Raw genomic sequence first — 71,667 nt, 5'->3', positions numbered from 1 at the left:
AGGGAGCCAGCATACAGCTTCCGGGTCATGTGGCCAGCATGACTAACCCGCTTCTGGCGAACCAGAGCAGCACACAGAAACGCTGTATACCTTCCCGCCAGAGTGGTACCTATTTATCTGCTTGCACTCTGATTTGCTTTTGAATTGCTAGGTTGGCAGGAGCAGGGAGTAAGCAACGGAAGCTCACCCTGTCGCGGGGATTCGAACCGCCGACTGCATCTGCATAGGCTTTTCTAAACATAAATGTTTTTAGCAGGCACCATAAAGAGTACCATGAAGGCGGCATCTTGATCTCATTGGGCAGGAAGTTCCAAAGTGCAGGTGTTGCCACACTTTTTATGAACTCATCTGTCAAAGGCATTGGTGCTCTGGGGCATTAGAGATCTGTTTGGAAAGACTCACTAAGGAGAACTCTGCTCTCACCTTCCCAGGATTTGGGGTCTGTTCCCTCTCCCGCCAGCACCAACACCGTACACATATATACGACCAGATGTAATGTTTTAGACTCTTCCAGTTTAATCATTTCTCTTTGATTTCCCCATGCTTGTTCATGGTCTAAAAGATATAACATAAATAATGAGGATCATACAAAAAGTGATCATACACTATTTATACATATTAATTTATTCATAGTTTATTAAATTTGTCAGTTGCTTTCTCTTGCCCAGGGCAACCCAAAGTAACTTACAACCAACCAAACAGTCCCTACATAAACCCCACATGGATACATTACAACCAAGAGGGAAGAGAAACCCATTAAAAACATCCCACCCACTTCTAAAAGGCCACAGTCAGTCAAAGGCCAAAGACCTGTTTATAGAGGGAAGTTTTTGCTTGGCCCCTAAAGATATAGAATGATGCTGCCAGGCAAACCTCCCTGGGGAGAACATTCTACAGATGAGGAGCCACTGCAGAAAAGGCCCATTCTTGTGTTGCCACCCTCTGGACCTCTCACGGAGGAGTCACACAAAGAAGGGCCTTGGATGATGATTGTAGGGTCCAGGCTGGTTCATATGGGGAGAGGTGGTCCTTGAGGTATTGTGGCCCTGAGCTGTTGGGCCAGGAATCACATTATACAGTATGTTCAAGCTGCCTGCTAAATTCTACAACAGCTGAAGTTTCCCAATCATCTTCGGAGGCAGCCCCATGTATAATGGGTTGCAGCAATCTAACTTAGAGGTTAGCAGAGCATAGGCAACAGAAGTTAAACTATCCCTGTCCAGGTAGCGACAGGGCCACCAGCCAAAGCTGATGCCACCGAGGCCACCTGAGTCTCAAGCGACAGTAAAGGACCCAGAAGTAACCCCCAAGCTACATACCTACTCATTCACAGGGAGTGCAGACCCTCCAAGGGTCCCTATTTTCCAGGGATGTCCCAGTTTCTGATTTGATCCCAGAATGTCCCGCTTTTCCTTAAGGTGTCCCTATTTTCATTGGAGAAATGTTGGGAGGTATAGTAGGATGTCCCTATTTCCATTGAAGAAATGTTGGAGGGTATGGAGTTATTCGACTCCCAAGCCGTCTGAAGGCAATTATGTATAAAGAAGGGTTTTTTATGTTTAATATTTTATTATGTTTTTATAAATGTTGGAAGCTGCCCAGAGTGGCTGGGGCAACCCAGTCAGATGTGTGGGGTATAAATAGTAAAAGTATCATTATGGAACAGGACGTCCCTATTTTCATTGGAGAAATGTTGGAGGGTATGTGAGTGTAACCCTATCAAGAGCAGCAACCTCCCATCAAGTCTAGGGAACTGTCCACTAACAGTACCTCAGTCTTATCTGGATTGAGCTTCAATTTATTGGCTCTCATCCAGTCCATTACTGAGGCAAAACATTGGTCCAGCACATCCACTGTGTGTCATCAGCCACGATCCTATGCATGTTTATTCAGAAGCAATATACACTGAGGCTTTCTCCCTTATAAGGGTTGCAACCTGAGGTACCATAATATTTTGGGTCAGCCCTGAGGGCAGAAGCATCTGGTGTTGAGAAGAAAGAAAAGATGTAGTCAAGAGCAAACAGATCACAATATACTGAAATAAACATCTCCTTGGACATTACATTGCTGACCTTAAGATGGCAATGTTGCACTTCTCTATACAGTTTCTGTCAAGCGTTGGTCCTTTAGAAGCCACAGATGCTTCCAGAGGCCTCTTGGTCCCTAATAAGACATCTAGATTCCAGGTCTTGAAAATGAAGTGGACACATGAGCTTCCTTGAGCATGGTTCTACACTTCAGTGCCCTCACTGATCGCTTTATGACTTTTCAAGTTTTCTCCCAGTAAAGGTGGATACGATGGCACCCTTTCCAGGTTTTGATTTATTGACCAACGAGAAGCCTTTGCATTTGGTCTCATGAAGGCCCAGGTACCATTTATGCTCCTGATCCTGAATACATTTGTGTTAACATTAGTTTCAGTTAAGAAGGATTTATGTTCTTCAATAAAAGTTGTACAGATTTCCTACACAGAGTTATTTCTCTGGGGTGGATCAATCACTTAAATCTTTTCAGAATCAACCTGACTTGCAGGTATGTTATGTGCAACCGAATCTTTGAGTGGTAAGAGATTCCGAGCATCCCAACAGAAAACCTGGGATTTGATTTCTTGAAATTAGTGTCACTGGAGGTGCATAGCATTTTCTGTGCTATGAGGTTTATTTACACATATCGAAGATTCACAGCACCAGTGAACTGAACCTGCTTCACCATTAGTTTTCTAGGAGGTGGCACCAAAGCCACAGTTTTGTAATCTCAAAGAAAGCAAATCAGGCCTCTATGTCTTTCCAGCTCCAGGACTGGCAGCTCTTTGTCTTTTTGATCCATTTCACACACACACACACACACACACACACACACACACACCTACCTTCTCCAGCCAGGGGACTTGCCCACTTCAGCTCATCTTCCAGAAATATATTCAGCTTACATAATGAAACCAAACAGTTAATTTACTTAACCATTTTGACAGTGTTAGCAGTCTCTTTTTCTGCTGTATCCCATCTTACAGCTAATAGAAACACAGAAGGGGACCCCAAAAGCCCATTTAGTATGTCCCACACACTAGAATTGCAGAATTGGCCTGAGGGTCATCTCATCCAACTGCCTGCAATGAATTAAATCACTGGTCTTTTCAGAGAATGCAAAGTATTTCTTTATCTGCACTTCCCATGAATCTGTTCAGAGGCACACCTAGGCTCCCTTGCACCCTTGGCAAGGAGCTGTATGGGTGCCTCTGAAGCCAGGAGAGACCATGGACCAAAAACTCTTCAAGTTTGCTTTTTGTCGCCTTTCACACTCCACCAGTGACTTTCTCTGTGGCCATTGGGGTCGGGTCTGCTCTGCTCCACCTCCCTCTGAACCGTAGCATGAATCCAGAGGTTGAAATGTAAGGGGATTACATTCAAGATGGCCTGTGAAGTCAAAACCATTCATGTATGGAAAGAAGCTTATGGACGTTTCTGGAAAAAAGGACTGCACAGCTATGGGTTATTTCCCGCCCCCCTCCAACCCCAAAGCAAGCCCTGAGACCTCAGCTGATAGCACCTTAAAAGCAAATAACTAAGTGTAAAGCCACAGAGAGTCTCCAGAGGAAACCACAGAGCTGTATTCTTGGAAATAGCTTGTCACAGCTACTCAGAATCTGCTGTGATCATTATCATGGACCAGTGTCATGATGTGCAAGCCTGGCTGTTTCAAGCTTTCTTGTCGGCTGTCTGCAAGGCTTTTTAAGGTGTCCAAGGGTATCACCTTATGGAAACAACCAATATTCACTTATTTCGTAAATGTTTAGGTGCTAGAATCCCAGGGCAGTGAACAATAAAAGCAATAAAAGTCAGTACAATAAAAACTATATTAGGTCAGTGTTGTTACAGATCTGGGGTAACAGCATTTAGGGGTGAATGTTATAAACTAATAAATGGTAGAATTTAGATAATATTTGTTTAGAGTATTGAAGGGAAGGTTCCAGGCCACTGAAAAATACAGGCTAAGCTGCATTTCCAGGCCAGGGCCTCACCTGGGATAGAAGAAGTCATTAAAAACGACAAAACGGTCCTGGAAGCAAGTCAATAACCCATCCATGAAAACCATCATCAGGGCAGAGAGGGCAGTTCCCATGGTTACCGTGGACAGAGAAAGGTCTAGGATTTCAACTTCCATGACTACAGGGGAGAGGGAGGCTGTGCCCACAGGAAAAAGGTGTATCGTGATTTTTCCGGCAATGGTCTTTGGAAAGGAGAAGGGTGGAGGCAGAACTGCGTGAGCTGCTGCTACGAAGGCCAGAAACATATTGGCAAGATGGCGTGCAGGATGCCTTGGACTCCAAAGCTGCGCTGCTGTGGGGAACAAGCCCTTCTTGAGATGTGATGCCAGGGCCGTCTTAAGCATATCCGGCAAAGATCCCTCCGGCGCCCTCCCCTTTCCAGAGTTGTCGACCTTTTTAAGGGGGGCGGACCCCAAAGTTGTTGACCTCTTTAAGGAAGGGTTCCCCAGAGTTGTTGACCTGAAACTTGGGAAGATTTCACTACAGGGAAGGAGAGGCAAGAGCTGGGGGTGGGGGGAACCTACCCCTTCCTTTACTGGATAGAAAGAGGGACAGAGGAAAGCAGAAAGGAGAGGGCATTTAACCCACCGGGGGAGAGGAGAGGAGAGGAGGGTGGTGGTCAGGAAGCTGTCAGCATCCGTGTCAAAACCTTTCCCACCTGCCTCTTCGGGGCTCCCCTCCCACGCTCCTGCCATGCACAGGAGGCTTGGGAGGCAAGCTGGACACCTGGGCCACACGACTGAGCGAAGGAGAGAGCAGCTAGGAAAGAGGGAGGAGCAGGAGGGCAAAAGCAAGCCAACCAGATGACTGAGAGAGTGAGTGCAGCACAGGGGAAAGGAAGAGGAGGAGCCTCATGTGTACCTCCTTTCGTTTCGTCCCCATCCCCAAGAAGGCCTCGGCTCCCAAAGAGGGCGCACTAGGGGAGGGTTGCCATGCGCTGTGCTTGCTCAGCTGCCCAGTTTAGAGAAGCACACACACGAAGAGACACACACACAACCTCACAACACCGCCATTGAACAACTATTGCGTTGCCCAGGATGCAGGAGCACTGTGCATGCATGGGGCGAGCGGATTCTAGTAAAACAGGAAACCGCTGGCAAAGCGGCGCAGCTCCCCTACTCGCTGGGGCGCCCCTGAGAGGCCAATGCTGTGGCCACTAAGCCCTATGGGAAAGACAGCTCTGTGTGATGCTCTCAACTCTCTCCAAAGTAGACCCAGGTGTGAATATGTGTACAATAAACCATATTTCTTAAGGACACTCATCTCCCCTGCATCTTGATTTCCCAATGGAATCTCAACCCTGGATGAGTTCCCAGAACTCCCGGAATCTCGTGCAGCCATTCAGTGGAGATTGCAGTGGCTTATAACAATATGAATCACAGCAGCCCAAAGCTGGTAATCCCTAAAATCCAGCAGCCCATTTTATTAAACATCCATCCACACCTGGTCAGCTACAAAAGATCCAGAATTGCCTGAGGATAAATAAATAAAAAGGGCTTGGCAACAAGGAGGTTGAAAGGTCGGCGCTATGTATGTTAGCAGACCTTACCATTAGGCAGAAAGAGGCAGCCTGCTCAGGCAGTTTAATTTGGGTGTCATGAGGAATTGTTAGTAATTTAATTTATCATTATATGCTTGCTGCCAGGAAAGGGAGAGGCCCTTGTGGAATTCTGTCTCAGGTGCCAGAATAACGATGACTTCATTCATTGGCTGAAAAGACTGAAAGGTGCGGGCGGGCTCATATCCCACAAAGCAGTTGCTTTGAATGCTGCCTACATATTTTGCTTTATAACTTTCATTCTAAAGGGATAGGGCCAGACCTGGAGGTCTGGCAAACCTATTCCTCTGCAAACTAGAAAGCACTTGAAATATACCACCAGATAGGGTCCAGATAAACCAAGAACTTCATTATTACAAAGTAGGCTAACTGTATGGAGTTTTAAAGATTTATGGCTCTGGTGTAGATCTTGATTCAAGATCTTGTAAGCAGGAGAAAAGGAAGCACAATGAGGTCTGATTGCTGAGAAGTCGGGGACTGTGGCAAGAACAGGCAGTTAGTGGCTTAGCAGAGTGGGATAGTAGAAAGGAACGGTACAGGGCCAAGAAATGTGAAATGGTTACAAAAAGGAGAATACCAAGCACAGGGAATGAAAGAAGGATGGAAACAGGGAATGAGGAAGTGGAAAGAGGAGGATGCCCTTTGGAGAACTGGGGCCATAATGGAGAAGAAGGTCAGGTTTACTTAATGTGCCCCAAAGTCTGGTGCTAAACATGGTATCACTTCCTCAGTGTAGGAAGGGATCCATTGTTGTGTGAGGAAATGAGAGATGCAATTAAAATTCAGTGTGATTGTGCCACATCCACACTATGCATTTACAGCACTGTGGTGCCATTTTAGCAGTCATTACTCCCACCACTACCCCCCCAATAATCCTGGGAACTGTAGTTTGCCTGGCCTGCACCACTACCAGCTGTCGCTCCTCCACCTCCAACTCAAGGGCTCATATGAAAGACGTACGCCTTTTGGTGCTGAGATCCTGCAGGAACCAGTGGACTTGCACAAGAGCTTGGCACTGAAAGCGGAACATGCAATCAGAAACCAGGATGCCTTCTCTCATGCCGGGGTGTCCCATTCAAATCAGGACTGTTGACGGGTGTGTAATCCTAGACCCACTCACCAGGGCTAAGCTATTTATTTATTACCGTTCTGCACTGCCCATACATATTGTTATAGTATAATAATTATAATAATAATAATCTATTTCCCCAGCCACTCTGGGTGGCTTCCAGCAAAACACAATAATTCATCAAACATTAAAAGCTTCCCTAAACAGGGCTGCCCTAAACATGTTATATATACAGTATATTGTTACAGAGATGAGGTAACAGAGTCCATTAGTGAATAGTAGAAAATAATAAATGATTTGATTATTTCGGATCCGAAAGGAAAATACAAGCTGCAGAGGAATTCCTGGGCTAGCCTATGCAAAAAATGACCTGGGCAAGCTGCATCACACATCAGTAGACCAGTTTAAAACATCAACATCCCTGGATGACCCCTCAGGGGGAAACTGGGTGGTGATGATAAAATGAGAGGTAGCAGTCCCTCCATTTTGTATAGGCATAAAATCTTCTCTCCCAGGCTGAACTCAAGGGAGTTTTTCAGCAGATGCAACGAGCACATAGGACTCATTGGCTGGAGAACCACCTCTTTCCTGAAGTGCCTTTCCCATGCTTATTATTTTTAAAGATTGCATTTTTTAGAAAGGGGTGAGGAATCGATACACATTTGATTAAGTGTAAACATGGTACTTTAGTTAAAAAAATTAAAAGGCAGACTGACACCCGCCTGCCCCCACATACTCTCTGAAAAGGAAAGGGAAGGCAGACTACAGAATCTGCAGTCCATTTGCGGACTAATATGTCAGCCAGTCAAAGAAATTTGCAAATGGAGACAGAAGCCAGGCTCAAGCAGCAGGAGAAATTTTAAATATGCAGCTACTCCTGATTTGCATGTATATTGCTGGCAAGTGAAAGCTTGGAATCCAGGTTTTTGGACTGAAATATGTGAGAGGCAGAAGCCCACAAAGAAAAGAAAACACTTGATATTCATCTTGAAGGCAGGGAGCCATATCTGTCTTCCCAAGTCACTTACGGCGGAAGCTTGGCCTATGGCAGCCCTCCCAACACGGGCCATGTAAAAAATGAGGGAAAGGAAATCATCCCACTTCAGGCTCCAGGCAGGCCCAGGTGGCTGCCCAGATCCACTCCAGAACACACCAGGAGGGAGTTTAAATAAAGACAGCGTGAGAGAAGGCCATTCTCTGCGTTGAAAGGATGTGCAATTGTGAAACGGACATAGAACATGAAAATTATGGCATCTTCAACTGAATTGTCGGTCTTTAATTTTAATAGTTGGGGCTTTTATTTACTTATTTGTTTTGTTTACGAATTGCTTCCTATGAAACATCTCAAAGCGATCTCACAAGACAATAAAAGTACATGTAGAAGGACTGCATAAATAAGATGAAACAAGTGCAGATATAAAAACCACCTAAAATCCAACACAGATACCCACTGGCATAAGAATTTCCATTCAGAAAGCTTGTTGAAAGAGGGGAGTCTTCAGCAGATGCCAAAGAGACAATAGAGACAGGGCTTGTCTGATATGCAATGGGAAGAAGTTCCATGGCATAGGTGGCACCATGATAGTGGGCCAATTCTGGCGTTGCACAGATTGGGTCTACTGATCAGATACCCTCTCCTGCAAAGTGCAGTGATTGGTTGGGTGGGTGTATAAGGAGCGAGATGATCATTTAGGTAACCTGATTCCAAGATTTATAGGGCTTTGCACACCAGGACCAGGACCTCAAACTTAGCCTGGAAGCTAGTGCAATTATTTTAACAACAGTGTAACATGATGGAGTGGAGACACACCTTTGTGTCCTGGCCTTTGCCACTGAGAGATGTATTTTCAGTCTGTTTTGGGGACTGTTATCTGTTTTATCTGTTTTTAGTTCTGAATTTAAAACTGTTGTAACCCACCCAATGAATTGCTAATAATGAATAAAATAGATCATAATTATAGTTATTATTAGCCCCAGTGAACAGCTGAGGTGCTGCATTATGCACTCGCTGCAGCTTCTGGGTCAACTTCGGATAGCCCCACAGAGAACGTATTGCAATAATCCAATCTGGACAACAGTGGCCAAGCTTCCAACTCGACAATTCTATGAAAGCTGGTAAAAGGGCACTCCTGGGCACTGCGGTCACGTGGCTATCTAGTGGCAGAGATTGAATTATGGGGACTGTATTGAATACCTTGTCATTGCTTTCTATCAGAATTGTTTCCGGTGACTCATTCGGGTTTCCTGACCCTTATCCGATGCTACAGCAACTTATCTGCACCTGACTCAGCACTACTCTTAAACTGCTCTTAAAATTTTCAAACCATTACTGCCACACTGATTACAGAAAAAAAACTGTAAGGAAGTGGTATAAGCCTCAGAGAAAGAGAATGCCTGCTCTATCTTTGCAAATGCTACTTGGAAATATAATTTACTTCCTTAATTGTTGTAGTTTGTGAAGGACTGAAGCTCTGATGAATCCCAATGAACACTTAATTTCCTTTCCTGTTGGGCAGAATTTGCTCTACAGACACTCCTTACAGCTTTCAGCCTAGAGAACTCACAAGCTTGAACTGGGTCTTGAAGATAACATCTCAGTGTTGCTGCCAGATGCACAAGGTACTGTGCTTCAGGGAATGAGGGTGTGCAGCTATGCTCATTTCCCATAGATTATCAGCTTCTCTGGGTTCCAGGAATTCATCTGGAGAAATCTGATCCATTTGTTTCAGAAAAGCTCCACAACCACTTTCCCTCTCTAGCTTAGCCATGCCCAGAGGCAGCAAAGGGCCTTCCTACATAATAATCCTCAGCTATGAGTCTCTTTTCTCTCCGCTTGGTAAGCTAATTTGCTTGCTTTGAATAATCAAAGAATGGATGCAGCTACAATTATTTCTCTTGGTGCCAAAAAAGCATTTGACAAGATTTATTGTCAATTTATGTTTGTTACTTTGGAGAGATTTGGATTTCCCTGAAGAATTTATAAAGCTAAAACTCCAGTAAGGACAAGTAGAATCCTTTGGGGTCCATTATATTTAGAGAAAGGCACAAGACAGGAATACCCTCTTTCTCCATTGATGTTTATGTTTGGAACCACTGGCATGTGCAATTAGCCAGAACAGAGAGAGGCATGGCTTTGTGCATGTGAAAGTGGAATTTCAGAGCATACAATAAATTGGCCAAAATCTGAACTATAGTCAGTGGGCAAGTGTAAATTTTCTGCTTTGCACACTAGTTGGTGTTTTCATTGGTGCTCCTGTTTAGGAATTTGGGTTTAAATCAGATTAAAATTTAAATCAGATTAAAACAAGATGGTAATGGAAATCTCTAGGGACTTAGAAAGAGGAGCATTATTTAAACTTACTATTTTAGTTTAGGTTAATACACTTAAGATAACTGTTCTGTCATGAATAATAAATGTGCTGCATGGTATTTCTTCCTATATACATAAAAATGTAAGGTGTCAGCATGCTGCAGGTAGCACAACCGCCAGTAGGTGGCCATGCCACCTGTAGTGTGAGGGATGGCAGGCAGGCAGGCAGGTGAGCAAGAGAGCATGCAGCCTGGGTGACAGACAGTCCAGGTGAGCTGTTTCATGGAGTCCACGTTGGGGAGTTGCTGTGAACTGTCTTCATTAAGCACACCTGAGTAAGGCTTAACAGAAGGAGAGACACTTCACTCAGCCATGTAGCAAACTGCTCTGTGAAGCACCTCCCTCCTCCTTTCAGGTCCTGTGGGCACAATTGCGAGCTACATAAACGGTCTTCGGCACCATGCATACACAAACACACAACACAACCTTATTCTGTTGGCTACCAGGAAAGGCCTCTGTGGGCACATGTGCACCCATTGGCAACCCTTCTCCTAACAAGTGCTAACACTGCCAACAATGTTCAGCATGGGCATCATAAGAATCTGCCCAAACAATCTTTGTATAGTGCATGTTGTTCAGTCACCATGTCAGGTTGTGGGAATACACATTTAGTTTCCCATCTACCACACCCATTGCAAGTGGGGAGGGGCATTTTGCTGGAGTCTCCGCATATTTCTCTAGTCTTCCCAAAACAAAACTGCAAACAGATCCCTGCCTCATAGCAAGGCTTTACAACGGGGGCGGGGGGGGGGGGTTTAGAATCTAGCGCTGCTGGCTTTTTAATCTGAAAGGGTCCCAAAAATCATTCTGGCATTTAAAAAATAATAATGTGCACCCTGCATTTACATAGGATCAAACTACTTTCTTCAAGTTAGGCTGCATTTCAGGCTGGTTCCAAGTTGACTCTGCCTCAAGTCAGGGCCGGATTTAGGTTTGATGAGGCCCTAAGCTGCTGAAGGTAATGGGGCCCTTTATATGTCCAGCTGTCCTTTGTCAACACAAATTGTCACTTTTTTATGATGAATATATGCTCTATGGTAATTTATGGACCTAATAGGTATCTAAAGCCATTTGCACATAACAAAATATGTATTTTATCAAAGTAATTGTTGAACTGAAATACAATTAAGAAGTAGTATATTAATAGTGAAATCATTATTAAGCTCTAACTGTATGCAGGTTTTACTATATTTGTTTTTTATCTTATATTTTGGAAATGTACATCCAGGTTTTTTCCCCCTTTAATTTTTTGGGGGGCCTCCAAGAGAGTGGGGCCTTAAGCTATAGCTTGTTTAGCGTATACGTAAATCCGGCACTGCCTCCAGTTCTCATTTTGCAACGTTTTGCAACTTCAGCTTGTTATAAATGAATTGTCAGTTTCTTTCTGTTGCATTCTGGAAAAGTGTGTTGCAATGTTCACATTCTATGCCCCACCCTGCGTTGACACACAGAGCAATAAGCTCTGTCTCAAAGCAGGCTGCCCACAACACTGGTCTCAATATAAGCTAGGATTGCAGTTGTCAGCCTGCTTACCATGAAGTGGCCAAGTTACACACAGTGCCATTCTTGTCAAGTAACACGCATAGGACTGGGATACACACTTTTATGTCTTCGTGTTGTTGTGGCCTTTCTCTGAGCACCTGATCTGGTAAAGGCAGTTTTCTCTCAGCAAGCAAAGTACTTGCTGTTGTGGTTGGTGTTGGAGACCAAGGTTCAAATCCCCACTCAGGGACAAGGGCCAATGGATGACTTTGGGCTAGTTCCTATCTCTCAATCCTACCTTACAGGGCTGCTCTGTAAAGATGAAAGGGAGCGGAAAACCATATACACCACCTTGACCTCCCCAGAAGAAAGGTGGACTATAAACCTAATGATTTTACAAGTTCATTTGAAGTATTTGTTTCAAGAGGTTAAAGGAGGATGGAAACTACTTTGAAAGCATGTCATTTGACATTTTGCACTGCAGCATAGCAGCGGCTAAACGCTGGGCAGGATTCACCCCTATCTCCTCACTCAGCCGTGAGGTTTTTAGACTGAGTTTGGGCCAGACACAACTTCTCAGGCTAACCTGCCTCACAGGGTTGTTTTGAGGACAACATGGAAGTGGGAGGGAGGGAAAGAAGAGCCCATACACCCCCGCAGGGAATTGTAATAAATTTCTCAACTGATGAGGTATGCTTTAGGCGTGTTCACTTTTAAAATCAGAATGTTTTCTGGCAAATATGACAAAATTGCAGCCCAGTATTGTGTATTTTGCCCCCCCCCCAGCACAAATGTTTAAAATGCCTCACACCTGATACAAGGCAGATGGCCTTTTTCTTACTCTGTTTCAAAAGGCCAAATAAAAAATGTTATGGGGGGGGGCACCACCCCCAAAGCTCCTTATCTGTGCTTCCCATTCCTGAGCAAGAACTTAATTTGTTCATAAAGTGAGAACATATGTTCAAGGAGCGAGGAAGATATGTTTCGCAAGTCTTCAAGTCACTAACATGCCTTTTCTTTTAACAGCGATGTTTGCTACTACAAAGCTGAATGTTGTTAACATAGGCCATATTAAAATGCCCAGGTGCTGACTTACTCATCCCAGAGGCATCTGGCTGGCTGCTGTGGGGATAGGATGCTGCACAATCCACCAGGGCTCTTCCTTATCTCCACTTCTTGTTCCCGGAAAGTTGCCTTTCCCCCTACTAACCGTGATTTTCTATTAGTGCATACCTGAACTCACCCTCTGCATGCCTCGTCCATCTCTATGTGGTGCTATATCCCTAGAACTTCTTGTTCCATCTTGGGATTCATGTAGTTTCTGCTAGGTAGCGCAGAAAATGTGACAGTACAAGATACTTGGATGCTTAAGCTATGCAGCTCTGGCCCTGTACAATGTCTGGATGACTGACTGCCTTCCAAGCTGCTTAGGAAGCATGACTTAATAATTTACCCCAATAAATTCCTTGTAGACCCCTCCTCTCCAATTGTAAAAACGACAACGTCACACAGAACTTTAAAAAGTGTTACACACATTCGTGTTTTTATTATTAAATACAAACTTTCCTATTTTTAAATAAACATTTAAACAGCTTTTTAAAAAAAGTCTTTAATATAAAATATTTCATTGTTTGTAAAAATATATATATAAAAAGAACACAGTCTGAACCAGAATTGCAACTCCATTTTTAAAAAAGGAACTCCTCTTCATTGGTTTTTCCCTATATTAATAAAAAGAGGCAAGGGAAGGGTGGCTGTTAAGGCATTAAGGCCAGATCCTAAGTTTTGCTATGCTGGTGAATAAGTGTGCAAGATGGAACGTGCTGACTGCTGCATCCAAACACCACTGCAAACCTGGCCACAGGGTGCTAAAACAAACAGGGACTGTTCTTCATCTGATGCATGTCAAAAGGTAGTCCTATGCCATGGCTCATTGACCTATACAAGTAGCTAATGCTTGGTCTCTGCCAAAAACAGAGAGGGAACTTGTCTGCTTCTGAGGTGTGAGCAAGCTGCCCATGAGCACTGCAGCTAAACTAGGAGCAAAGAAGGGGTGGCAAATGATGTTTCACTGAAGGCCCCCTTGCTGCAATGCAAGTGCCAGCAGAAACAAAATAAGGCAACTTTTACCACTTTTGCAAGGATCATTGAATTAGCGAGATCAAAATTAGTGTATGCAAGCCCTGAACACCAACCAGGCCATATGCCCTCAGGGTCTCAGAGTGCTGCACACAAACACACACACAGTATAAGGCATAATATGATGCACTGGCACATTGAATAAGAGAGTCACCAGCATTTGGTGCAAACATGGAGGCCTGCTCACATCAATGGAGCAACATACATGGCACGACCAGCCCCTTACAGAGCCTGGCTAGTTGCACCCACACCTTCCTCCAATACAAACAGTTTATCAACATTTCATCCATTACATTAAAGCACAAATGGGGAAAGGCTGCGTCGTTACCCTGAGGCCAGCTCAGCATCGCAGCTACAAGCAGAGATGGAGAAAGCAGGGAGGGCAAGAGGTGAGGCAGATAAGGGCTGCTGGTTGTGGTGAGGACGGATGGAGAAGAGGCATGGAATGGCAAGAGGCTGGACCAGATGCACTCACTCATCGACACTCACTCATTCAATCAATCCAGGGTGGGAATGTTCTCAGCACACGCGAGGCAAAACATGTTAAGTATACAAAGTGCAAGAGCTTCGCTTCACTTCAGAGCTGGGCTGCGGCAACTCCCGTTGGCCCTCTACACATCAGCTCTCCACTACAACATGGAAAGAGATGCACAGGGGAGCAAGGAAAGTGTGGGTCCTTCTGGAGAAAGCCTCTAGTAGCAGCTCCCGGGTCGGCAATTAAGCTTCAGAGCAGAAATACACAATAAACACAGGGTGGTCCCCAAACCCATGATACGTTTGGCACTCTAAATTGAGGGTGTAGCACTGCAGGGGATAGGCAGTGGGTACGGTGGCAGGTAGCCCCCATTAGATTCTCTGCTGAAAATGCCTTCACACCGTTAAAACAACAACAACTTAACCCTTGCCCACCACCCATTTTCTCAAATTTTAAGTAAACCCAGCTGGGAGGAATAGAGCTCGCAGGGGCATCTGGAGGAGAAACAGCAAGTTTATGTTGTTGTTATGTACACCCCAACTATCCAATGTTTCCCTGCAAGTTTCCCCCATGATTCAACTTGGAAAATGTAGGCATGGGAACACAGATTACCAAAGCCCCCAAGTTTCCTAAATTAATTTGTGGAAGGTGAGAGGCGTGGGCCTTAACACTTTCCTTCCATTGGTACAAGAGATCAGGGGTGTGGGGTTGGGGTTGGGGAGTCAACTTCTGTAAAATGGCATAGCTTTGGCAGTTCCAAGGGCCAAGCTCACCTTAGTGGGGAGGCGGGTAACTGAGCAGGGCCAATATATTTAATTTCTGTACTGCTGAACTTCCCTGCAGTGCCCTGCATTGTTCAGCAGGCTCTGGGAAGTGGATAATCTAAACACAGCTGGAAGAGGCTGCATCTCTCCTATGGATATAGTTACAGCTGCAGCCACTTCAGTGCCAGATCTGCTCATGTCCTGACTTACAAGCATCACTTCCTCTCTGGGTCAAGACACAATGCAGGTGGGGTATGGGGAACTGGGAGTGGTGCTATATTCTACATTTTCTGACAATATTACCCGAGTGTGTAACGCACTGGATTTCAGTTGATGGGTTGCATCAGTGATATAAACACATCACTTTTCCCAGGCAGATAAAGGTTGTGGTTATATATCACCCCCAGTATCAGAGGCACGATGCTGGATGCTGGGGAGCAGCAGGAAAGGACTACTCTGCTCACAGCCCACTTGCCAGCTTCCCGTGGGCATCTGGTTGGCTTCTCGGGTCTGATCCAGCAGGGCTCTGCTTATCTGATAAAGACAGAGAGATCCATTCATAAAGCCCTGCTAGAACAGAGATGGGGCAGAATCCCAACAGAACAAGGATTTCTATTTGTGCAATTAACTACCCACCCTTTTCTCCCTTATTCTGCACTGGAGAGTTGGGTGATCCCCAAAACAGATTTTTTTTTTGGGGGGGGGGGGTGCCATTGCACAAGCAGAAATCTTTCCACTGATGGGACAGTTGCTTGGTGCTACATTTATCTAACCCCATTTTTTAAAAAGCCATCTTAAGCTAGGAGTCGTCGTCATAAGACTGTGCTGTATTCCTTATCTAGTCTGCCCTAAAGTGCAACTAAAATCAAATTTTATTAAGTGACCCCTGCTAGTCCTGGTAAAAAGTTAAAAAGTTAAAAGCGGGTCCCATTTTGTAGGTTGGGATTAATAAAAGGGGGTCCCTGGAGTGAAGACATAGAAGGCCACTGGGATAGCAAACTCTCAGATTAAAAGGGAGTTAAAAATGGAGGGTGTTTTGCAGGGGAGGAGGGAAAATGGGTGTCCTTCCTTGGGCTACATTATACACATGGCTTAAAGGCAGGTGGGGAGAGAGTGCCCATTCTCTCTACAGAACCACAACTTGCCATTATTCATATCTATGGGGAGTTATGTCTAGGAAAATATATAGATATAAGGCCCAAGATCCTATGTCTTCTCCAAAGGAGCTGGAAGCCCTGGAAGAGAGTCTTCTTTCCCAGATACATAGCTGTTCAAACGGCAGATTCAACATCCATCTCTGGAGAAGATGTCACCCTTTCCACTCTGGAAGGCAGTAGGGCACAGTGGTTCTTAGAAACTCCCTCTCTCACCATCAGAAGAGGCCTTTTGAAGTCCAAAGTCAGCTTCCAAACAGTTTCCATCCTTCCCACCAAGTTCCAGCTTGCTGTCTGACTGGCAGAAAGAGGGCAGCTTGTAGTTAAGTGTGAAAGCCAACGTTGAATGCCAGGAATAAATATAGCGTCCATTTCCTGATGAATCCCTTTCCGTCGCAAAAAAATTAAAACATGTCTGGGAAGAGAAAACACTCTTCGTGAGAAGGGACTGCAATTGCTTCAGTTCCCAGAGTCCAGTTTGTGTTAATTTCTCCCAGTAGTAACGAGAGGGCTGTCCTTTTAAAAAAGAGGGGCTTACTGCCCAGTCCCCACGTGGCTTGTCATCCCAGAGGGAAAGGGGTCCAGCTGGAAAGAAGAAGACAAACATTACAATGACACAATGTCTAACCACAAGGGGGGCATGTGTGGCTCAAGCATAGGCTTTGCAGGACTCGGCCAAGGCAGATTTCCATTTTAATAATTTTCTCTTCAGGGAAAATTAAAGCAATTTATGAACAGAACACAGTTCATATTTACAATATAACAACAACAAAAATACAACAATAATATTAAAAATCCATTCTCGGCTGACAATCACAACAACAGTAGCACCATAGGAAGGATCAAAGCACTAAGACTACCAATAGGTGGTTTTTTGGTTTTAAATAGAGCCCGATTTTTGACAGCAATATTGCCAGATACACATTTCAAAACTGAGCTAGTTTACTAGCCAAATTTTGCTTGCTTAAAGAGTTTACTCAGTGTTTCTATGAAATGGAGGACTAACTCATAGGATTTTTCTTATTTTGCCTCTTGACAGGTATGAAATTTTCTTACCTTCCCCCCAGTGGGAAGGCAGCTTTGGGAGTGCACTTTTAAACAGGAGAGGAGAAAGTTGAGCAATTATACCTTCACTCCCCATCCCCCACAAGCCCTGAGCTGAGCCTAGTGTCATGTGGGGCTGATCTAAATGAAGCCATGGGAAGCAAATCACAGAACTTCAGGGAAATGTATTCCAAAATCCACACACTGGTACCTCTGGTTACATACTTAATTCATTCCAGAGGTCCGTTCTTAACCTGAAACTGTTCTTAACCTGAAGCACCACTTTAGCTAATGAGGCTTCCTGCTGCTGCTGTGCTGCCACCTTGCAGTTTCTGTTCTCATCCTGAAGCAAAGTTCTTAACCCGAGGTACTATTTCTGGGTTAGCGGAGTCTGTAACCTGAAGTGTATGTAACCCGAAGTACCACTGTATTAGAACTATACCTTTATTAGGTCAACCGAAGTATGTTGACCTAATAAAGGTATAGTTTTTCCCCAGAACTTCCTTCGGGAAGGGGGAGAAGATTTGGCTATCTATCTATCTATCTATCTATCTATCTATCTATCTATCTATCTATCTATCTAATTTGTATACCACCCTTCATCCATAGATCTCAGATGCAACAACAAAAGTCTGCATCTGGCCAAGAGCATTAAACTGGAATGTGGGGAGGAGGAGGCAGCAGACCTTCAAATGAGACTCATTTAGTCTTTGAAGCCGGGCAGGTTTTAATGACCAGCAGCTTTGACTCCGGCACATCCTACGAGGGCCACTTTCTGCTCCCACATTTTACACAAGGGTGACTCCAACCTTTACAACAACAACAAAAGGAAAGTCCTGCAAGCAAGTGGTAGTTCTCTAAGCCATTCCTCAGTCCCCACCCCCAAACCAAGAATGCACCACAAATTGCATAGATCCTTATCTGCGGCTGCCCCCAAGGACAAAGTCACATTCCACTGCACTTAAGACACATTTGCGGGAAACATGTCCCTACGCAGAAAGGAGGTGGTAGGTTGCATGTGCCCAACGGCATTCGGCTGGTCAATAAACCAATTTCTGAGCCCACACACAAAAAACACAGGAACCATGGGGAACCAGATCAGAGGCCCGTCTACTCCAACCTCCCATTTCCAGCAGTTGCCAGCCAGATGCATCTGCCAAGGCACCACATGCCAGGCAAGAAGGTAATAAATAACCTTGCTCTCAGTCTGTCCCCAGTAGCTGGGAATCAGAGGGACGCTGCCTCTGAGTCTAAAGGTCCCATTTCCCCCACGCCCATCCAGATTTGTTTGTGGCAGAAGGATCTGCCTCAGCTCCATCCACAAATACACAACCCCTCTTGGAAAAGAGGGCCAGAGTGGACAGGGAGCTTCTCTCACAGTACTAGAATATGAGATCATTCAGTGAAGCTGCGTGGTGGGAGATTCAAGGTAGGCAGAATGAAAGGAATTCTTCACACAGTGCAGTTACAGCTATGGAATTCGCCTCCAGAAGATGTAGCAATGGCCACCAACTTAGAAGGGGATTAAGACATTCACAGAGGATAAAGCTATCAGTGGCTACTAGTCATGATGGCTAGAAGTCTGGCTGGCCACTGCAGATACAGAATGAGGGAGTGGGTAGCCCTACTGAATCAGATCAAAACCTGTTCTTACCTCATAGTTCCTCCTCCTGTATCTGCAATTCCAGATCCCCCTCCCTTCTATTCAGTGGCCTGGGGGGAAAAGAGAAAAAAAAGGATTAGAAGTCCAACACTGAAGAATAAAAGCAAGAACTGATACATCACGAGACTACATCTCCCTCTGTATGGTAGAAATCCACCTGGCATCTTTTCCTCTCAACAATAGTTGGTGTACCCAATAACTGCATTCTGTGGGGAACAGGCTAAGTTTTCAGACATGGGCTCTACAACTCACAGCAAGATTTGAAGGCTGATGGAATCTCAAGGAATTAGCTATGTGAGAGCAAGGGGCCTATTTCACCCTAGTTATACATCTGAGTTATGCAAACCTTCTGCCTTCTTACCTTCCTTCTTGCCTTTCCAGGTTTCTCTCATTTCTCTGCAGTCGCCTCCTGGCTAGCATCTGCGTGGAAGAAAGGAAATATTTACTACTATAAGGAATGTTGATATGAAGCAAGAGTGAGGTTGCATGGCTAGTATTGTCAAACTGGCTGTGCAGTTTGAGATGCTATGGTTGTTCTAGGACAGGCATAGGCAAACTCCAACTCTCCAGGTGCTTGGTACTACAATTCCCATCATCCCTGACCACTGGTCCTGTTAGCTAGGGGTGATGGGAATTGTAGTCCCAAACACCTGGAGGGCCAGATTTTGCCTATGCCTGTCCTAGGAGGGCAAGCAGGCATGTTGCTCTAGCAAGCTCTCATTGTAGTTTTGAGGGCTAGGAGGCCATCAGTTCACCCACTAACCAGCAACTTTACCAGTTGCTGGTAAAGGCCCATCCCAAGCCCCAAACCCCAAACCCCAGCATAACTGGAATTTCCTTGGGGCAACCTAGTCAGATGGGCAGAGTACAAATAATAAAATTATATTTATTATTTATGCCAATGCCATTAGCATCCATAGAACTGGTGTCACAGACACAAGTGAAGATATGCCACCAGGTTCCTGCCCTGTCTTCCCCTACCATTTTTAACACTTTGCCTTTTAAATCTACTTTTCCCCATAAGAGTTCCATGAACACCATCTCAACCACACTCTTCCTACACCTAAAAAAAAAATCTCTCATGTTCCCCCTGTCGTTACATGAGACAGGGATCTCACCGCAGATGGTGAACAATAAAGGCAGCATTAAAAGAAATCTGCTATTAGGACTGCCTGCCTGAAAGCATAACTAATATTTTAGCATACAAGAAACAACTACATCCCCTTTCCTAAAAGTAGCGATAAGAGTTGACTTTCTGAACATATACACTGACCGCAAGGCAGCTCCACAAATCAAGAGATGCTCTCAGTTTTCTATAGGACTTCTTAAGCAGTAGGCATGAATCAAGCGTGTGCTTGGGAATGGTTAAGCCCTATCCAGAACCGGAAGAGGTGGTCAGTCACCACCGGCAAGATGAAGTACAATGGACCTTGCTGGTCCACTGCTACATATACATTTGGTTCCTGCTGGGAATGGCATCACTTTCAACTCCCAGAAGACTTCCAGTCCATTTAGGCTGGAAAATGTGACCATTGTTACTTAAGACAGAAGAGAGAACTATTTCACAGGAAGGAGAACTAATCCGCTCAACATCACCCATCAAGGACAGCAGCATTCACCCCCAGCACTAGGCTCTTACTGCCAAGAACTCTTCCGGACTTTGTGGTGCAGAGCCACAGAGGTTTTCCCTATAAAAAACATATCTAACTTGTGGCTGTAGAACTGCTTGGATTTTCTGAGATTACATTCAGTTGCAGGACACAGCGACAGTGGGAAGTATGTGCCGGGAGACACATACCCCTTAAGACCTAGCTGGCTAATCCTTCCCCTCATCCCAATAAAAGAAATGCAGATGGATGTTTGCTCACATCCAATAATGTTCTACCCTGAGAGGAGGGAGTGTACTTTGAGTTCAGCCGCTTCTGCCTTCTCCATTGATGTATTCACAAGGTATGATGTATGCCCCACATTTGCAACCCAAAGAGAATAAAGGAGAACAGTTTAAGTCAGGTCTGGACCTTACCCTGGATTTATGGAAGTAGAAGAGCAGGCCACCCACAGCCAACAGGATTCCCAGGACACTGGGTACCACCACATAAGTCACAGCCATCCCTTGGGTATTTCTGGCTTCTGGCTTCTCGCTGTGCTTGTCTGTGTTCGGAGGAATGAAGCTCAGATCAGGGCTGGGACCTGGCATGCTATCCTCCGGCTCCCTGCCCTTGGCTGGGCCCTCTTCTTGTTCCGCTCGTCTCTCTCGGAGCTGGGTGCTGGGCGGTACTCCTGGGGCTCTACCTTGGCTGCCCTCCGCCCCCCAGGAGTAGCTTTCTGGGGGTACCTGCCTGTGAGATGATGGACTGTTTGTCGTCACCACCAATCTAGAAAGCTGTTGTGCAGCAGAGACAGGATCCTCAGAGACAGGGAAGAGTGTGGGGTCACTGGGCGAGAGGGCTGCCCCACTGCCACTGGAGGGCACCCCTGCGCTCTCTGCAGAGTCCAAACTGGCAAGAGACGCCAAAGTTAGGCCAGATGTGCTGCTTGTGTCAGTCATAGCCCAACCAGATACATCCATTTCAGTTGATTGAAGCCACTGCTTTCTGAGGTAGGGTTTGGCTGAGCCAGAGAAAGGGGAAGAATGGGAAGGGAATTCATGGGGCCATGTCTGGCTGCTGCCAGCCCCAGAACCAGGGAGAGGAGACCCTGTCCCCATAGGTTCAATGCTTTTTTGGCTAGAAGGAGGGGGAGAAATGTTTTTGAGCCTGGGGGACCAGGAATCAAAGGTTACGGCTGAGTCCAGGAAGGATGCAATGTTTGTGGACAGAGGGTCAAGTCCCTGGGACACAGCTGCCAACGCTAGTTCTTCTGGCAATGAGGACATGACAGCCTCAGTGCTAGCTACGAAATCCGGGGGTGCTGGAGCTCCTTGGCCCCTTTGGGTGCTCCTAGGCATCCTGGGCCTAGTGCTACCCTGTGACCCGCCTTGAGTCTGCATGGTGCCAGGCTGCATAAAGAGCTGGAGAGTGCTGGCAGCTGCCTCTTTGCTGTCCAGCTGGTCTGCAATGGAAGAGGAGGGCTCAAAGGTTGGAAGGAGAGAAGCTGAGCCTCTGCCACTCATGGGGCTTGTGGCTGGACACGGGCAGTCCTGGTCAGTCACCACACCTGAAAGATCCAGATAAAGAGAAGAGAATGGCCATAGAGTAACCAGCAAGAAGAACAGAATGGATGCTTCAAGCTGAGATCAGCCCCTTCCCTCAAAAATCACCATGCTAAGGCGGGGCAGACCAGTGCCAAAAAAGCAACAAAACAAGTAAATGAAGCAGAGGCAGCAAGGCAACCACAACACTTCCAGGGGACCAATGGATGGAACAAGACACTGCAAGGTCAGCTGGGAACAGCAACTCCCAAGAGCATCACATGCAGCCCAAGATTACTGAGAGCACACAGGATACCAAAGAGGCCAGAGAACCAACTGGAGGAACGGCATTGGATCAAGATGCAGCTAGTTTAGCAAGCCAAAGCAAGGGCAACCACAGCTTCTGCACATGCCTCCATGAGCAGAACAGCAAAGGGAGCAAGCTGGTCAAGCAAGAAGCAGCTGATCAAGCAAGAATCAAGGGAGGAAGCATGGTGCTCCTACTTCGCTGTCCTTCCCAGCATTGCAGGCGATGTGCACATAGGGACAGAACATAGAATATGGACCCAAGAGGAAGACAGCGACTGCATTCTCCACACCGGCAAAACCAAGCACCACTCAGAGAATGGGCAGCGTCATTGTGCCTATTGGACCAGATGAGCAGGCAAACCAAGCTAGGAAGTGGTTCACTTGAGGCCAAAGCACTAAGCCTGACCAAGTGAGCATCTTCTAAAAGGCGGACAATAGGATGGCTTTTTCTTAAGGCTGTTTCTGAGAGTTGCATGTATGTGTATAAGAACATCAACAGCAATGCAGTGTCTTCTCAACTTTGGTCTGCGTAGCCCAGCGCCTCCCTGCCTGGCCAATCTGTTTTGAGGGCCACCACAAGCATGACATCTCCAAACCTCTGCCCTGGCAGAAGATCCCATTTCTGCAGGTCACATATAGACATACTATGCCCAGCCACTTCTGGGATTTCCTCATGGTCTGACCACAAGCAGATAAGACTGTTATTTGTAAAGGTCAGGGTACATCAAGAGGGTACTTTGCATGAGCAAAGAACTTCCAAGGTTAGAAGAAACCCTTCAGACGGGATCTTTGAACAGCCTTTGTCAACACATTTTGAATCTTCTCTTAAGCCATGTGGGGGAAATACATATTTTACTGGGAGAGGGGGAGGTGAAAGCTAAAAGTCCCACTGTGTCCTGATGAGCATGCAGAGGGCCTTGAATTGATTGTTGGACTCTTAACATAGTCAGTTTTGCCCTTGCCACAGATCAAAGAGATAATGCTCATTTCAAAAACATGAAACTTCTGTTGACTTAAGGCTTTAGCAGTTAGTAACCGCACAAACAAGTGTAAATACACAGAAGCACACAAACAGATGCGCACAAATAGCAGCTCTGGAATACCCGGAATGTACCATTTACCTCGGCCTCACCAGTGCACTGACCCCCCCCCCAGATGGCTAGGGCTAACTAATGGCAGCTGTAGCCCCAAACATCTGGACAGCGCCAGTTTGGGAAAAGCCAAGTTAACTTAGAAGCCTCCTGCTCCTCAAATGCTGCCCCAGCAGCTGCCAGGAGATGCAAAAAAACCCCAGAATTTTCTGTTACCTGGAGATGTTGTACTCTTCCCTTCTGAGTCGGAACATTTCTTAAAGACACTGCTGCAATCATGGCTGAAATTTCCTTTGGACAAGATTTCCTTAGCTTTGCTGAAGTACTCATGCACCAGCTTCAGCATCTGCCTTGCAGTCCGGGAGAATGGCCTGGTGCAGTGCTATAAGAGACAAAAAGAGAAAGTAGGGGGGTGGGAATCAATGAGCCACTATCTGAATCTGCCAGAACCAAACAGCCACCATAAAAAATATCTGAGGAGGCATATGCAGCAAGAGGCAGTCACTGTGACCCAGCAAAGGCTATCTGGCTACACAAATCAGGCTTCCAGCACCTCTGAATTCTCAGCGATGGATTCTGAACCTCATTTGGAGAGCACTCAGCAGTGTAAGAGTTTTAAGAGGTCCCAGTAGTGCAGAGAAGAACTTGCATCACTTGTGATGCTGCTAGAACCATCAACAGTTTTCCTCCAGCTGCAGATAACCAGCATAGGTACTGCCTAATTTTTGTTACTGCTGTTATACGTCCCCCGTTTTCTCCAAGGATCTAAAGATTGTGTACATGGTTCTCTCCCCTCCTTTAATCCCCACAATAGCGCTGTAAGGTAGGTTAGGCTATGAGGCAGTGACTGGCCCACAGTCACCCAGTGAGCTTCATGCCCAAATGGGGATTTGAACTCTGGTCTCCCAGGTCCTACTTCAATACTTCACCCACCACACCATACTGGCTCAGTAATTTGGATGGAGGCATCATGGATTAAAACAGTGTTTCCCAACCTTGTGCCTCCAGCTGTTTTTGGACTACAATTCCCATCATCCCTTGCCACTGGTCTTGCTAGTCAGGGATGATGGGAGTTGTAGTTCAAAAACAGCTGGAGGCACAAGGTTGGGAAACACTGGATTAAAACTCCCTCCCCTACATCATGGTCATGATCTGACTCATGGAGTCCTGCACCCCAGAGCTAAAGAAGTGAGTAGCATCATGTGTAGAGCAGCCCTAACAGACTGCTGTTTTCAAATAGAGCGCTCTAGCTCAGGAATGAGGAAGCTGTGGCCCTCCAGATGTTGTGGAACTCCCAACTACCATCAGCTCCTGCCAGCATAGGCAACTGCCAGGAATGATGGGAGCTGTAGTCCAGCAACATCAGAAGGGCCAGAGGGTTCTCCACCCTAGCCAGTAGAGCAAGTGCATACGTCACACAAGTATTGTCAGTCCCCAGCTTCTTTCCCACTTCCATAGAGCGCACGTTTCAGCTGCCATTTAGTCTCCTAAGTCTCACCACAGATCTGTTAGCATCCGTGAGAACTGCAAATCTGATAAGTAAGAGGTTACCTTGCTCTCTTCTTCATCGCTGCTATTAATTTCCATGCAGTCTCCAACTTCTATGTGCCAGTCCTTTACCTCCTTCATTGTGTCAGAGTTCGGAGTATTTTGCTTGAATTCAATACTTTCAAGGATGTTTCTTAGAGGAGAGTATGCTGCTCTGAGAAAGCATTTGGGGTCGTCCTAGAAGGCAACAGGGACAGGTGTCCATCATAGAAAGACTCATGGCTGGTGTCAAAGATCAGCAATGCACGGCATCTACCATCATCAGCCCCCAGTTGCTACTTCTCCTTGTTGGTGCTGCAGATTCCACCTTTCCTCTCCAAACAAGTGAATGGTGGTTAGAGTGAAAAAGAGGAGCAGCTTCTCTTGATCTGGCTTCTCCCTCTGAGTAATTGGATTGGGTCCAGAAGAACAGGCCAAGAGAATGGGCAATAACAGCTTTGATGAACTCCCAAGCAAGGGCTGCTTTAAAATAATTCCCCCAAAGCCTGAAGCCAGCAGAGAAATTTCTCCAAGTGTCCTTCAGGATGAAATAACCCATGAAGCAAACTGAGAGACCACAGGACTTGTACAACATCTTATAAGGGGCTGGGATGGGCAGAAAGACCAAGTCTCCCAAATCCATGACTGGTGACTTAACCACAAGGTCATCTGTGCAGGATTTTAGCTCACACATTCTCTAAATAAGTGAACTCAGGGTTCCTCAGAAGCTTCATCAAAGGTGCTTCAGTAAGATGATCAGGAGTGAGAGACAAGTTGCTGGAAAGGCAGCACATCTTCTGCCATTACCAAACTTCCTCTCAAACAAGCTGTGCCAATACAGCACAGGCATGTGTTTAAATCTCAACAGGCCCAGCCAGAATCCCACAGGAAAAGTGTGTCTGTTCCAGGATATGCCCCAGAACAGGCACAGGCAAACTCAGGCCTCCAGATGTTTTGGTACTACAACTCCCATGATCCCTAGCTAACAGGACCAGTGGTCAAGGATGATGGGAATTGTAGTTCCAAAACATCTGGAGGGCCGAGTTTGCCTATGCCTGCCCCAGAATAATCTATAACAAAATGGAATTATTTGGCAGATACACAGAGGTTCCTCAGCTAAGCTAGTGGCTCAGTTCAACAGTTGAAGTATGGTTTAGAGCACAGGTAGGCAAACTAAGGCCCGGGGGCCAGATCTGGCCCAGTTGCCTTCTAAATCCGGACCATGGATGGTCCGGGAATCAGCGTGTTTTAACATGAGTAGAATGTGCCCTTTTATGTAAAATGCATCTCTGGGTTATTTGTGGGGCATAGGAATTAGTTCATTTCCCCTCCCAAAAAATATAGTCTGGCCCCCCACAAGGTCTGAGGGACAGTGGACCAGCCCTCTGCTGAAAAAGTTTTCCGACTCCTGGTTTAGAGTTTTATGTGTGATGTGCTTGTGCTTGTGTTTGCACAGTTCCTTCTCACCTACAACGGCCACAAGGAAGAGATTGGAAGCACCTGATTCCAAACCAAAGTTCCTCATTTATATCCAAACTCAGGGGAAGTCTGCTTAGTTTAAGCAACGAACAGACAACCAACGAGGATCATAAGACATCATTTGATTCTTAAGATCACGATCATAAGTCAGGATCTTCACCACACCATAATTCCCCTGGGTTTCAACATAAAAGTGGTTGGTTTCCAACCAGAGATGAAAACTTCCAAGGTACTTGTGACTGTGCAAGAAGGAGGGAGGTGTGTGTGTAGGTGGGGGGGGGGAGCACATGAACCTAAGGCTTGCACAGGCTCATAATGCTCAAATCATAGTATAGTATTAAAAACACAAAGAGCTCAAGGTGTCCCCTGAAGGTCATAGAATCATAGAGTTGGAAGAGACCACAAGGGCCATCGAGTCCAACCCCCTGCCAAGCAGGAAACACCATCAGAGCACTCCTGACATATGGTTGTCAAGCCTCTGCTTAAAGACCTCCAAAGAAGGAGACTCCACCACACTCCTTGGCAGCAAATTCCACTGTCAAACAGCTCTTACTGTCAGGAAGTTCTTCCTAATGTTTAGGTGGAATCTTCTTTCTTGTAGTTTGGATCCATTGCTCCGTGTCCGCTGAAAACAGCAGAAAACAACCTTTCTCCCTCCTCTATGTGACATCCTTTTATATATTTGAACATGGCTATCATATCACCCCTTAACCTCCTCTTCTCCAGGCTAAACATGCCCAGCTCCCTTAGCCGTTCCTCATAAGACATCGTTTCCAGGCCTTTGACCATTTTGGTCAAAGGTATGATGTTCAAAGCCACTGTTCTCAACTGGTGGTGGGGAGCCAGCCCAGGCTACAATCCCTCAATGTCCGGCTCTGTTCTCCTCCTCCAGGGCTGTTACTCGGCTGGAATGTGCCCTTAAAATGCAACCACCTTGATGGAAGATGGAGAGTGATGTATTTCTGGCCATTCCCACTTTTTCCTCAGAACATTGCCCAACAGGGATGAAAAATGTCCCGTTCCCCCCCCCCCCACCCCTTGTCTAAACATGAGGCATTCCTTGGTAACACACACCAAGTCCCACAGATGTGTCAGCAGCACAGCAGATGTGTGTCTCACAATTCCAACTCACCAGCTCTCTCTCATCCACATACTCAAAGGACAGCTCACATGAGGGCTTCATCATCTGACTATCAACCTGTAACAAAAAGGCACAGTCAAGTCAAAGCAACTGTAGTGGACTTTTAGTTTAGTTTCCTTCATCAAGGAATCCAGAATACAGGAAAGAATATCCCCACCAGCCTACACTGCTAGGAATATTTTATTGACAAAACAAACCCCTGTGTTGCAAAGAGAAAGTCAGCAATGTCTAGGCAACACAATGATCATGTACATACGCAATAGACAATCTTTATAGACAATCTTCAAACCATAACAAGTACAAAATGAAATCTTTAGTCTCAAAGTCTTTAGTCTTTAGTCTGAAATGAGGTATCAGACTTTGTACGATGAAAGACAAGCTGTGAAGCTTTGTGTATTCAGCAAATATGATGTCCAACACTGAACAGTGATTCCGGATATTGACTACTATTTCATAGAATTCTTCATCAGCGTGGTGGGAGGATATAAAATTGCTTCATAAACCCATCTTATTTCAAATGAATGTATGTAAATGCAAATATCAAATGCAGTCACAGAGATTAGGGTTAGGGGCAGCCAAGTAGTGATAGTATGACAAGATTTAGAAATGAGTGCTTGAGTATCTAAGAACTCTCTTCTTTTTGTGGTTTTGCAGGACTGATAATCCAAGTGCCAACTCTGTCAGCCAGCTGCGTCACTTTGCTGGAAATCTACCGCCTTGGCTACTTGGCCAGCTAAGATTCTGCAAATACATCCAAGCTTCTTTAAAAACAAACAAACCCTCCCCAAAGGTTTCTGGATAAATTTGCTGCATCTCAGCTGACTAAGCAGCTGAGGCAGTGGGGGCTCCCCCATCACATCCACTCAGAAGAGCACATATAGTCTAGATCACAGAGGACACCTGCAATGTGCACCCTGCTATTTTCTGAACTGCAATTTGTTAGAAAACACACACTGCACATTAGAGCAGTAGTGGAAGCATGCGCACAAGCATATTCTGCCCTGACCGGTGTCGGTGCACCAGGGGCACCAAGCTCCATGCTACGAACCAGCAAGAACCATGTTGTGGCCATTGAACCAGCTGTGAGCTTTGCAAATCCTTACCAAAGCAAACAGCTGGCTCTCTTTGCCCAGAGGCAGAAGTCAAGCGTCTACCACCCTGTGCCTTCCAAGTCAAGTGCTGACTCAGCACTTTAGAACACTTTCTCCAGCGATCTCAGCCAGGGAATGATTTGGAGCTTCTGTGGCAGGCCAACACGAGATGGGACTGCCAGGAGGGCATGTCGAACTGGAAACAATTGCTTCATTATCTGGAGAGAGCAGCCGCCAGCAACATTTATTCATCACAGAGAAGCCCAGGCAGAAGCAAGCACAATGAGGGCGGGGGAAGGGGCAAAGTTTAGGTTCACTGCCCTAAAAGACGAGGGAAGCTTATGCAGCAGTAGGAGCATCTCACTTTCAGTTTTGGTTTTACAAACATGATCCCGTTTCCATTTGGCCAAGAGATCACAGGATTTTGGATTCTATAGAACCAAGAAGAACAGCTCTGGGGTCAGCGCAGCAACAGCTAGCTAAACAACCTAATCCTTGGCAGGCAGTACAACATTTTGATTTGCATCCTGGCTTCTTGCACAGAAATTTAAAGGGGCAGCAGCAGAACCTTTAAAAAAAAATATTCCAGCACTTTGCAAGCCAGACCACACATTTTACAGCAGAGCTTTCTCCTGAGCATTTTCTTAAATATGAACAGACTATTTTCATTTCACCTGATGTGCTACAAGATATCTAGGTATTCATCCATTAGTCTCCTAATTAAGGTTTATTGCTCCTTTAAGATAAGCAAAGTACACCAAAAGTAAAAACAGCTTTGCAAAAACCCGAGTTACTTTTTTCAGCTTCGTTTTTAAAAGAGGAAATCATTTAATGGTTGGTGGTTGCAAGCCCAAATTACAGCTAAGTAAGAATCTCAATCGTGGAGCAGTGATCAAATGTTAGCTTTGACCAACTATATCAAATTACTTTTAGCCCAGAAGAGACTTTGTGAAGAGAAGTTTATTTGTACAAGTCAGACACTGTGTTATCACTCTCAAACAAGAGATAATTAGTACCAGTTGTGTCCTTGATTCTACATAGCAATTTAGGTAATGTTAAGGCTTTGGAGCTTTCTCCTCCGGCATCTTCGGAGGCGAAATTAGTGGTATGATTCTAAGACCCTTAATCTCACACCAAAACTCAGTTTCAACCTCACACCCTGACTATTACACATTGTAGATGGCAGTAAAAACCCCTTAATTACTCTGCAATGGCGCTGACCACCTCCACTGCTTGGAAACATCAAGAGAGTGATTTGCTATAGCCTAAAGAATGTACTTGAAATGCATAGTTACTCTTTGATATACCTCAGCAGCTGAAGTGTGCTAAGTGGCAAGCTGTGCGCTGCACGGTGCTTTAGCATTCCTCAACTTGTGTACTAGAGACAGAATGTGCCCATCTAAACAGCCAGAAATTAGCTTTCCAGGGGAGAGAGCTGAATCCTGGAAAGTGACAATACATACAGGTTTTGCTATTCAAGCATAATGCATTCTCAGGAATTTGTTTGTGAAGCGAGCATTTACATAACAAGCAGAAGATTTCCACTGACTCCTGTGGAGGAATTTCTAAGGTGTTCCCAACCACAGAATTTCAACACCCAAATGAAAAAACCCAGGGAAACCTTGCAAAAGGCAAACAAGGAAGGAAACCAAATGCCTTCTTAATTGTCTGATCTCTCCCCCTCCCATCCATCATGGTTTCTGGCAAAACAGCTGTCAATGACGGCAAAACACCAAAAGTTAAAGGCTTGTTTAAATGGCTCCAGCCTTGTATACCAGAAGGAGTGTCTCCAGCCCCATCACCCAGCCCAGATACTGAGGTCCACCTCTGAGAACCTTCTGGCTGTTCCCTCATCACAAGTAGTGAGGTTACAGGCAACCAGGCAGAGGGCCTTCTCGGTAGCCGTGCTTGCCCTGTGGAACGCTCTCCTGTCAGATGTCAGGAAAACCAACAACTATCTGAATATCTGAAGGCAGCCTTGTACAAGGAAGTTTTTAATGTTTGATGTCTTACTGTGTTTAATGTTTTAATTTGTTAGAAGCTGCCCAGAGTGGCTGGGGCAATGAAGTCAGATGGGATTATTATTATTATTATTATTACTGCTGCTGCTGCTGCTTATTTGTTTACAGTCACACAGGTTCAGCTGTTGCGGTATCTGAATCTGTGTTATGTATAGCAAGGTTTGGGTACTAATTCCTCATGTCTGGATAAGTGAACTTTCTGTAACAAGTGTTTGTGTAGTGGGACCTGCATGTACTTCCAACTCATAGCAACAAGCTTTGCAGAAGGCATCTCCCAAAGGCAAAAGGATGGGGACAGCATGTAAGCATTTAATTTTATCTCGCCATTTAATTTCTGAATTTCTCCATAAACACAAGAAAAGGTTTTTAAGGTAGCTGACTAATGTCTTACTATGTCAAGGTGGCAAACCTATTTTTGAGCACAAATCAAGAAATTGTGGCAGGTGAAAGACTTCAGAGTGAGGCTCTTTTTGGAGGACCACCTCAGGCTTTTGTGCCACCCTATGCAGTCTTGTGGGAAGAGGGAGATGCTCTTGATCAGCATCTTTGGAACCAAGACTATTATCTTAGTGCCTAATGCATGTCTGGGCTACAGAATGAGCAAGCTGTTATGCAAACCTAGAAAATGGAAGAGGGTCCAACCAAGGGTTCCGCATAATGCTGCAGGTACAAGAACTGTAAGCTTTGATCCCAAGCCACTCCAGCCTTCTCTCAATATAGTTACACCAATTATTAGATACCACATGCTGCCCTGGTGGGCAGCAAGGCTTATGAGGGTATTTTGATAAGGGGATGGAGAATCTGAGGTCTTCCTAACCTTCTGCAGGAAGTAAACTGCCAGCAGGTCCCATTCCCATAACTGCCAGAACCTCCACACACTTTTCTCAAGTTATCAATCCGTAATCAGGATGCCACAGAGATTCAACAGGGGAAGCGCTGAAATGGGTGTGAGAGAGTGCACACGCACGCACACAGCTGCTCTAAAAGCTCTTTAGCCTGCAAAATCACAGCACTGCATCCAGCTGAACCACCTCCTTAGTAGCATGCTCAGTGTTAACACAACCTCCTCACAATATTGGCTCCATTTATCCCCAATTAAAATGGCACTATTTATCTCAGTTAAAAGCAGTCATTCAACTTCCTTCCACTATGTCTTCTCTACTTTCATTTTCTACCTTCCCCCTTCTCAACTTCTGCCCTTAGGGCAAGAACAGCTTGTGAACAAAGAAACAAACAGTTCCAGGCACGGATGGATTAATATATTTCCTGTTGATTTTTAGTAGTTTTCATGTATTTGCTTAAAAAGGCAAACTGAACAAGATAATCCAGCATCCCAAGACAGACTGAACTAACAAACAGCAGGGGCACTGTCTTCTGTTGACCAAAGGAGCTGGTAACTTTATGCCATCACCACAAGATCTATGTGTATTTTGTTTTGGGCCTAAACCCAGGCTCGTAGTTTGTCTCCCCCCCCCCTCCCAGACAAACCAAAAGTGGTAGGCCAAGAACAAACCTTGGCTTTGGTTTGTGGCTTGTCTGGAGAGGTGCCTCTGCCCAGCATAAGATCCAGGTGATTCATCTTCTGACCCATTCTTTCCTGCCACCTTTGCTGTACTAATTGCAAAAAAAACTCACCAGGTCCAGCAGGCGATTCAGGTGAACATCATGGATTAAGCGGCTGCAACCTCTGTTCTTCTGCTCTGTTCCATGGATAGCGAAGGCCAGAATGAGGAGAAAGGCCGCTGCAATGTGGGAGATCATCTTTTTCTGTGCAACAAATGAGACAGCGTCAGGATTAAACACGGGGGAAGCCTGCACCTTCATGCACCCTCTAGCCTTGTGGACATAAACATAAACCTAAGAAAATATGAGGAGCCCTGCTGGATGAGACCCAAGGCTCATCTAGTCCAACATCCTCCCACCACACACATTGACCAACCAGATGCCTATAGGAAGCTCAGAACCAGGATCCGAGTGCAACCCCTTTCTCCCCATGGTTGCTCCCCAGCAAAAAGTATTCAGAGGCATACCACTGGAGGTAGAACAGAGCAACCATGCTTAGGAGCCAATCCCATGAATTTGTCCAAACCCTTTTTAAACCACCCAGATTGACAGCCATCACTGCATCTTGCAGGAGCAAATCCCATGATTTAACATATGCACAAAGGGACGAAGCAGTTTTCTCTGTCATGAATCTACTTGCCTGATCTCATCTGAACTTGGAAGCTAAGCAGGGTCAGGCCTGGTTAGTACTTGGATGGGAGACCACCTGGGAACACTAAGTGCCACATGGTTCCTGTCAACCTAGATAGCTCAGCATGGTGCTGATAATGCCAAGGTTGGAAATTTGATCCCCATTGGGGCAGATGCTTGCTGGGGTTGGACTAGATCAGGGGTCTGCAACCTTTAAGACAAAAAGAGCCACTTGGACCTGTTTCCAAAGGAAAAAAAACTGGGAGCCGCAAAACTAATGCACGCACCGCCCCCATGTGACGTCACAGCCAGTACAGCGCCCACCACAGTGGGGAGTGTCGGGGCGCACAATGCGCCTCCTCCCCTTGCTAGTATCTGCCCCGGAGCTGTGGCAAAGGTGTAAAAGAGCCACATGTGGCTCCAGAGCCGCGGGTTGCAGACCCCTGGACTAGATGATCCTCAGGATCCCACCAACTCTACAATTCTATGATTTTACCGACATTCAGATTTGTTGGGTGGCCTTTGTTCTAGCATTATGAGAAGGGAAAGAAAACACTATCTGCTTTCTCCTCTCTCATTCAAATTCTGTTTCTGCTCAACATAAATCCACACTACACTGCAAAAATGCATCCCAAAGCATGTATGTCTGGCTGGCCCAGGGATGTGCCTATATTGCTATTTTTAAATATAATGCAGTGTTGTAGAATTTACTTAACTCTTTTTACAAGAGCATCCAGTGCTTTCTCCCCTGCAGTGTGGTCTGCCGCACATTATCCTTCCAAGCCACAAGTGCTGGAGAATCAGTCGCTTCCCCAACTCTGTCCTCTCACTCTTGCCCCCTCCCTGCCAATACCTAACCATGACATCTTACTATAGGGGATTTGAGTTAATTGCTATGTATAGGAATTATTAACAACTTCTGGATAGAGACTTTATAGCTATGACTGCACCTCACGTTTTTTAAATGAAGAGAGATGAGGTTTTAACTATCGTCTCCTTACTTCCTTCCGAGACCCGCATGCTTCGCGCTTTCCCACTAGGCTTTTTGGTGCTGGGACTCTGCCATTATATAAAATAAATAAATACATTACAATTCCACACTTTGGGCATGCCTCCAAAGATAACCGTTTCCTTCTGCCACCCATGGTGACCTGCAGAAACTGCTTCACTTGGGCATCTATTTATGTACAGAGTCTGCACCACAGAGGTGTCCTATTTCTCCACGGATGCTCCCGTTATGTGTAAGAATTAAAACAGAAAGAGGACCCTTCCCAGCAGCTTTGGAAGAGTTAAATCTGGCCTGCAAGCATTCCTTTCCCATTCCTCCCCACACCCCACCGCCTTTTCCTCTTTCTTATTAGGAGAAGGAGAGGTCAGCTGTAGCCAAGCTGGGAATTTCCCAGTTCTTAGGCCTCAGCTGGATTCTGCACATTCAGATAAATATGCCTTTGCCAGTCTGTGACAGCACTGGCTTTTCCCCCCAGGAAGGAAACAAAAACAGCTCTTGCTTCTCCGCAATATGTTGAGATTTTATTGCTCAAATTCTCTCACGATTAATCAGCCTTCTTTTCCTCTTCCAAATTATTTTATCCTCCCTTCATTGCTGTCTCTGTCCCAATCCTCTTTTCTTCCACAGCACCAATTTCCATTTTCCTAAGCAAGGGTCATATGGCCAGAAATTGCCCAGGTGCCACTGGAAGCAAGCAAGTCTCATTTGTCACCCTGAAGCCTTCCCACCTGGAATTTCCCCTTCACATCTTTGGCCATTCCATCAGATCATGAAGGTATTTTCCTTTTCTTTTTAAAGAAGCATTTATCTCTACTTCCTTCCGTAATGCATTTCAGTTCTGGAGCTCAGTGCCAGGAGACACTTCTGCTCACGTTAACAGGCTGAGCAACTGTTTCAGACGGAGGGCAAAACTAAATAGCAAAACTAGGGTGGAGGGCTGTAGTCTAATTTGGGTTCAAGCATCCACCAACTTCCTTGAGGTCATTTTATGTAAGCGTCACATGCTTTCTTTCCCCAAAGCAGCCAACACTGGCCACTGCCATAGATGGAACTTTGCCTTTGTTTCACTACTTCTCTCCCCACCAAAGCGTTCTGGCAGCTCATCTCCAGGAGCTCCCTTGGACAGCTGGGCACTTGGATGATACTCAGCAGTCTGCTAACCAGAGTGCTAACTGCCTTCGCCCACGTAATGTTGATACTGGCCTCCGAGGTCCGGCTCATTGTCTGCGGCAAGGCAGAGACAACCAGTCTCTGGAATTCCCTCCTCGGGAAGGCTTTGCCTAGGACAATGCGGTGGGTATCCTATGGCAGGCAGGAGGGGCTAGTTTGTAACCTTCTCCAGCTTCCTTGTGGTTCTGTTGCAAGGAGAGTTACTCGCAAATAACTTCCAGGGGGAAAACAAGATCTCCATAACCAAAAAGGGTTGCAACCATTGTTTGTTCTACACAGAACTACAAACCCACAAAAATTAATGGACATGACTAACAAAGGTCCATTAAACAGGTGTACTCCAAGTAGAACTTTTAATACTGTGGATTGTATCCAGCACAGAACAAAACCAGTTGTCCAGCCCAATTTGGGTGCAACACACACACACACACACACAGTCAGGGTGTGTGTGATATAAGAGACTAGCAGATGGGGTTTGCCCTACCCTACATCTGCCTCCCTGTCTCTTCTCAAGCAATTGTATTTTGTGTTCCAGCAACAGCTGTGAAGCCTCTGGTGCCACCCTAGCGAGACACTAAACCCACCTTCTGCCTAGTCTGCTCTCATGCTCTTCTTCCACCTAGTCCAGGCCAGCCTTCCCCAACTCAATGTCCTCCAGATGTTTTGGACTACAACTCCAGATGTTTTGGAATGCAGCTCCCATCAGCCCCAGCCAACTGGAGGGCACAGGGGTAGGAAATGCTGGCCCGGGCTTTTCATTCCTCCTTCCTTCCTACTCAAGCGCAGAGTCTCTCCCTGACATGTCCTTGCATGTCCACCCACAGTTTTCCTTGGCATCTTCCATTCCACAGTTTAAAAAAGACACTTTGCTCCCAAGCTCACATGAGCCTCATTCTATGCCATGACATCCATTAGCAAGAAGTCCTGGGAAAGTCCCTCAAATGCACCTAGCTGCCGGTCCAGTCACTGGGCACAGAAAACAGGAAACATGAAAGGAGGGGAGGAGGGAATAATAAAAACATCACACATAAGGTTTGGAAGAGGCTTCGGAGTCATGCTTTGTTTATTTAACCTTGCCCAGTCACAGAAAGCTCTGGAGATTAAAATTTCTATCCCTTCAGCAGGTGAGAGCATGCAGAGCACATTAGGACTTTCCCCAGTATTTCAGTGTAAAACGAAAGACTGTAATCCTCATCTTGGTCAGAATCAAGACATGTTGCTATCAGGGAAGGAGGACAATATTATGCTCCCCAAACACACACACATACACTCCACATAAAGATGCTGACTAGAATGACAGCTGAACCTTCTTCATCACTAGGAACAGGATCTTAACCTCAATTGCATCCAAGGGCACAGAGGAGGATGCATGTATGACACACACAGCTCTGCCCTCAAACACTTCAGTGCGACTCAGCATCTGCTGCCAGTTGCCTCACTCTGCCCAGCGCTAGGGCTGACCCTGCTTGTTCATCCTAAAAACCAAGAGGGAGCATTTAATTGCATTGGGAGATACTGGAAGCCAAGTCTTCCTAGGAGTCCCACCCTCTGAACCAAATGCCCCATCCTCTCACTCCAAAGAAGTGGAGATCTGCAGGAAGGGAAAACAATCTGCTTATGCTTAGAGGGCACTCCTGGTGTTTCTGTGTTGCAGGAGGCCGAGCCCAGCTTCAGACCCAGATCTCAGTGAGCATCCTCTGAATGAGCACCTTCATAAGAGCATCATAAAGCTTCTTCTGCAGCTAGAGCATAGAAAGGCAGAACTGCAAAGCCAGAACACTTGTTACCGGAGGAGAGTAATACACAAGGATCATGTGGGCAGCTCCACTCCAGCCAATATTTGCACTGTTAATGCCTTGTGGCAGATGGCACTGATACAACAACCTGAGGTATTGACAGTGCGGCAAGTTGAAATATCATGCCAGAGGCAACTAAGGCTGCAATCCCAACCGCACTTACCGGATAGTAAGCTCCCTAGTAAGGACTAGGGCTTACTTCCGAGTAGGCATGGGCAGTGGCGTAGCGTGGGGGGTGCAGGGGGGGCCAGCCACACCGGGCGCAACATCTGGGGGTTAGGGTTAGGGGGCGCAAATCCACGGGTTAGGGGGCGCAAATTACTTGCCTTGCCCCGGGTGCTGACAACCCACGCTACGCCACTGGCCATGGGTAGGATTGCACTGTAACTACTCAATGCTATTTAGCCCTGTGCTTGCTCGGGGAGTAGAACCATAGCATCGTGGAGCTGGAAGGAACCCCGGGGTCATCTAGGCCAATCCCCCGCAACGCAGGAATCTCAACTAAAGCATCCAAAACGCCGCGGGCCTTACTTCCGAGAGAACACGCGTCCGAGTTGCGCGGCAGGGTCAGACCTCCACCCCGCCCGCCTCCGAAGCCTGAGATTTATAACCAGCTTGCAGCGTCGGCCGCGCAGAATGACAGGAGAGCGTGCAAGGGAGGTGGGGAGGCGGAGAGCAAGCGGCGCATAACGCAGGGAAGGGAAGCCTCAATACTTGGATCCAGGCAGCGGGTGGGCGCAAAGCAATGCCAAGGGTGCCAACTTGAATGGGGGGGGGCAGGTAAGCTCCACCCTGCATGATCGATCACATGACGGGGCTCACCCATACAATTTGAATGGCAATGCCCATCAACTTGTGGTGGGGGCGGGGGGACCCCTAGACCCCGAGAAATTGGCTCCTATGCCCTATGCACAAACCGGGACACTTGGATGGGAAAAGTTTCTCACACACACGGATCAGCAGCAGCGCTTTGCGCGTTAGCAGCCAAAGCGGAATACCTGGCTGCAAAGTTTGCGCCAAGCCCTGGGGCCCTCCTCGTGTTTGCTGCGGAGTAAAGCGCCGCGTAAACACGCCACACGCCTCGGAGGAGCAGGCTGCGCGGCTGAAAGGGCAGTCACGGACTTACTCGCGAGTAAGCACGCCCGCCACCCCCGTCTCCCAAACGCAATGGAAGGGGATCTGCGCCCTTGGCAACTCCAGACCCTCTTACTTCGGCGGGGGGCTCGTGCTGCTGCCTATCTTGCTAGTCTTATCAACTCGAATATATTTTTGTGGGAGGGGAGAGAGAAGAGACCCGGGCAGTCCCCTCCGGACGGGCTCCGCTTCTCCGTGAAGGGGGTGCCTGGCTCCCTCCTTACCTTGGCCCTGCACGCAGCCCGCTCCGAAAACGCCCCAATCCGTTGCCTTAAGATCCGGGTTGGCGAGAAAGCAGCGTCGGCGGGCGCGCCTTCTTTCCCTCTTGCAGGCTAATCCCGTTTGCAGCAGCGGCGGCCGGCGAAGGGGGCTGGGACTGTGTGCTTTCAGTTCGCGCGAAGCCCAGGAAATGCTGCCTCCGTCCGCTCAGTGCCGCCTGCCTGACTCGTCGGCCTTATAAAGGGCTCCCTCCGGAACATGTGGTTTACGGGAAATCACCTTGGATCGGCGCCACGCTCCCTCCTCTCGACGGGCCCTCCCCCACTTTGTAAAAAAAAAAGAAAAAGCCTCTTTCCCCCCCTTGCGCTGTAGTCCCCTCCCCAGATTTGTCACTGAGAAGCTGCAGAACTAGGAAGCACTTAAAGAAGCCTCTGCTCGACCCCTTCTTGCCTCTTCAGACGACGGGCCTCCTCAGCATCGCGATGCCCGGGTGGGTGTGTTTTCACCTGGGAATTTCCTTCCTATCCCTAACCCAGACGTCCCGAGTCTGGCAAAGACAATATCTCTCTCGTGGGAGCAACAAGTTGCCAAGCCCCATCCGCATATCCCGAATTGCTGCAGTAGAGACTTTCCCCCACGCAATCCAAGGCATGTCCGCTCCGAAGTAAATCCCATTGAGTTCAATGGGGGCTTGCTCTCAGGTTGAGCCGGACGCTGCAGTCCGATAACCGTTTAGTTAAGGCCTGGCTCCTGCAACCTCACCTGTAAAATGAGGATAATAGTGGCCTAGCGCACAGAGAAGGCTTAATAGCAAATCTTGGCAAAGTAACACCTTGCCCATGCTGGATGCACGTGTCTTTGAGTAATGGTTTTGTCTTTTCTGACATTTTTTGGGATTTTTTGCATGCCAGTATTAATTGTTAAATTATCTCTGGCATAACACAATAATCTCTCACACACATCACTTTTGTCATTTTTAAAAAGCACAGGTGTTCATTTGGGGAGTGTCATTTGGGACCCACCCCATGTTCCTGAGCCCCTGGGCCACCAACTACCAGCTGCTGTGCCATCCAAGCTGCCCTTGCCCATCTTCTAAACCAGAAACACTACAGGCACTTCTATAGCCCTTGAAGGCAGAATGGAGACAAAGAGGGCAGCTTGTGCTGTTAAACATAAAAACGGGGTTCTATTTCCAGCTGAGAAACTGCAGGGCAGCCATATGTCACATGCTATGAAATGTAAGCACTTCAAAACCAAAAGTCAGGAAATGGGTCGAGATGGGCACCTGCCATTTGATTAGTGTTGTGGAAACAATGACATGTGGTGGCTGGTCCCCATATTAAAATTCCAGCTGCAGGAAGGAAACAATACTGGGAATTTCCAGCAGATATGTTGCATCCATTTATAGTGAAACTCTCTATGTGTTCAAGAGATTCACTGTGCAGAAGATTCCCACAGGGTGTAGGGTGGTTATTTAGGGTCTGTATTTATTATGCATAAATAAGAGATTTCATATCTGTTTAAAACAAAATGGAACAAAAGTTGTCTTGAACAATTGTACAGATTTAGAAAACAGCAATCATATTAAAACGTTTACAAAGAGTAGCTAAATATCAGCTAATTTGATGGAGGTCCAATGTGCAGGTCAATATATCACTAACCTCCTCCACCTGTTACACCTGTCTATTCTACACCCAATCATTTCCTGTCTAGTAAATATTGGAAGAATGAGATGGAGGTGTATTATGAATCTTTTGTAGCAATGTCAATTTCAACTACATTTGCCAAAATAAAAAAGATAAGTAAGCTTATTGTGGTCCACTTCTCACCAGCTGAGATCATCTTATGCCTCTATATTTACCTTGTACTTCTATGTACTTTCACGATGTGGGTGGCGCTGTGGTCTAAACCACTGAGCCTCTTGGGTTTGCTGATCAGAAGGTCAGTGGTTTGAATCCACGCAATGGGGTGAGCTCCCGTTCCTCTGTCCCAGTTCCTGCCAACCTAGCAGCTCAAAAGCACGCCAGTGCATGTAGATCAGTAGGTACCACTTGGTGGGAAGGTAAACGGTGTTTCCATGCTCTCTGGTTTCCATCACAGTGTTCCGTTGCACCAGAAGCAGTTTAGTCATGCTGGCCACATGACCTGGAAAGCTGTCTGTGGACAAACGCCGGCTCCCTCGGCCTGAAAGCGAGATGAGCGCTGCAACCTCTATAGTCGCCTTTGACTGGACTTAACCGTCCTGGGGTCCTTTACATTTACCCTACACGTACTTTCCTTGTAGCCAAATAGACAATTGTCTGTTCCTTACAGCATCCTTCTCTATAAAGCAGAAGCAAATAAGGCCCATTAATGAAGAGCAGTGATGGCAAGATGAGATGAAATCTGGCTTCTCCGTTTTAATGCTGACGACACCACAACACTTATGCACTATAATAGGGTTGTCACAATTTTTATTTTCATTTTTGACATTGGCAAAACTCCTACACAAAATCCGGTTTGAGTCTTGGAGATTCTGGTGTGGTGCATGAGTGTGCTTTTGCAATGAATGTGCTGCTTACAAGAGTGAATGGAATGCATGCACGATGGTGCGTGGGTGGGGGTTGTTCTGCATTTCGTGTTTCCATACGTGTGAAAATTTTACAGAATGTAGGGAGACAATGAGGAATCTCGTGGAAGAACCACTGTTTCAAGGCCCAACAAAATCTGAGCTTAGGCTGCTAGAGAAAATAAAATGCATGCAGAATGAAGGAGAAACTACATTGGTAATTATTACTGCTGTTATGACACTAACATGTTTGCATGTTAAATGAATGTGATGTTTAAAACTTCATCATAATACGCTTTTGGATTTTCCCAGAATGTGGAAGCGTGGATATAAGGGTTTATGGTAGAGTTGTAATCTTTTTTTTTGATTTTACTGTTTTATCTTTTGCAACCCACTTTGAGGCCAAATACAATCAAGCAGTGTAATATTTAAATGATAATAAATAAACATGAAATTCCAATTTGGCTCAAAATCTATTTGCTGTGATAACAAAAAGAAACTTAGTGCAATCCAATGTGTTTACTCAAAGTAAGTCCCACTATATTTTGGAAAGACAAAATAATAATACATATTTACAAAGGGAAAGAAAGAAAAAAGTAGCCCAGCTGAATTCAATGGGGCTTATTCCGAGGTATAGGATTGCAGTCCTGTAGGTAATGTTATTTGACTGATTGAATTCTGCTTTAATAAAATGGAGTTGAACTCAGGGGGAAAGATCCCTTTGAACCAATTTGCTGCAAAAGCTAGTTGTCTGACTGGTTTGTAGCTGTGATGAACCCACCTCCCAGTAATCTTTGAAGTGTTTTCACAATAATTTTTAACAAATGATCATGCTTTTAAAAACAAAGTTTTGCAAAAATAGATAAATGAATATAGCACTTTAAAAAAGTTGCCAGTCCACCTGAACATGGGTAGAGAGGCAAAATGACCACTGAAACAGCATTTAAGTTGCTGGTTTCTAGTACACCATTGTCACCTACAGTATAAAGTCAGGGAAGAGAAAAATGGTGTGACTTAAATGGTACGCCCTTAGACTGCAGTCCTCCTCTACTTACCTGGGAGTAAGATCCATCCAGGGGCAGAGGAAGGAGTGTGTGGTGGATGTAGGCCACCCCGTGTGTCACCACTGAGGGAGGTGACAAAATGCCAGATTGCCACAGGCCCTGCAGCACGCCTGAGCCACGCATCTCTCCTGGCTCCATCAATTTCAATGGAACTTACTTCTGAGGGAAATTGGTTAAGATTGCATTGTTAATGTCTTCTGTATCAACCCCTATGAAATTGTAGCTCTGCAGCCTGAACATAGAACAAGGAAAGATGGGGTGTGTGTGTGTGTGTGTGTGTGTGTGTGTGTGTGTGTGTGTGAAGTCACAGCAGGGATATCTACAGCTTTTAAAATCAAAGCAGAGTTTTCATATCATGTCGTAAAAATGGTGATCTAAATAACTCTCATTTCAATCAAAAAAATCTTTACAGGTCTTTTATTTTTTATTGTTATTTTATTGAAAAGTTTTCTTTTATGAAGGAATAATGTGATAAAAGAAAAATTTAAAGAAAAAGGAAATGTGAAAAAGAGGAGAGAAGAAAAAAAGGAAAACCACGTGAAAAGTACAGTGTAATACAGTAAATAAAATCAATTTCCTTTCTATGGATTATTGTATAGATATGTGATACTATTATCCTCATATAAATATGGTTGCTAATAACCTACTACATTTTGTATAAACTCATTCCAGAGATGAATATGTTTGTCCGAAGTCTGCATCTATAGGCAATCCGTTTGTATGTTGCAAGTGTTATCATGTTGTCAATCTAAATAACTCTCCTTTGAATCAGAAAGCTTTGCATGCTTTTTATTTACTTTCATTTTTAAACAGTAATTTAAGTTTAATATTTTTTTAACCATCCAGCACATTTAAAGATTTGGACTCCCCCCGCCCCGCCCGCAAATCATAACCACAACAATTGAAGAGGCACTGAAAGGTGTGGGCCCTGAAAGATAGCATATGGGGCAGGTGTTGGAATTTACATAGAATTCTTATGCTTCTTCCCACCCTCCCGCTTTGAGCGCCTGGATTCAATCATTCAAATTACTCAGCTGCCTGAACATTCCAAATTGATCTACAAAAGCTCAATGCAGCCCTCTCCTTTCTGCACTCTTAAAGGGCCAGTACTGCTGAACTCAGAAGCTTTAAGTAATATTCCAAGATTCTCAGAAAGGGCCACGTCTTAGTGGTAGAGCACCTGCTTTCCATGCAGAAGATCTCAGATGCAGAAGATCCCTGGCATTTCTAGGTAGTGCCAGGAGAGAACCCTGTGTGAAATCTGCTGCCAGTCTGTGCCAACAGTACTGAGCCCTATTGAACAATGGTCTGCCCTCAGTATAAGGCAGCTTCCTATGTTCCTAGATCCATAAACTGGTTGCTGTTCATAGGGGTTTTCATCTTCTTGGTTACAGTGGTACCTCGGGTTACAAACGCCTCAGGTTACAAACGCTTCAGGTTATAAACTCCGCTAACCTGAAAGAGTTACCTCGAGTTGAGAACTTTGCCCCAGGATGAGAACGGAAATCGTGTGCCGGCGGCACAGCAGTAGCAAGAGGCCCCATTAACTAGAGGTACCACTGTATTCTCATAATTGCCATTCCATTTAATTTATAAGGCTTTGGAAAATTACCAGGCTTTCACCATGCATTTTAAAGGACAATTGCCTGCCTCTAGGCTCACAGTTGAAAAAGGAAAGTGAAGTGAAACATGAAAGGGGGTAAAAAGGCAGGACAGTGGGGTTTGAAATGCTTTATCAATGCTGTGTATGCCACCCCTGGTCTCCTTTGGGAGGAAGGGTGAGGAGATGATGATGGTGATAAGAAATTTGGCACACAATCTGAAAGAGCAGAAACTTCCCCCCATCAGCATTCAAACTTTGACAATGACTTGTACAGTGGTACCTCGGGCTACAGACGCTTCAGGTTACAGACGCTTCAGGTTACAGACTTCGCTAACCCAGAAATTGTACCTCAGCTTAAGAACTTTGCTTCAGGATGAGAACAGAAATCGCGTGGCGGCAGCAGGAGGCCCCATTAGCTAAATTGGTACCTCAGGTTAAGAACAGTTTCAGGTTAAGAATGGACCTCCAGAACAAATTAAGTTCTTAACCCGAGGAACCACTGTACTATGATATTAATTTTATGATAATTTTATAGATCTTATGATTTTAGCTTCTTTTATGTATTATTTTATAGTCTTTTTTAAAAAACAAAAACATTAAGCTGCCCTGATTATCTCAGCCAGTAGAGCATGAAATTCTTAATTTCAGGGTCATGGGTTCGAACCCCACACTGGGCAAAAAAATCCTGCATTGCAGGGGGTTGGACAAGATGACCCTTGTGGTCCCTTCCATGATGCTGTATTCTTGGGGTATAAATCTTAATAAAGAAATAGTGGCACACAGAGCTCAGCACCAGTGATCAACACAATCGTAGTATTGAGGTCAAGAGGGCATGTACTGTAAAGGTCAAAAAGATTCTCAGCTCTGCCAAAAAGAGTCTCCCACGCCCTGCAGCCCACTCCTTCGAGTCATATACACTGCACAACACTCATCCGGTTGTCAAAACCACTGCCAGTGACCAGGCACCCACTGCCTACACCTCTGTGATTGGTTGTTAGGTGTGTTCTCATTTAAAGTGGCAACGTGTCTGTTACAACCATGCTAAGAGGAAAAAGGATTGTTTGTTGTGGTCTTCTTTTCCATTGTGAGAGGACTTTGTGGGTATTCTGGTGATGGTTACCAGGGAGGATGCAGGTTCAGTTGCTATCATCCTTTCCCACTCATTATCAGCTGAGTTGATGATGTGATGGCAGGAAAAGGGAGGGGGGGAGATGTGTGTTCAGATTCACAAATGGAGAAAAATACTGAAATGATGAACTTGTCTGTCTTGGGAACTCTGACTAAGCAGCTCTCACTGCAAGTGACTTTTGATGTGACCTGTAGAACACACGTGGCTGGAGGACACTTAAATCTGGACCATATCCTAATATGACATGGACCAATGAATACACATTAATGGAATGTAAGAACTGTCTGTCTTAAGCTGTGAAGTGACAAAAGCTCATTAGTCTATCTACTCTACAAATCTAGACAATGTATAATAAGCCCTGACTCTGAGGTGCTAAAATTGAACTGTGCCTTATTGCAGGTGACTTGTGGTTGCTTCCTCTGCCACTTGTTCCCTCTAAATGGATGCCTGTGGCTCCATGTCAATCATTTGTTAACAAAATAGATGTTAGCTAGGGAGAGAATGTTGCACCATAAAGTTCTAGGGTGAAAAAGGGACACTGGATGGAATTCAGTGTCACACTATTATGAGCATTGCATTTGCACAAGGATAATGATAATGATGATGATAATAATAATAATAATTTATACCCCGCCCATCTGGCTGGGTTTCCCCAGCCACTCTGGGTGGCTTCCAAAAAAATACTAAAATACAATACTCTGTTAAAAATTATAAGCTTCCCTAAATAGGGCTGCCTTCAGGTGTCTACTAAAAGTCTGGCAGTTGTTTTTCTCTTTGACATCTGGTGGGAGGGCATTCCACAGAGCGGGTGCCACTATCGAGAAGGCCCTCTGCCTGGTTCCCTGTAACTTGGCAACTCGCAGTGAGGGAACTGCCAGAAGGCCCTCGGCGCTGGACCTCAGTGTCCAGGCAGAACGGTGGGGATGGAGACACTCCTTCAGATATACTGGAACAAGGCCGTTTAGGGCTTTAAAGGTCAGCACCAAGAAGAGAAGAAGAAGAGTTTGGATTTGATATCCCACCTTTCACTCCCTTTAAGGAGTCTCAAAGCGGCTAACATTCTCCTTTCCCTTCCTCCCCCACAACAAACACTCTGTGAGGTGAGTGGGGCTGAGAGACTTCAAAGAAGTGTGACTGGCCCAAGGTCACCCAGCAGCTGCATGTGGAGGAGCGGAGACGCGAACCCGGTTACCCAGATTACGAGACTGCCGCTCTTAACCACTACACCACACTGGCACCACACTTTGAATTGTGCTCGGAAACATACTGGGAGCCAATGTAGGTCTTTCAAGACCGGTGTTATATGGTCTTAGCGGCCGCTCCCAGTTACCAGTCTAGCTGCCGCATTCTGGATTAGTTGTAGTTTCCGGGTCACCTTCAAAGGCAGCCCCACATAGAGCACATTGCAGTAGTCCAAGTGAGAGATAACTAGAGCATTCACCACTCTGGCGAGACAGTCCACGGGCAGGTAGGGTCTCAGCCTACATACTAGATGGAGCTCAGTCTTAGTGATTCCCAAACAGTATGCCTGGGCTTTGAGAGCAGGTGACGTATGTTTGGAAACAGAAAGTCACCTTGTTGAGTGGATCTAATTCTCCCAGAACATGGAGTACCTGTGTAACAATAATCCATCAATTTAATGCCAGTGTCATTATTTCACAGAAGGAAGAAGGAACCTGTCTCCTGGCAAATGCATTAATGTAATTCTGCAACTGAGTAAGTGCAATACAAAGAGAACCCCTTTTCTCTGGAAATAGTCCATTGCTCAATGGACTATTGAGTCCATCCTTTTCTAATCAATCAATCTCGGAAGAGCTCCAAGGCAGTTGATTTATGGCTGTGGTTTCCAATGATGTTCCTGGACATCTCCTACTCTTCCTGCATGGGCTCCTCTGTATATTTAAATTTTATAAAATTACCTTTGGTGCACTGGAAAGCAAAGCACAGGCCTCAAGCTGCTATTGTTTCACACTCTTCTGATTCCTTTCTCTAGAATGCCTTTTGCATTTCCTAATTCTGCTGGATCTCTTAGCGGCTTTTGATACCATCGACTACTTCTGGACCGTCTAGAGGAGCTGGGAGCACTGTTATGCAGTGGTTCCACTCCTTCCTCCTGGGCCGTGTCCAGAAAGTGGTGGGGGGATGAGTGTTCAGACCCCTGAAATTTGTAAATTTCAGGAAATATGGAGGGGGAAAAACTTCCAGATATTGGATTAATCTTCTTGTTTGGGATGGGGTGAGTGTTGAGAATGCTTGTCTTACCTTTAAATATGGTGCCCGAGGAATTCTCTCTGGGTGTTTCATTTTTAACAACAAAAACAAGTCACCTGTGCCATTATTTCAGTCCATGGTTTGCAGCCCAGACCTGTGTCTGGGAAAGAAAACTCCATGGAAATAATGTCCCATTACGGCCAGTGCAGGCAGCCATCTCCCCACCATCCCTCAGAATGGCTTGTAGGTAGGGTGCCATTGGAGTGTTCTGCTATAGCAGAGGTTGGGCACCAAATGTGGCCCTCTAAGCCTCTCTGCCTGGTACCCTTCCTGAATGCTTTCCCCAGGCTGGACCCCTTAACAGAACCCTAGATAGAGGGTAGAGAGAGGTGTGTGTAGAAAACAGCCTATCATACAGAGGTAAAATTTTACCTTTGTTGTTCTGTCCACCACTGTCATGTGGCCGTTAGATGGCTGCCCAGAACAGAATGCAGCTGTCAGGTTGTAAAAGTTCCCCCACCCATGTCACAGGTAGAGATTTAATTCATTATATCCTCCCAGTTCGCTTCCTGTTCATTTGAAGCTCAGCCCATCCCATCCCAGTAGGTGGCTGTTCCTGGTAGTTTGTTTTTTTTGCAGCTTTTCATTCTAGCTTGCTTTGGCTACGAGAAAATTCATGACTGCTTTTGAAGTTACAAGCAGAGGGAGGAGTGCCTTTGCATTGCCTGCAGAGGGACTTTCTGGAGATGTTTCTAATCCATTGGGAGGAGGGAATTTGAGTTGGAGAAGCTGTGGGTGGAGAGTTTATCGTTCCTCCCAGTCTCAAGAGAGCCCCCACTTCAATATTGCAAATGGTGCTCTCCCACCCTGGAGTCAGATCCGGCAGACACTTGCTCACTCAAATCGGGATCCAAAACCCCTCACTTAACCTGAGATATACAAGGGTAAGGCAACACATGGTGTACTCAATTTTTTTAAGCTAAAAGGAGGTGGGAAGGAAATGTAGAAACCGGACTTATGCTAGTTGCTGAATAACTACTAATGATGTAGGCCAGGGGGATCAGATGGCAAAAGTAGACATCGAAACACATACATCCTCCAAAACAGAAGGGAGAGGGCATATATTACTTGGTAGAGTGGGGGAGGAAAAGAAATCAGTCTTTGTGCTCTGGGAAGCCCCGGTTTTACTCTCCCAGATGCCTGGAGATGCAGGATGTCAAAAAGAAAATACTTTTTGGGTGGATTTTTAAGGTGTGTGCAGAGTCCATTCTGACTTGTCTGAGGAGAGCAGGAATTGAGATGCCCATTTCCTATTAAAAACAAAAAGTGGGATGATGAGATACCAGGGGAGAGGGGTGCTGAAAATGTGCCTGGAGTGATGAGAACAGCCAAGATGCCACTTAAAATAGTGGCAAGACTTTTGTAGAAGGAGGGAAAAGAAGAGAAACCCAACATATACACATTGTAGTGCAACCCTGGGCTCCTTTGGAGGAGGGTGCACGGTGTAAATTTAATCAAACAGAACTTTTAAATAAAATTCAAAGATAAGACAAAATTTTAAAAATTGGCCAACCCACCATGCCAAAGTCACCAAATATCCTCATACCTTTGCAGGGGATAGACAGCCCTGTGGAACGTGAATATTCAGCTGGTACAGGGAGCAAATGTTAATGACAATACTTCAACTACTGAAGTTTGTTCTTTCTGGAAGTCAGATTTGGTCCTCTGAAGCTTAACCTTACCAATGTTAGTGAAGGGAAACTCCAAATTGACTAAGCAATGAGATTCTTGGTGGGAGCTGGCAAAGGTGAAGGAAATGCCAACCTGAGTTTGCCAGCAGTGAGGAAGAATAGGGAAGATGGCTATCTCTATGTCAACTGTGTGCCTGAAAGAACTGAGAACAGCTCTGCAAAAATGGTAAGTATTGTCTGTTTGTTTTGTTGATGGCCAATACTACCTGAATGGAAATGGTTTAGAAAGCAGGGGACCCCCCAACCCTTTTTTGGGGTGGGGTGGGGCAGGGGCACATTTTGAAATCTTAGAAGCTATAATGGCCGCCATTTCACAGAAGGAAAACAGACAATGCTCAGAAGTCTCTCCTGCCCCCCACCAAACAACAGGCAAAAAACTGACACCCCCTCCAAGACAAATAAAACACACACAAAACAGTGGCATAGCGTGGGTTGTCAGCACCCGGGGCAAGGCAAGTAATTTGCACCCCCTAACCCATGGATTTGCGCCCCCTAACCCTAACTCCCAGATGTTGCGGCCGGCCCCCCCTGCACCCCCACGCTACGCCACTGACACAAAATAAAACAGGTATACAGCTGCAATTAAACAGCCACCCCCTTCAAATTTGTTGTAGAAAAAAATTGCAAAAGGCATAGGGACTTGACAGGTACCATGGAGGTTGTCTGAATGTGCCATGGTGTCTGCAGGTGCCATGTTAGAAACCCCAAGTTTAAATGATAGTTTCGACTAAAAATGTTTTAAAAAACAGCTGTTCATAGGGAAACCTTTGTACACAGCCAAGCATGTATCAACTTGTATGTTTTGTATTCTATTTTCTTTCTAAGAAACAGTTTTAAGTAACATGGGTAACTTGTCATTTTTGGTTTTGTTGGTCTGGAATTCAGTTGTCCACATTTCTACATTAGTTTGTGGGGTGGTTTTTTTTTTGTTTTAAGTGCTCATAAAATTTCATTAGCATCTTAATGAGAATTTCTCCACACATGCACATTATTGCATGCCATTCCACCTGATAAGCATATTTTTGTAAGGCACATGTTTTGTAATATAATGCATTTTTTATTGCTCTTTTAAAAAATATATGATTTTTGTGCCTGCTTTCCCAGTGTATATGCAATTTTGTACACAGGATTTGGCTGAAGAACTGCATTCAAAATTCAGAGATGCGTGAATTTTGAAGGATGTCTGTATTTCTGTTCATGTACTGTTTCAGATGGTTGGACAGTGTTCTCGAAGCTACAAACATGAGCCTGACCAAACTGCGGGAGGCGGTGGAAGACAGGAGTGCCTGGCGTGCTCTGGTCCATGGGGTCACGAAGAGTCGGACATGACTAAACGACTAAACAACAACAACTGTTTCAGAAAGTGAGGTAGATTTGAGTTTAAATGTGGGTTGGATAGAATTTCTCCCCCATTCATACATGCGCGTATGCAGCTGATGTTTGATAATCCTTACATGGGGCTGAAGGGCTGTTGGAGTACCCCAGTGAACTCTGGGGTCAGTGCAGTTTATAGTTCTAACAGGAAAGGGGGATTTTTAAGGAATGTGAGGCAAGTGAAACAAAGCTTTGGGCCCTTTCTCCTTTCCATTGAACAGGATGCCATTTCAACCCCATGTTGCACCACAGCTGTTGAAGTGACTCCACAGACTGGGCTGTCAATCAATTTAAAGTTTACATCGAATACATTCCTGTATTTTCACATTAGAAAGAAAGAAAAGACCTACAATCAATGTTTGCGGTACATTTGGGTTTGTTTGTTTTTAATTCACCTCCTAGAAGCACATTTGTAAACAAGCATCTTTGGGAATAGATTCTATTAGCTAAGTAAGTGGGTTTAGGTCACGATTCCCGGGCAAGACCAGGCAAGATTTATAAGCAAAATCTCTCTGTAAGCAAGAGAAAGCACACAATTACCGTGCTAGAGGCTTGTAATGTTACAAAGCAAGCCTTCAGGGTACATTCATGCCCATTGTGCCTATCCCTAGAGAGCATTCGATACCCACAGAGCAGCAGCGGTAGTTTTCATTCTTTGCAGGAGCAGGCCGAAGGGCGTGTCGCGGCTCATGATGAGCAGGCAGAGAAATCCCCTGGGTCAGGATAGCAGCCCTCCAAAGAGCTGGCAAAGTTAAGTCAAAGAGAGGAAATGAGACTAATAGCCATAAAACACGTGGTTTTGTTTTCATAGAAATTACATTCTTAGTAAGCCCCCAGAGAAACCAATTCCATCCCGTGGTACGGTCAGGATGCTGCCTTTTACAGACATCTGCGGTGCATAAAACAGTACTATGACCCACAGCTGTTGGAAAACGGTAATCAGTAGTTAGAACACAAGACTTGCATTACCACTAACTAATGAGTCATGTGGCTAGTCAGAGCGTTGGAAAGGACTCAGGGCAGCAACTGCTCTGACCCACGAGCCCATTGCCTCTGTCCGGCAAGTCAAAGACATTCCTGCAATCTGCAGTTGCCCAGGGCCGGATTTAGGTTTGACAAGGCCCTAAGCTACTGAAGGTAATGGGGCCCTCTATATGTCCAGGTGTCCTTTGTCAACAACAAATTGCCGCTGTTTTTGTGTTGAATATATGCTATATGGTAATTTATGGACCTAATAGGTATCTAAAGCCATTTGCACATAACAAAATATGCATTTTATCAAAGTAATTGTTGAACTGAAATACAATTCAGAAGAGTATATTAATAGTGAAATACAATTAAGAAATGAGCAAACCAGTGATATTTTAGGGAGCAGGCTAGCAGGCGGGGCCCATTATTTACATCATAGGAGCCTACACAACTCAAAACACTGTTGCTGTATGTAGGTTTTGTTTTGTTTTGTATCTTATATTTTGGAAATGTACATCCATATTTTTTTCTTCACATTTTTTGGGGGGCCCCCCAAGAGAGTGGGGCCCTAAGCTATAGTTTGCTTAGCTTATACGTAAATCCGGCACTGAATTGCCCCATATATGGGCCTCTAAACCACAGAGCCTAGGGCTTGCCCATCAGAAGGTCGGTGGTTCAAATCCCCACGACGGGTTGAGCACCCGTTGTTTGGTCCCAGCTCCTGCCCACTTAGCAGTTTAAAAGCATGTCAAAGTGCAAGTAGATAAAGAGGTATCACTGCAGTGGGAAGGTAAATGGCGTTTCCGTGCACTGTTCTGGTTTACCAGAAGCGGCTTAGTCATTCTGGCCACATGACCCGGAAGCTGTCTGCCGACAAATGCTGGCTCCCTTGGCCTATAGAGCAAGATGAGTGCGCAAACCCAGAGTCATCCGTGACTGGTCCTAACAGTCAGAGGTACCTTTACCTTTACCTATGGAACTTTTATTCTGTTGTCATTTCCTACTACTTCCTTTCCTTTATCTGAATTTAGGGGTGTCCCATTTTTTTCGTCATAGCAGTCCTGAGCTATGGTGGTGGCACAGGCAGAGGCTTAGACAACAGGCAGCTAAAGAGGCCATTCACATCTGTCCCACTTACCATGCACACCATGTGCTCTGGGGGAGGGGAGCAGGTGCAAGACTGCAACATCAGTTCCTGGACCACTAAGCAGCCCATCGGCACCTCTCAGCAGATGATACTGCCTTAAATGTGGATGCAGCTTGAGTCTCAACACCTTTAAGAAAAACGAGAAAGAAATTAGCCCCTGGCTCCGTCATCTTGTCCTTACGAGTTGTTGCTCCAAAAAGAGCAAGATAGCCTTCCAACCGCAGGGCACTTACTGTGCAAAGGGGCCCTGTTCCACTAGCGGTTTCTTGGCAGTTCTCCTAGACGGGAATGAGAAGCGTAGCCGTAATGATGGGGTTTGCGAGTGTACCTTTCGCCCAGATCTCCAAACCCACAATGTGCGTCTCAAGAATGGATTGAAGTTACACCATGTAAATGCCCTGTCTCTCAGGGATTTGCCTCAGTGAGCTGTGTGCTATCCCTAATATATATTTGTTTGCAGCGTGAATGCAGATCTAAAGAAGCCACTTTCTCACTAGGGTATTGCCTCACCATCCCAAGCCTGCTGTTCTCTTGGACTGGCCATGTTTATTTTGACATTCCTGGTTTCCACCAGTTCCCTTTCCGCTTATTGTTTAGAGAAAGGCATTTGCTGAGCCAGGGGCACAAGAGGCACCTTCCTGGGACAGCCAGTACTGCAGCTCCTTGTCCTAGCATATGACCTGTGGAGCCATCAATGAGGAGAATGCAGCCAGCATTGCCCTCCTAGAGTCCTTAGTCCATATTTCCCCAGTCTTATTGCACTCATGCTGTTAAGGTCTCCCTACCTAACATGTCATTTTTTTTCTTTTTAAATGTGTAAAAACCAGAGCATATTCTGAGGCAGGGCTCACTGGGCCTTACTCGGAACCTATATTAATTCCAGGTCACGCTGGGTCGTAATGTGGGGCACGATGAGGGGAAATAGCCTCAGGCACATTATATTTAGGGGGCACGAAGATCAAGATGATAAACTTTTTGTCACAGAATGGGGAAAATTTCTTGAATATATGAAAACAAATTGTAAACCATTAAGAACATTAGCAGGATTGGCCTAAACATGAGCAGTAAGACATTTAAAGGCATTATAAAGGATAAATTTGTAAAAATGATAAATTTGGGTATGCAGTAAAAATATGACAAAAATAAGAAACCGCAGAAGGGGAGGGAGAGAAGTCGCAGAAAATATTATTTGATTTGTGTAGATTTATATTCGTTGTTGAGTGTTCTAAAATGGAAAAATGGGGAAAATGATTTTTTTAAAAAAAAGATTTTTAGGGGGCATGAACCAGTCGCCCCCCCCACAGGGATCCCTGTCATGCCCTGCCTCACCACTATGTCCCCAACCCCCTCACTGAATGCCCTCCTGGCCGGTGTTGAGGGAATTCACCTGCCAAGGGTTGCAATGGCTGGTCATGCTTCTCCCTGCGAGGGCAGACAGTGCAGCCCCACTTGGTTCCAGTGGTGAGATCTGGGCTGGAGCAGGGGCTCCATGAACCCTCTGCGTCCTGCACACATGTGCCCAGTGGCATCAGTGGCAAGGGCTGGGCTGGTGCAGTGGGTTCTGTTCACCCTCCTAGCAAACGCCGCAAAGTTGCTGAGGTCACATGCCGTGTAAATGTCAAGCAGAATAATGATATCTCTTTTATGTTTACTTCTTTGAAAACTGGGGTAGTTCACTCATTTTCAAGAAATGAGCTTTATTACTCTGCTTTATCTTTGAAGAGGAAAATGCACATACTCACAGTAACTAGTTTTGATCAGATTCTGAACTCTGTCTAATTTTGGGGGGGGGGGTTGTTTTGCATGCCTAGGATGTTGAAGGGGTTGTCATTTCAAATACAAGCCCTTGTATCTTGAAAGATGCATTGGACAACAAGGTCCTATAGTTTGCCAATGCATATGCCTGTAGACCTTTCTGTGTACCACCTATGCATGTCTGAGAAATTCTGGCTCTGTTTAGTGATGCAAGATAGCAAGAAGACCATGAAATGGAGAGGATCTTGCTGTAGAAGACTGCTCAAACATGTGTAACTGAGCTAGGAATCTTTGCCATTGAAAGTGAGGTACTATATACTCCTAGCAGTGCTTGATTTATAACATAGAACACAACTACTTTATAATATGATCATGGGACATCCAAAAAGTATAAAACAATGCAGCTACAGAAGAACACGAATCATTCTCAAAATATAGTTATAAACGAGCCTCTTACATATGTACCCTAAGTATGTATACAAACTCAGAGAGAGGTGTGAGCTTGCTTTTTCTGGGCAATCTCATTTACATTGAGTCTAATTTGAGACAAACAAACTCTCATCTCCTCATCAACACAAAGAAGCCTTTCTCTTTTCTGATCTTTCATATTTGTCAGAGTTGAAAATCCCTCTTCACAACAATATGTTGTAGAGAACTGTAGAAGAAAAGCCAGTGCTCTTGAAGAGAGGCGTGAATACTGTTTCCACCCTGATTTAAACAGTTACGTCATGATTTATCAGTCATAAATGTGACATATGGAGGGTTTTTCAGAGCAGAATGAAATCATTCAGCAACTGCTCAATTTTGTATGAATTTTGCATTTCCTTGCTGCGGGCTATGTGAATTATATTAACTTTATAATATAACCTTGTGCTAACATAAGTATTTTCCCCATTGAATATACTTTCTGTTTTACTGACCATACATTCCTTTTAGGCACAACCACACATCCCAAAGGACAGTGTGAATAACACACACAACCCTTTGCAATGCAGGCACAGGATGACCTTCTGACATGCTGCAATGGTTTTTTTAATAAAAAAGTTAGTCCTCTGAATCAACAGCACCCTTAAAAAATGCAAAATAACCTGCAGAGCTGACACTAATTAGTGCTGAATATGTCTTGAGTATATTCTACTCTTTAAATATGAAGACATAAAATACCCTCCTTGATGAAATCTGAGTATCCTGCTTTCACCAGTGGACAAGATGTCTCTGGGAAGCTAACAGCCCTCTGCTGATGTGTCCTGAACATCTGGTATTCAGAGGCAGACTACTTCTGAACATGGAAGTTCTGTCTTGATGTCACAGAAATACCTAGATATACCTGCCAAAACCTAATCACCACATCTCATGGAGTGAAATTTGTATGTTATACAAGCATTTCATCTTTACCTTTCTTCCATCATGGAACTCAAGGTGGGATACATAGGATTGTCAAGCAGTTGCCCACCTGGGCTCTGAAAAAATTCAGGAGCTGCTTAGCTCCAGCAAGTCTGCTGCATCACGTTCCTTCAGACTTTACTTACAGGGCTGACCGTATAATCAATAGTGCCCTGGGCCAGGATGGCTTTTGGTGCCTGCCCCCCTTGTGGCCAGCTTTGCAGGGCCACCCAGAAGGTTTATGGGACCCGTCGGAGGTATGATGTTGGAGGCCCTGCTGCTGCTAACCCCTGCAAGGGTCCATGCATGTGTAAAAAGCTGGCGAGAATTATTGCCTGCACAGGCTATAAGAAGAAGAGTTTGGATTTGATACCCCGCTTTATCACTACCCGAAGGTGTCTCAAAGCGGCTAACAATCTCCTTTCCCTTCCTCCCCCATAACAAACACTCTGTGAGGTAAGTGGGGCTGAGAGACTTCACAGAAGTGTGACTAGCCCAAGGTCACCCAGCAGCTGCATGTGGAGGAGCGGAGACGCAAACCCGGTTCCCCAGATTACGAGACTACCGCTCTTAACCACTACACCACACTGGCTCCTATAAATGATAAATGATTGTGTGCAGCTCCTCCTTGCCCTGGGATGAAGCAGAATGATGCTTCCTTACAGGGAATAGGAGCAAGGTTGTACTTCGCCTGAGTATCTCCTGCAAATCCCAACCCCTGTCTGGCAGAGCTCCCTTTTCTTCTTTTCTCACAGGTCTTCTGGTTGTGAGCCTTTTCCACTACTCACACAGGAAGGAGTCTGCCCTTAAGGCCTGGCCTCATACCCTTTCTCCACCTTTTTCTGTGGCAATTGCCACAGAAGATTACTCTGCAGTGGCACCTTGCCTCCAGAAGAGGTTAGATGGCCACCTGTCAGAGATTCTTTAGCTGTGGCTCCTGCTCTGCAGGGAGTTGAACTGGATGACCCTTTGGGTCTCAGCTCTACAATTCTGCGATTCTAAATAGTGCTTCTAGTGTCTACAGCTGACAAAATGCTAAGTGCTTGGCAATGTCACCTCAAAGTAAACGCTGTGTTCCACTGATATTTATCTAGCACAAATGACATCGACGTGGAAACCGAAAAGGAAACATACTTCAAAGCAAACTGGAAGAAGGTCATTTTTGTAGTTGGCACCCACAAAAAACCCGTTGAACCTTGAGAAAAAGGTTACAGTCCCTTGCTTTTTGACACCCTTGCTCACCGCAGGCAGCACATTAAAAACAACAACATGGCCACTGATCTCAGCTTGCTGGTCCCCTCAGCTCCCACATTCCGAAGGTCTGCCCAGCTTCCATGCCCTGGGATTGTAAATAATAGCAGTGAATTATATTTATTTATTTATTTATTTATTTGCTTGCTTGCTTGCTTGCTTGCTTGCTTGCTTGCTTGCTTGCTTGCTTGCTTGCTTTTTGACTTTTTGAGACAAACTGGGGAGAGAAATCAATATTAGATATCCTCATAATGGATTTTTTATCTTTCGCATAGGCCTGTTTGCATTGCAGCCTTCTGTAGGATTGCCTATCAGTTGCCTCTTCATGCACTTAGCAGCATGGGTAGTAAAATTACTGGTATACATCCTTCCTCTGCAAAACTGACTCAGCCATCCTGGCAAATCTGTGCTCACTAGTGCAAAACAATGACAGCACTGAGACCTGCTAGCTCTTTAGCGCAAGTTATTTCTGAACAGAGAAGCCTCTGCAGCTTTCTGAGGCTGCATGAACCATTCCAGAAATAGCTCAGTGCTAAGTCATGCTGAGCTCCCACATTAACCCAGCAAAAAGAGGGGAGGGGAGGAGGGAAGGGAACTCATTAATGAAATGAGTCCTCCTACAGACTTCTGCTTTTAAGGCATGCAGTGCAGGAAGACAAGGAGGCTTTTCAATGAAAGGGTACGTGAAAGAATGAACCTATTTGTTCTGATACTTGCTTGTGGAACCCACTGCCACAAGATGTTATCAAGGCCAACAACTTCCATTGAGCCGAGACATTGAATACTGAATAAAGGTAACATTGATAGGCAGAGATACAACAGGAAATGTTTTGTTTCCTAAAATGTCAGATGTTTTGAGGAAAAGAATAGTAAATGTCATGCATCAGGGCATGAAAATAGCTGCGCAGACTTCAATGTTAAGCAAATCAAACTATGATATTGGCAAGCCGAAGAAGAAAATCTGATGGCGGGTCCCTCCAGAAAGTTTTAGAATGCTAACTTTGAAATTTATATTTATCTACAATGACAACGGTTATGCGGGATCCCCTTCTTCCACAGAAACAAAATTACCTGTACAACCTTTGTGCCTTTCTGCTGCCCATACAGGCGGAGCTAAGAGACTCTGCAGCCATCTGCTGCCTTGGCAGACCATGTAGTGATTTTTCTGCCTGCTGCAGAAATTGTACTTCCATAGAATATATACAATAAAATACAACATAAATGAAAGAAGCAATAAGAATACAATTAAAAATACGAATTTTCAATGTGGTGGATGTGCTGTCTCCCATCTTCAAACACAAATCCACAGACACACTGTGGACCACCTAAATGAAGTCTGCAGACCTCTGGTGATTCACGGATCACAGTTTGAGAACCTCTGCTTTAAATGATAGCTAAATGAAAACCCCCGGATACCAGTTGCTGAGTGACAAACAATGCAGGTTGCCTTTGTCCAACTAGTGGGCTTTCTGGAAACATCTGGCTGGCTACGGTTGGTAATAGAATGCTGGACTAAATCCACCTTCCCCACTCTGGTGCCTTCTAGATTCTTGGAATATGATTCCCATCAGCCCAAGCTAGCATGACCATGGTTGGGGCTGATGGCAGCTTGTTCAAAACATCTCTGGAGGCCACCAGATTGGGGAAGGTTGGATTACACGGATTTAGCATTTCACCTAGAAGGCCTTCTCTTACGTTTTATGTTCACATCCTCAATAAGCACCACATCCTAAGACATCTCAGTACTCTGGCCTGTTGTGTGTGTGCAGTGGGGAGAGTTATCCTTGTATATGGCTATGAGCTATGGCTGCCAGCTGGTTTAAGAAACCTTGGTTGATTAATTAAATGACTTTTTAATCAACCAGTTAATACATACAATGAGCAATAGCTGACAAGGTGGGTGGGAATTCTGCTTTTTTTTTTAGGATGTTGATGTCACATCAGGTCCTATCATTGAATAAATATGACCTAATATGTAGGGGAGAAATGGGAATGTCTTCTTCTTAGGTAGTGCCTACCACATACAATTTTTGTAAGTACTTGATTTTTCTCTCTCTATTAAATGTTAATCAAGGGACATGTCGGGTGGGTGTGTTGTTTTTGTTTGTTAATATGGGATTTATTTTGTGTTTTTATATTGTAAACTGCCCTGTGATCTTCAGATGAAGAGTAGTGTAGAAATTTAATAAATAAAAAAGAAGTAGTAATCCATTCATTTCTTTGGTTAAACATTGCAGCTCCTGTTACTAAGGTTGACCTCTTGAGACAACCATGTGGAACGGGGGGAAATATATGAAAAGAGAAGTGTGACTATGAATCAGGGGAAGTCTATCAGCTTTTGCATATGTCTGCTGTCCAGGAAACCATCTTCTGCTTGCCTTCTAAAGGATTCCTCAGCAGCTGTTCAGTGAGGTCATTTCTGATGACCTCCACATCCCATTAAAAGCAGAAGCTGCAAGGGAGCCCTTGACGGTATTCTGCAAAAATGGGGAAGCCAGAACCGGTTACTATGTTGTGTTGCTTTCTCTACCAACTTTCCTATATGTTACTACGATTAAAGGGCAAAGGAAAGACTGACAGAGTTTCACATGCAAGCCAGTGAACTATGTCAAAGGAGGAAATAGAGCAGTTCAAGGAAGAGCTGTCATCTTTCTTTCTTTTTCTGCTAAAGGTGCTATAGTCCCGTCCCCCCGCCCCAGGTAGTATGACAGGCAGTAATCTAATAAATAAATGCAGATCTGCATTTTTATTTTTGCTGATGGAGTTGCCCTGTTGCTTTCCGTCTGTCATGCAACCATTGAAAAGGTGTGGGGAGCAAAGAGGGGAAGGCCTGATCCAAAGGCAAAAATGAAATAGCTTCAGGCCTTTCACTATAAAAACTAACTGCCTGCCTCATGATGTCCCACCAGCTTTTTGTATTCCCTTCATGCTTTGATGCTGCTGCAGAAAACACATTATGCTTTCATACTTTGCATCCAGATATAGGATGCATTCTTTGGGAAGTCAGTTATCTTTAGGTCTCTCCTTTAAATGTCTTTCCCCTTTATTGCAGTGGTGAAGAATCTCTGCAGATGTGGCTCCCCTAAGTTTATGCCTGGAGCTTGTGGAACACCGAGGATGGAATTGGTGTGATTCCACTACTCAGGTCAGGATGGGACTGAGTGATGTGCCAGCGCAGGATCCTCTCGTGCCATAGTGATTCCTGCTTTCAGAAGTTCAGCAAGGTGCCTCATGACTCATCCAACTGCCAGTCCAATCAGCTTCTCTACATGGAATTGGGGAAAAAATATTGTTCTATGCCTTGGGCAGTGAAATATATTTGGACGGCCTCATACATGAGGCTGTTGAGCTGTAAGCAGGGAGTTGACTAGGATCGAGGTGATGATAGTGGTAATTTATTCTTATATCCCTCCCTCTTTTGAAATGGAGCCTAGAGCACAACTTGGAGGAATAAGCTCTCCAGGGCACTTTGCTGGCTCAGATCGCATCCAAACAAAGACGAGCTGTTTTCCAGGGCTGCTTGTTTATTTGCAAACAATGCTGTTCATATCAGCCATCTGCACCCTGCCCAGCGTCTGGCCTCCTGCTCCCAGTGCTGTGGCCGGACAAGGCAAACACAGCGGCATCTGTGTGATTTAGTCGCCTTCCCCATCTCTGCCCCATTCAGTACATCTCTGGCTGTAACCAGAGGACCTTGGCTAGGCACATGAGATTAAATAGGTGGTTAATAGAAGATATTAGATAATAAGAATAATAACTTCTAATAATAGAAGTTATTAGAAGATATCTCTCCTGCCTTTGGACTAGAGTCCTTAAAGTAACTTGCAAGATCACCATAAAGTAAAAGCATCAATGCATTTTAAAAAATCAGCAGCTGCACAGAGTTCACATAAAAACCAAGACGTACAAAGGAGTTTGTGACTTCTGTCTGCAGTCTGGAAAAGCCCCCTCTGTGCTGCTGAGGAATTATTGTGTACTTATATCAGAATTTGACAACCTGAGACAGGCTGTGAAGCAACAGTATGCAAATTCCAAATCTAGAGCTGGGAAATTGCCAGCTAGATCACATGAGCCTAGCAGACTTGTTTAAAATGTCAATACTGATAGTCCAGCTTCCCCAAGAGCTTAGGTTGAGTTATGTCAGTGTTTACAGTCTGGAAAAGAGGGTGATATTAAGCACCGTCATTCCATTAAGGATTTCTCTTCCTGTTATCATAAGAGGTGCCAAGGATATTTCCATCCCCGTATGTTCCTTGAGCACTTTAAATCGTGGTCTATTATAACTGAACAACAATCTGTTCTGAAGCCAATTCCCACCCTGAGGAGTTAAGCCAGATTTTCTAGAGAAACTCCACCCTGCAGCTCCTCCTCACCCGTATCTAACAGCTGTGATGAAGTCACCAGCCTCAGAGAAAAAGATGTATAAAGTGGAGGCTCAGTTTGTGCTGCAGTTATCTGACTCAGTATACATTTAAAGTCCTATCAGAGCGCTTTATAAACAGTCATGGATTCCCCCCAAATAATCCTGGAAACTGTGGTTTGTTAATGTGCTAAGAATTGTTAGGATGCCCCTATACCCTTCACAGAGCTACAGTTCCTGGGTGGTTTAACAATCAATCCCTCTTCCCAGGGAACTCTGGGAACAGTAGCTTTGTGAGGAGAATAGGAGTCTCCTTAACAAACTACAGATCCCAGAATGCTTTACAGGAAGCTGTGACCATTTGTGTGATGATTCTGATTTAAACATATAGTATAGATGTGGTATCATTTGAACATCTTTCCTGGGGGAGTGGGGCATTTGTATATAACTGTGCTGCTGTGCTAACATTTATTGAAGTCCAGGAAAAAGGAATCTTTACCCAATGGGATTTCCATACATTCCAACAACGAACTCCACCTGAGCAGATATGTATAAAACCTACGTCTTTAGCAGAGTGCTAAAACCAAGTTTTAGATGCATCCAATGACTTAACTTTTTGCAGGTTAGGGGCGTGTGCAGGATCTAACAAGGTCAAGTTTGTTTCCAAGTCTGTCTCCGTCCCTCTGAGTCCCTTCACCAGTGTAGTTCCTGCAAGATCATTCCATGGTCTGTGAAAACTCCGAATACTGTGAAAGAAGAAGTGATTATACAAATGATTTAAAGGCACACCAAAGTGCAGAAATGCTGAGTTCGGAAACTGATGTTTGTTTTTTTTCTCCTTGCAAAACCATTGTGGTTTCAAAATATTATTCTTGGCACAAAGTGCTCCTAGACTTGAGCCTAGGCAATTGACTTGCTCATCACAGGGAACTTACAGCACAGCAGTGAGTAGGTGCTGCAGGAAGCAGAGTTCCTCTGGCATATAGGAAGATATTTGTTACGAAGATATTAAATGGGGAATTCCACCTCCCATGTTCCACCTACATATCATGAACAGTGAGGGAATAAGATCCGACAGCTAGTAGTTGGGCACGGAGCCTAGGGAAATGTTGCTAAAGTAGTGTACATATCCCATTCCAAAGCATCCGACTACTTTGGAAGGAGGAGAATAATGATTACATTGGCAATAGGGATTCCTTCTGATTCTATGGCAGAGACTTGTTTTGTTGGCATACCTGCTGTAAAAAGCAGAGCCAGGCTATGAGTTTGGGATCGCTACCCTTTCATACTTTTGTCTGGTCTTTGTTCTCTCTTCATCTCTTGGGGGCCACAGTGTCAAAACTACCCATTGCTTCCATTAGATGCTACTGAGCAAAGACCTAGTATATTATACTCGCTGCTTCCCTCTGCCAAAAACCAGGACTTTTTGTAACTCAGGGAGTTGCCTGCATTCTATCTAAATGGAGAACATTCAGGGTTGGTGGCATATGCGGTGGTCTGAAGCTGTGCTACAGAAAGTTCTCGGGAGTGTTTGTGTTCTGATCAGCACTCCTATGAGTTAACAAGGCCAGGCCAGAAGGGAAATGGTGCCTTCCACACCTGCCAGTCATCTGGAAATAGTATATCTTGGCTGGAAGGAGTCTTGGCCTTTCTGTGCTGGGCAATAGGTAGGCCACATCTCTCCTTGGGCAGCAAAGCAACCAGTATCCAAATGCAATAGCTGTGTGGGCAGGTCCTATTGTGGAGCAATGAAAAAATACCAGGGAGGAAGTGACCTCTCTCCCTTCTTGCAGAAGGCAAGGAGGAACAGGTCTCAGGGTACCTAGATGCTGTTGCCAAATTTGGGTAGTTTCATCTGAAGTGCTCTGAACAAAATGGGCATAGCAGATGGGAGAGGACTAATCCAATTCAATTTGCCATATTCCCACACATTCTAGCAAGCAATTGTCCCTAAAATAATGCATTTGTATATACTGTTTTCGCTGATAGATGCATTTCTTATGCACACTTTCCCATAGCATACATAATTTTGTAAACATTTTTGGTTCAAGAATTGCATCGCAAAATTCAGAAAAGTGTGAATCTAGAAGGTTAGCTGAGTTTTGGGTTTGTATGCTATTTCTGGAACTGTGAATTAGATAGGTTTCCATTAAAAGGAAACCTATCTAAGTCACATTCCTAATAGCAGAGGAATCTCCATTGTGGCTTTTATTCTTCCTATCACATCATGCAGTAACCATACTTTGTGAAAATTCAGCATATGTCACCTGATGATCTTGTTCAACAGTCCCAAGGAAATGGGTGCTATAGTGATCTAAAAACATGCAAAGATTAACACCCATGTGGTCATGAAAACCACCCTAAATTAGCTTCTCTGTGGTGTCTTCCAGACACATGACAAAGTCATGTCAAATTCTCCTTCATGACCGCAGTGACTCTAATCTCACTCTTATGCCTATAGGTCACAGCTGTATAGGAAACCCTTCCATAAACTAGGGCTTGCTGCATTTTCTATTTATGGGCACAGATAGCCCAATGACTGAGCTATAAATAACACCATGTCTCTGTTTTTCCCCTCCACCTTCTCATGAAACTTACTGCATGAGGTGTCTCAACTATCATGTGGCATTGTTTCTCAAAATTTCCTTTGTGGATACAACATAACTGTAACTATTCAGAAAGCTGCTACACAGTCTTACCCCATAGATATGATGGTGGTGGTGGGGAAATCTAACTGACACTATAGCTTTGGTCGTCTTCTTAACCCCCCCCCCCTCAATCTCTCTCTCTTTCTCTCTCTCTCCAGGTAATCATTGTGCATCATGATGGCTGCATACATGTATACAGGGATTTTCAGCCTGACTACTCCACACTCTGTGGCATTTCCCCACTCGCTCATACACACAGAGGGAGCACACAGAAAGGCAGCCATATAAACACGTACACATTGACCCCTCCAAGAAGGTGTTGGTTTTTACTTCCCTGTTGGTTTTTACACTTTTGCAGTTAAGTATACCAGGACTTCGGTTTATGTGTCACATGTGGCAGCCATTTTGAGATATGCCACACCCACTTGGCAGCCATTTGGTGATGGTGCCCATTGCACTTTCTCAGAATTCCATATGGGCCCCCAAGGTTAGTGACTACCATGGTTTGGTTACAGGTCTTAAAAACCATGTCTAGCATGCGTTTAAAAACAACAACAACAACTTTGCAATAGTTTTACAAAATGAAATTTCTAGGGAAGAGTTAAATTTTTCATATTAGAAAAACTTAACAGATACATTAAGACTTCTGGATTGCAGGAAAATGGATTCACAATGGTATCAAACTACAGGAATAATATAAGTATGATTTTAAATGGTAAACTGGTTGAAAAAAATTAATCTGAGTTGTACTAGATGTGTGAGAAAGGAAGAAAGGATTTATGCAAGAAGTTTCAGGAATCAACTATAGAAAGCTATTAATAACACTTTGAGAAAATGACCGTAAGTTCAGAGCCTAAGACATTATTATGAACAATATTGAAAGTGATAGTACCTAAAAGGGGGGAAAGGATTTTATTTATATGATTGTGACAGCAAGATTGATATATGGCAGATTATATAAATACTGAAGTTATGGGACACAGCTGTCTTAAGTAAATTATCATGGGAACTTTGAGTAAGACAAGGAAAACAGTATAATGACTTTGAATATTAATGGTGCTGTTTTATACAGTTTTGGATTGTAAGACAAGATCAAGTACTACAAGGGTAGGGAACCTGTGGCCTTCCAGATGTTGCTAGACTACAACTCCCATCATCCCCAACCAGTATGGTCAATAGTGAGGGATGATGAGAATTGGAGTTCAACAACTTCTGGAGGAAGAACTTCCATTCTTGAAGTAGTGATAAATTGATTTCTATTGTCAGAATTGTCACTTTGCACGCTCAAGTCTTTGGACACCCTCAGGTATTACATTTAAATCACTTTGTGCTAAAATTGACCTGCCATGCCTCTGCATTATTCAACATTTCATTTTATCTTATCATTTAAAAAATAATAATATTACACAATTATTTTCTAGTGGAAACAACATTCTGCTCCAAACAAGTCTGTTTGGCACACACACCCATAGTTAAAACTATGTCTGCAATATCACCTTTTAATAGACCAGTGTCTACATCTCCCAGTAGTCCTGTTCTGGCAGCGTTCCATGACTGATCAAATTGTCTGGGCAATGACCTCATACCACACAGAGAGAGAACAAAAACTGCTCTTTTTCATAGCCTGTTTGTGTTGTAAAGCACCCAAGACAGGTCTGGAATCCTGCACAGGCCCTCCTTCAAAATCATCTCTGATATCAGCTCCTAAATCTATTTTGAAAAGGACACTTGCCCCATAAATAATTAAGTTTATTTTCCAGGGAGGGTCTTTGTTTGTACAAAATGTGTGTGTGTGTGTGGGGGGGGAATAATCATGTGAAAAAACTGGCCATCCATCTCTGTGGTCAATTCTTTCATAGTCTGGGTATGACACGACACCCAAACGTCCTGCTTTTCAACATTTCCTGCCCTGTGCTCTTGCACTGTTCAGACCTTTGCTACATCTTGTGCATATCCTCTGAAATGGTAGGCCTTTTTGCTGCAGAGTGCTTTAAAAATGGCTGGACTGCTTTGTCTCGACTTTCTTTTTTTCTGTATTGGCGTTGCCTATGCCGATGCATAATGAATAAATTTGTCATTGGAACAAAAAAGGCTTCTTCTGGGAGGAGAGGTTAATTCCTCCAAGACACTCCTAAATTCCTTTCTACCTTTGTCTGGGTTGCCTTCCCATCTCAGTGGCTTTGTGGAAGGTTCGGTTTTCCATTTGCTCCATGTCTAGAATGCCAAGCCAATATCTGTCTCTAAATTGCTCCTCCTATTTTTATCAGCGGACTCAGTGTTCATCCTGTCCTGATGAGGCCCTAACTAATGACCAGCACTGACAGAAGGTGGCACTCTTCTAATAAACCACATTCCTCTTGCAGATTAAACAGGTGTCAGACTTGGCCAGAAGTGTCTCATAGTTGTAAAGTAAATGATTTATAAACATGTCTGGCTTCTTTCTCCCTAGCGAAAAAAGCAAACTTATTTGCACTATTACTTCCTCCTTTTGCTGTTTTGTGACCAGGCAAAGGCAAGTTTTTCTTTTAATTCAGGACATGGTGCAGTGTTATTAAAGCTGAAGGCTTCTGGTGTTGGTAACTGTGCCATGTCTCTTAAAAACAAAATAATTATTGTTTTTTTTCACAATTTTATACATTTTAACATAACCATATCAAACATTAAAATACAAGGTTCTTTTGAACCTTCGGGCCTCCTTCTCTCCCTCCATGGGTTCCATGTTTAAGATTAAATTTGCTGCATTTTTTACCATTATCCAACTGTTAAATATCCATAATTATCATAAAAAATCCACATTACAAGTGTCATTACATCCATGCCAGTGATTTTAATTGTTTACAGTGATCTTTTAAATAAATTACAAATTTACTCCAATCTTTAGAAAATACTTGAACTTCCTGGTTTCAGATCTTTCCCATCAGTTTTGCCATCTCTGCATACTCCATCAGTTTCGTCTGCCATTCTTCTTTTGTTGGTACTTCTCCTTCCTCCCATCTCTGGGCTAGTAGCATTCTCGCTGCTGTCGTAGCATACATAAAAAGTATTTTATCCTCTCTTGGTAACTCTTCACCTTTTATACCTAGTAGAAAGGTTTCTGGTTTTTTAACAAATGTATTTTTAAACATTTTCTTTAATTCATTATGTATCATTTCCCAGAAAGGCTTTACATGTCCACCACAAGCAACTGTGCCATTTCTCTTCATTTTCTTAGGAATCTGTAGGTGTCAAAGTTCACCTCTGACATCAGATCATGGAATTCCATTGAAGTGCAACGTGTTAGGAAATGACCCATGATGACAGTGACTCTTTTTAATATTGCAATGATACTCTCTTTCCTTATCTTTAATATCTCACTCTCCTTATGTTTGGCGTTATTGATTTAATTGTTGTGATACTATCAACCACTGTATCCTTCTGGAGTTGAAAGTGAAGGGCACTGCTTTCCATTGAATCTGCTCATACTTGTATAGCCAGTTCCAGAAGCCGGTTCTTGGAGTGTATCGTTTGGTCCTATGAATTCTGCAACATGGTGTTTTGCAAGTGTTGGTAATATCCTCCATGATGTAACATCTGTATGTAACGTAAGAAAGAGGTAATTTGGAGTGTGTCGTTGTGACTGGGCTGATTGCACACAGCTTTACTTATCCCGCTCATCTTCAGGAAGTGAGGCAGTGGATGTGCTGAATCGGTGCCCAGCTGCAATAATGGACTGGATGAGGAACAGCAAACTCAAGTTCAGTCCAGATAAGACAGAGGTGCTGTTAGCGTGTGGTCCTTCTGACCACATGAGTTTTGCTCCGTATGTTCTGGATGTAGTTGCATCGCCCTGCAACCTACAAAGCACATCCGTGGCTTGCAGATCCTCCCCATGTCCATTATTGTCACCTAAAGTATGGGTGCCTTCTGGCAGCTTTGGGTGGTGGCCCAGCTATACCCCTATCTGGACAGGGACAACATAGCTTCAGAGGGTCTGGTAATCTCCAGATTAGATTACTACAATGTTCTTTATATGGGTCTGTCCCTTAAGATAGTTTGGGAACTGTTGCTAATGCAAAAAGTTGATCTTATAATGCCCACTGTGGTCTTACTGCAATGGCTGCCTATAGATGTCTAGAATCCATCAAAACTGCTGGTTCTAACCTATAAAGTTTTACATGACATGGAACTTCAATATTCCCTCTATAAAACAGCCCATTCCCTCCCATCCTCTTAGGCCAATGCCTGAAGTACCCCTTCTGAGAGAGGTTGGGGGGGGGTGTTACAAAGGAAGGGGCCTTTTCAGCAAAGGGATTTGCACATGGTGTGGTTAATGTTGCCAGGTTTCACGTCATGTTTGCAGACATCTTTGGAACACACAGTTGGTCCGACAACACGCCTGGTGCATGAAGGCACCTCCCCGTAGAACAAGTCCTTGGGGATCCTGCCGTCTTCCATTCTGTGGACATGACCCAGCCAGCATAGACGTCACTGAGACAGGAGTGTGAACATGCTGGGAATATGGGCTTGGGAGAGCACATCTTTGTTTGAGACTCTGACCTGCCATAGGATACCAAAAATATTCTTGATGCAGCAGCTGTGGAAGGCATTGAAGGATTGCTTCTGAGACTTTGAATTGCACTGGCAAAAAAAAGCAACTGATAAATTTAATAAATCATCACCAAATACCCTTCAAGATGTTGAAGCCGAAAACTGCAACACATATCTTCTGGGCTGTGTTCCCGTGTGAGTCATGTGACCTGCACGAGATCACAATCTTGCATGTTTTGGGGCACTGTCTTCATCATCTGTGGAATGATCTGCCAATAAGGTCTGCTTGGTGCTGACAGTCAATTTTTTATGCCCCCCATTAAGACATCACTCCAGGCAACTGATGGAATGTGATTATCACTTTCAAGCCTTTCTTCAGTTATTATCATTATTTATTAAATCTGTAGACTCACCCTTCATCCATAGATCTCAGGGCAGTTAACAAGATAAAAACACAGAATATATAATAAAAACAAGAACAAGAACAAACCAATAACCCTCTCCCCTAATTTCCCCTGATGTTTTGTTTGCTGAGTTGGTATGGTTGTTAAGATATCTTAATATTGTTTATACTGAGGATAGCCATTGTGGTGATGTTACTGGACTGCAGTTGCCACTAGCTCTGATTCTTGGCCGTGTTGACTGGGCTAATAGGACTAAGAGTCCAACAACAACTGGAGGGCCACAGTTTGCTCACCCTTGGTTTATACTGTTTTGTATTATTGTCTTCTTCTGAATTTTGTATATAAAGAAGCCTTGTGTCTTTTTTTAAAAAAGAAAAATGTGTCTCAGAAATTTGATGTGCTCAGCTCAACTCAGCTTGCAGAGGCAATGTCACCTCTCTTCAAAATGTTTTTTCTATTTTATCTTGGTGCCATTTCTATAAGCTTTAGACCACTTTATTTCCCTAGAATGCTGAGTTTCTATGAACTTACTTTTAGCGCTGCTTCGTTTTTTGCATCTCCTGTTCATAACTTCTCATAACATTTTTGCATCATTTTCTTGAAAGTTTCCCAATGGTTCTATAATTAGATGTTTAACATCCTCTTCAACATTCACTGTGTAACAAGTGTCTGTCATCACCTTGTATAACTTCCACAGTTCTGTCTTTTACCTCACTTGTTTTCAAACAGTATTGAGTAGTGATGGAATTGAACAACAGTATATGTCTGACAGATTTGCATAACTTACAATGTGAAAATCAATTTGGAGGTGAGTGCTTTTGATCCTAAGAATGGTCATCTGCATACAATACAAACTGAGATTATTGTGAATATCTGTAGCTACTTTGTACTTTGCACTCTGCTTTACCGCATTAAGTGGGATATAAATGCAATAAATATAAACAAACAACTGTTCATAAAGGTAGCTGTGTGTGTTGATGGCTGGCTGGCCCATGGCTGTCCATTGCTGAAATTAATTTGAACTTCTTTTTAATCACACACACAACAGCTATGCACTTTGCAAAAGAATACGATGGCTCCTTGTATATGCTAAGGGCAGGACACACACAATATACATGTAAATTTACCGAAGCAAAATGTGTGTCCTACTGATGGGAACAGGAAAACAATACCCCCTTTTTCTTTCATGTGGAAGAACTCACCAGAATACATGTGCAGAAACAAGTGAGAGTTAGTTCAGAATTATTTGGGGAAAAGCAGTCTTCCTTATGATTAATCTCAAGTAATGTGTGTGTTTGACAGCACAAAATTTGAGTTTAGGAGGGTTTAAACTAGGAGGGGACTGAAGTATTTAGCATTAGCCCAGCAATTTCCATGAATTTCTGGGGATTGGATTAATCTTTTGGGGTGGCAGAAAAAGAGCGAACCCCTTTGGCAACCAAAATGATCAAATGGTTGGAGTACCTCCCCTGCGAAGAAAAGTTGAGACTTTTTAGTTTTGAGAAAAGGCAACTAAGGAAAACCTGGGAGCAGTAATTGTTTACTGCTGAATTAGAACAAATGCCAGTTGGGTTTTCTGCAGATTCCAATTCAGTAGTAAACGGTGGGTTTTCCTGGAGACAGTGGTGGGACAAAAACCCACAATGCTCAGACCCGGGAAATAGAGGTGCTCCCTTGAGCCAAAGATTGGGTGGAGCCAATAGGGAGGGACATGTGCAACACATGCCTATGACATCATGCATGCAATGCATGTCACATGTTACACATGCATTGTAGGGAGGAGCCCTTGCAGCTTCAATGGCTGTGGCTTTATCTCTCTAGTGCACAGGAGGAGTCTCTCTGCCTTTGGTGGGGGGAGGGGGGCTGAGCTCCCTGTTAAAGAATATTGAGGGGGCTGATGACACTTCTGTCCCCTGGAGCTGGCACACCTGCCAGGAAGAATGGGCCTGTGCCTACAAATCACAGCCCAAACAGAAGTCTGGATGAGCTCAAAGAGGTGACATGATATTTATTAAAAATTATGAAGTTTATAAAACATGAAGTTGACAAGAATTATGCATGTCATGGAGAAAGCAGATAGAGAATTCATTCATTCATTCATTCATTCATTCATTCATTCATTCATTCATTTTCACATAACTGTGGAACTCATAGACATCCTCTGAAGCTGAATGTTGGAAGATTCGGGACAGTTAAAAGAAAGTACTTTTTCACCCAGTGCATCTTTAAACTATGGAACTCGCCCCCACAGGAGGCAGTGATGGCCACCAACTTGGGTGACTTTAAAGGAGGATTGGACAAATGAATGGAGGACCAGGCTATCAGTGGCTACTAGGAACAATGGCTGTGCTCTGCATCCATGGTTGGAAGCAGTAATGCTTCTGAACAGGGCCGGATTTAGGTTTGATGAGGCCCTAAGCTGCTGAAGGTAATGGGGCCCTTTATATGTCCAGCTGTCCTTTGTCAACAACAAATTTTTGCTGGCTTTTTGTGTTGAATATATGCTATATGGTAATTTATGGACCTAAGGTAAATGGCATTTCCATGCGCTGCTCTGGTTCCCCAGAAGCAGCTTAGTCATGCTGGCCACATGACCCAGAAGCAGTACGCCGGCTCCCTCAGCCAATAAAGCGAGATGAGCGCCACAACCCCAGAATCGGTTATGATTGGATCACGGGTCCCTTTACCTTTAATAGGTATCTAAAGCCATTTGCACATGCAGAATGTAGGCACCCTATGTATAGAAATGTATAGAAAACCAGTGATATTTTAGGGAGCAGGCTAACAGGCAGGGCCCATTACTTACATCATAGGAGCCTACACAACACAAAACACTGTTGCCGTATGTAGGTTTTATTTTATTTGGTTATTTTTTTATCTTATATTTTGGAAATGTACATCCAGGGTTTTTTTCCCTTTAAATTTTTTGGTGGCCCCCAAGAGAGTGAGGCCCTAAGCTATAGCTTATTTAGCTTATATGTAAATCTGGCACTGCCTCTGAATAGCAGTTGCTGGAAACCACAGGAGAGGAGAATGCTCTCATGCTTGGGTCCTACTCATGGGTTTCCCATAGGCATCTGGGCGGCCACTGTGAGAACGTGTTGCTGGACTTGATAGGCCATTGGCCTGATCCAGCAGGCTCTTCTTATGCTCTTATGTACGAGGATGGATTTCTTAGAGCTACTGGGCCACCCTACAGGGTTGGCTGTGGGGTGGGAAACCACCTTAACATTACAAGCATTCCATAGTCTACCATGCTATTTTTATTTATTTATTTATTTAAGATTTCTACCTTGTCTAAATCACAGAGCCTAGGGCTTGCCGATCGGAAGGTCGGCGGTTCAAATCCCCATGACGGGGTGAGCTCCCGTTGTTTGGTCCCAGCTCCTGCCCACCTAGCAGTTCAAAAGCTCGTCAAGTGCAAGTAGATAAATAGGCAGGAAGGTAAATGGCGTTTCCGTGCGCTGCTC

The 71,667-nt window shown here is 44.7% G+C and overlaps 1 protein-coding gene across 1 annotated transcript; it reads right to left on the bottom strand.

Annotated features, from left to right (window-relative positions):
• Positions 1-13,039: 13,039 nt before the first annotated feature.
• Positions 13,040-38,852, bottom strand: CSF1 (colony stimulating factor 1). Its single transcript, XM_083745210.1, has 9 exons — positions 38,079-38,852; positions 32,188-32,319; positions 27,432-27,497; positions 24,845-25,018; positions 23,510-23,675; positions 20,787-21,919; positions 19,125-19,183; positions 18,755-18,813; positions 13,040-16,641 (listed from the first exon to the last, which is right to left on the bottom strand). The coding sequence occupies exons 2-8, from the start codon at positions 32,311-32,313 to the stop codon at positions 18,756-18,758; spliced, it is 1,782 nt and encodes a 593-aa protein (XP_083601336.1). The 5' UTR covers positions 32,314-32,319; positions 38,079-38,852; the 3' UTR covers positions 13,040-16,641; position 18,755.
• Positions 38,853-71,667: the final 32,815 nt, after the last annotated feature.

Source organism: Podarcis gaigeae (assembly GCF_964106915.1).
Source record: "Podarcis gaigeae genome assembly, chromosome: 6".
Classification (NCBI taxonomy): Eukaryota; Metazoa; Chordata; class Lepidosauria; order Squamata; family Lacertidae; genus Podarcis; species Podarcis gaigeae.
The sequence above is the reverse complement of the archived record's forward strand: the minus strand, read 5'-3'. Positions and strand labels throughout refer to the sequence as shown.

Bases quoted from the DNA above. Each gene is read 5' to 3' on its own strand.
- CSF1 (XM_083745210.1), bottom strand. From the start codon at position 32,313: ATGATCTCCCACATTGCAGCGGCCTTTCTCCTCATTCTGGCCTTCGCT. The intron at 23,676-24,844 runs GTAACCTCTTAC...TGTCTCTTATAG, and splicing joins GCGATGAAGAAGAGAGCAAG to CACTGCACCAGGCCATTCTC. The intron at 19,184-20,786 runs GTAAGGTCCAGA...TCTTCCACGCAG, and splicing joins TCTACTTCCATAAATCCAGG to ATGCTAGCCAGGAGGCGACT.